This window comes from Thermobia domestica, chromosome 6 (assembly GCF_964235325.1).
Source record: "Thermobia domestica chromosome 6, izTheDome1.hap1.1, whole genome shotgun sequence".
In the NCBI taxonomy this organism is placed as follows: domain Eukaryota; kingdom Metazoa; phylum Arthropoda; class Insecta; order Zygentoma; family Lepismatidae; genus Thermobia; species Thermobia domestica.
In genome coordinates, this window is record NC_137459.1 from 36970637 (window position 1) to 37032257 (window position 61621).

Sequence of the window (61621 nt, forward strand, 5' to 3'; positions counted from 1 at the left end):
GTAACAACTTTCACTGTCGCAGGTTATCATCGTCTAAACTTGTTCCAAAGCAAGCGAAAACTCGTTCAGTTTCACGAGTCCGGAAGAAGCTGGCGTCCCATCACAGCTCTCCGCATCGTCTTCACCCAAGTATACAGTATGTACCAATTAATTTTTTTACACCAATGTCATAATGGCCGAAGGTACATTATATGTATACACCTGTAAAAATAATGGTCGAAAGAATACATATGTCCCGAATGAATAAATTTATTCTCTCCTCCATTCTCATTATACTATCGCCGCCAATTTTAACATAATAATATACCGTATGGTGTATGTAATAAATATTAACATCTCACAATTTTCGTATGTTAACAAAAATTCCAACGAGATCATAAGTGCTGAACTAATTAAAAAGTGTACGGTATACTAAAAATTGCGGAGGCACTTCTCTCTGAACTGTAGGGGTAACGGAAACCACTTCAAGAGCCATATTAGCCAGTCGTATACAATATGTATACGTACCACTGAAAATAGAAGGCCATATTGGCCGAAGAAATTAAAAATAAAAATTGAAGGTCGTTCATCCCTATAGTACACGTATGTTTGCGTAATAATAAGGCGTTTCACAATGACGTCCTTCCAACGTATCATAATAATAATACCCGCTAATTTTAATGATAATATTTCATGTGACTTACGTACTGGTTAAAACAAGAAAGAGAAATCCGCCCGCAAGGCAAAAGAGAGAATAGGACAATGGCAGCCATCTTGGATGGTCCTTTAACCATTTTTACCTCATTTTCTACTAGGCCACATTTCTTTAAAAAGACAGACGTCATAGACTTTCGAGCTTGGTGCAACAGGGTAGGGCGAAAACTGTGGCACAATTAATAACAGACGTTAGCAATGGACAAAGTAAGAGTGTGTCTGAGCACACAATTCACAGTTCATTGTAAGATATTGCCCTGTATACCTAATGTCTCACATGTGTAGTAGTGCTAACCATACGACATGATCCTCAATCACAGGAATGGGCATGTGCCAATCGTCATTGGATAACATAACAATAGCACAAGACTGCATGGTTCGATGAATCACGATACTGGCTTCATGATGTCGATGGGCGGGTCAGTTTACGTCGCCGTCCAGAATAATAGTTGCTCGAGGCGTGTAGAGCAGGTTGACGGCTGGCCAGTATGATTATGATTTGGGGAACCTTTACATTTTCGTCCATGAACCAAATAGTGCATGTGGATGGCTCCAAGACTGCTCCTAGATGTTGGCCGGTCATTGCTGATCACGTACATCCATTCATCTCCATCATATTTCCAGCTGGGTATGACATCTTTCAGTAAGATAACGATTCTTGTTACAAGGTCAATGCTATGGTGCAGTAGTTCGATAATCATAGTGGTGAACTTCAACTGTTGCAATGGCGCTCAAACTCACCTTATCTTAATCCAATTGAACACTTTGGGTGTCATTGATCACCTTTTTGTGTCATTGGAAGTAAGATTTAAATTCATCGACTTCCTTCGTGGGATATACAGTAGATAAGTGGCTTGTGTGTGCACATGTGGGCACCATGCCTGTAACCACTTATCAAGGTCTCATTGTTTCGATACCAAACTGCATTGTTGTTGTCCAGGAAGAAATAGGTTGACATACCAAATATCAAGTAGGTGATCATAATGTTCTGGTTGGTCAGTATATATTAGTAGCATAATACCACAGATGGGTGATATTTTTCTCAATCTTGATTACTAAAACCCAAGAAAGTTGACATTTACTAAATAATCAATGAATTCCTCTTCAAAACGGTTCATCGGTTCGGGATATTGTGAGCGTGATAAAGAAGTTTTGGTGAGTTTTGATATCTTAGTTGCGAGCACTTGTTTTAATTATTTATTTGTTTATTTTAGGAAGAAGCTGTTCTGTTAAGAATGTTTTTAGTTCCACTGAATTGATTAGTAATAATAGTAAACTATTATTTTAGAAAAAAGATCCTGAGACGAATATTCGAACCCAAGAGGAACGGGAATGGCGGAAACTTCATAACGAGGGACTACATAATTTATACGGTATAACAAATATTGTTAAAGTCATCAGCCCTTATGCAGAGTCGCTCCGACATATGATTAACGTCATACTAAAGGTCTAACTATTGCAGGAAACATATTCTAATCGAACTCTTTAGAATGGCGCTAATCACGCGTCAGAACGTCTCTGCTTAAGGCCCATTAAGTCTAGGATGCTTAGGTGGGCAGGTCATGTAGCCAAACGGAAGAAAGTAGGAACGCTTTCAAAATGTTAACTAGAACACCAATCGGAAAACGATCATAAGGATAGAAGTCAGTGGAGAGCTTTTATGAACGCAGCATTGAATCTCCGGGTTCCATATGCCATAGAGTTAGTAAACTATTATATTATGTGCAATTTTCGTGCACAATATGAGCAAGTAGAGACTGATTCGATGTGATATCCAGTCAAAAATGCATTCTCTACAAATTTTGCTTGCCATCGTCAACTTGGAACAAGGGGGCTAGTTTTGACATTTGGTGGGCAAGCGCATGCGTCCTTGGTTTCACTAATGAAAGTTAGAGTGTACCGCAATGTGATTTGTGCGGCGAGATGGTTGGCCAGTGGCGTATTTACGATTTTGTTTCGGGAGGGGCTTTGCTAACTTTCGGGGGAGCTTTGCCTGGATATGTGAAAATTCTGCAAGATATTTCATTTACTTTACTATACTAAGTAAGATTTCGGGGGGAGGCTTAAGCCCGGAAGCCACCCCCCTAAATACGCCACTGGTTGGGTGTATGTTTGACAGAGTGAAATGAAATGTGACCGTATGCCTCGTATTCCGTAAGCTAAGTTGGTGGTTAACCACATTAGTGCTCATTCCTTATGAGGCTCTACAAAACAAGCAACAAATAATCGTCTTTATCACAATATTTGCGTTGCGTCGACGCAATCTGTTATGAATTAGCCGACTCATAAAATTCCTACATGTTGTTAACATAAAGCGCAGTTTTGCATTGCGTTGAAGCAAACAGTTACGGAATTGGGCTCAGGGAAAAAAAGATATATTTATAATTATATGATTTACGTTCTTATATATCGAAACAAGCTACTCCAAATTTATGTGAATAGATATATGCATTGCTAGGCTGTGGCTGCTTCTTTTTATTTTGAAGAAGTCAGAAAACTGCATTTTATACGTACTTATTATTACAGGTCGATATAATTTTCAAATGAAAAAAAATCTGTAGTTACTAAATTTTATAAGGTATTCTGTGCCTTTGTTAATCGTTAATTTGTAGGACTTGGCAATCTTGCGAATCGTATCAAGACTATTCATGTCAGAGAAGAGCTTGAAACGATAGTTTAGCGGTGTGGTGATGTTAAAATTTTATTAAAGTTTCATATACTTAGTGTGAAATAATTAATGTGAAGTGAAATTAATGTGAACGAGAATGGAGAAATTCAAAAATTTTGGACAAAAGTTGGAATCTATTAAATCTAAACTCGAGATCTGTGAAACTGAACCGTACTACTCGCCATTTCGGCTTGGATCCAGGTAAATTGTCTTTGAATGAGAATAGAATTGATAATGTCAGTCAAACTGAAATAAATTTAATTTTTTGTTGTTGTATTCAGATATTAGTTACCATAGTTTTATATGATAAGAAACTGTATTAGTTTCTGAAAAATGTTGCTGTGTTGATAGGCCTAACGTGGAGTGCGTGTGGCTTTGTATTGCAACATGGAACGCGGGTGTTTGTACTTAATGTCATCAGCATTTTAAGAGGTACAGAGACATGTAATTTGAAGCAACCCAGTCTCATAGAATCGGTATGTAGTTGTATGTGAGCATATATTTATATTTAATTTTATGTAACGTTTTAAATTCAATCGGAGATACGGATATTGTAGGTATATGTTATGCGTCCTGCATGAGTTTGACGTGCGTCATTATTACCTTGTTTTCGTTTAGCCCGCCTTGTACATACTGCCATTTGTGTTTCATTGATGGATGCACCGTATTGTTTTCGGTTGTTATAGTTTATTATTATTATTATAACGTCCGTTGTAAAAGTGAGAAGTGTCGCACCGTTAGTTTGTTTACAATTGTTTTTGAGTGGACGTGTCTTTGGGTCAGGTACGGTGACCGGTGTTTTATTGAGTTTTCTTTACGAAGTGGCTGAACTAATATATAAAGTTTTTACATGATATATGAATCGGTGAGGTTTACAATAGCCCATTAAATTTAAAAGAAGTAAAACTTGGACTTTTCTCTTAATGATTTTCTAAGACGATGTGGACTGTTATTACTTTGGTGCATGTTCAAATAATTGCGTACAGATTGACAGTATGTATGCAAGGTTTGTGCTTCCCATTACGGTATAAAAACCCGTCCTGACGTGCTCTATAAAAACGACACTGGAAAATATATAAACCAAATTGTGTTGTGTGGCCACTAAAAGCATGAATGTTAATTAATCGAGTCAGGGCAGGGAACATTTGCGGGAATCCGTCCGCAGGGAGCACACACGTCAGTGACGAGGAGAGTTCGCTCATTAACGAGTTACGCGCAACAAATACTGGATATCATACACTCATTTTAATACTGGTATAGCACTTGTAATGGTTTGACACTATACCGGTATTTGTAAACATTAAATGCTGTTTTTTCACATTGTGCAGAAATGCTTCGAAGTGGAAATTAATGTCCTAGACAGTCCTCTTTAATATGCACTCATTCATTGTAACAGTAAAATCAAAATTTTTATGTAGCTATGAATCCAGTACCTATGAATCTTGGTGCAAGCTTATGTTTGTGTCTTCTCAGAGGTGGTCGGGTCATTTTAATTCAAGATAATCTTTGCCGATCTAGGGTGAAGCTTGAATTCAACACTCGTAGAAAAAGTATTGTATGGTAAAGAGTGACGGTTAACCAGAATACTGAATTGACATTATTGTTTAAGGATCAGTGTGCCACACAAGCTAAAGGTTGTTTTTTCTTTCTTTGGAGAGGATTTAATTATTTATTTATACATTTTCTGTGATTTAACGTAATCTGTGTTCTTAAACTGGTAACGTATGAGGCATCCCTCGGACTATCGATAGAAGGAAGAAAGCGGGTTGTTAGAGTGTATTAGGTACCATCCGACACTTGCTTGGTGTGAATGAGGAAAACCCAGCAAGAACCTCATTCAGGACGGTTGTCCTGAAAAATGAGTTACAGCTTTTCGACCAAGTGTCCGCACTGGAAATCAAACCCGAGACCTCTCGCACCATAGACTACGGCGTAAGCGTATTCACTACGCAGAGCCACTGTGGAGTAAAGTTTTCCGTGGTATCTCCTTTACAATGGCTCTGTGCAGCTACAGTAGATAAATCGGCAAGAACCTGTCTATAACAGAACACAAAGGCAAGAATTTATTCTATAGTATTATCCGTAATATGTGTAGTAGCAATGAAGGGGTCAAAGGATTTTACCACTTTCGCTCTCAACCTAAGTGCAAGGATCTTAAACTCGTATTTTTGGTTCAAAACAATACGTCTGCTAGCTTAGGTCCTTTCTGTACCAAGATTTAATATTTAATTCACATGGTATTGCCGAGCGAGTGAAGGCAGGTTAGAGCCCTGCAAGGCTCGTTTTCTGTCTTTCTTACAGCTCAATGGGAAGTGGAATCTGTATTCTAGAACCTTGCCGGTAAAGAAAGCATAGGCCGGTGTAAGCTAAAACAAAAATTGCAATTCTGTCTTTAGAAATCAATGCAAAACATAACCATAGTTAGTTTCATATGGAACTCAGGACTCGGGTATCCAACAGAAGCAAATGATAATCAAATATTGGCGGAAATGCATCGTGCTTGACCTGTCCATAGTGCTAATAAACAGTGACAATAGTTTGGAAGAATGTCATCATGGCGCGAGAGATTATAGTTGATTGAAACGCCCCTTAAAAAGTACGTTCTTTCGATAATGTGCTCGGACACTTTTAAGCGTGTACACTTATGCATACAAATGTCGAGTTACTTAAGCTATGGCCAATTTTTTGTTTGATGATTTTTTTATGTAATTTGCTCTGTGATCGTAGCTTGGGAAATGAGCTTTTAAACAATATTTACACGTCATCACTCAGGTGTCCAGAACGATTCCACGTGCTATGTTTTAAAAATGGATTGTCTCTTTGTAAGGAATATTTTCTTGCAAATATTGCCAGTTATGAAGTGCAGAGAAATCGTTTATTTTGTCCTTATAAATTATTTTGGGAGTGTAAATGGCAGGTCTTTATGAAGAGAGATGCTGAGAACGACAACCGAAATCCAGTTGACACAGATTCTTATATTGAAAATAACTACTTAGTTTTAAGGTTCGTTGAGTTTAACAGATGCATCAGTCTTTTATGATCACAAACTACATTAGACGTATACGTTTTATTATAAATCTACATTAAAACCGGCAGTATTTCCGACGACGATCATAACATGTGGTAGAATAATGCAACTCGATCAGTAATTTCTTCAAGAAGGGATTTTCGCTAATACACGCGTAATTTAAATCTTTGTGAACAGCGATAGCTTCCAGTGATACATTGGATCATCTTTGGAACTTGACTCCATAAGTGATTCAGGTTGAAGGAAGGAATCGTTTCAAACTAGAGCAAATGAGCTGTAATCCACCATGAAAACTAGATACCGAAGAATTATTGTGCAATAGAGGACACTTTTTAAGTAAGAACTTTGGTTTTTTGACTGCAAATCTGTAAGAGTTTCGATAGTTGGATGATTACAGGTGAATCTTGTAAGTAATTTTTTATAACTGTAATTTTTCGAACGGTCAACATAAGTATACCGTACTATAAATTTCCTTTGATACTTCGGACTTAACTCTAGGTACAAAAGGGTACATGCTTACACAGTGTTGGACTATGATACTAATGCTTTAAAAAAAAATGTCCTAAAGTGCAGCGACGCTGCCGTTAAGATTCGCAGCATCCCAAGTATATATATATCAGGGTGGAAAAAAATCATGATTTTTTTTTTTAAATCATTTTTTTTATTTAAATCGATTTTTTTGATTTAGATCAAATCTTTCTCCTCGTATAATACAAGTCGCAAACTGAAGAAAAAGCATTAGGAATTAGTATTAAATGCTAATTATGCCATTTAAGTGAAAGAATTGGGGTTGAATTTTGAATTATCCCCAATCGTTAACCTATATCAATCCCAAACAATGTTTCTTAACCCTTTTAAATTATGGCTCTTTTTTAAAAGTAAATTATAGACTTTGTCAAGCAGCTACAAAATCATCTTTATTTATCCTAGGATCATGGTACATACATCACTCTCTTTAGAATAGAACAGCTTTTGAAACGGTAACATTCACATTTCCCTATCATGTCCCTGAAGCGGGAAATTTTGAGACTAATCGGCATTTCTTTAACTTTTTAAAATTTTGATTCCCCTGTGTTAACGCACAGATCTCAAAATCAACTGGGAAATCTAAATGTGTGTATAGAATTTCAAGCTTCTTTCTTGAGTAGCAAGGGTGAGGAAACTATTTAACAATGAGCTAAGAACATTCCCAGAATGCCCCAGATAACCCGGATGTGATATAAAATTTCCTCAGACATCCCTATTTATCCTAGGATCATGATTTGTACATTATTCTCTTCAGAATAAAACAAATTTTCAAACGATACCCTTCAAATGTCTCCATCATGTATCTTGGGGGGAGGGAGGGGGTTATTCACGAAAAAAGGATTTTTTTTTTTTTTTTAAAAACTTCTGTGGACACCTCCTCCTGTTTTAAGGCAGAGGTCTGAAACAAATCTGAAAAATACTGAGGGGTACACTGAGTAAATGTGCAAAATTTCAATCTTGTAGGTGCAAAAGTAAGCCGCGAAAAATAATATTCCCCAAATACCCCAGATTCCCGTATTAAACAGGATCTCAGATAATAGTTTCCTGAGGCATCCCTATTTATGCTAGGGGCATAGTACGTACACGATTTTCTTCAGAACAGAACAGCCTTTCAAACGGTACCATTCATATGTCTCCATCTGAGGCGGAAAAATCACGAAAAAAGCTAATTTTTGTTAAAAATATCCTTAAAAAAAAAAAAAATTTTTTTTGCTCCTCTGGACCCCGCTTTTTCCACGCAGAGATCTGAAAACATCTGAAAATTATTAAGGAGTGCACTGAACGAGTGTGCAAAATTTCAGTCTTCTGAATGCAAAATGTAACCCACCAAAAAATAATAATACGCATAACAAAAATATCTTTTTAAATTTATGACGTCATCACACACATGCCTCAACGCAGAAAGGCGTTAAAGCATATGTAGCATGTTCTAAAATGCCTCCAGTCGTGTTCTAAAAGAAAACGAAGCCTTATTGGTACTTTTTTAATCGAATAATGAAGATTTTACCCTATCACCTAAAAATAGGTGATATAATTTAAAAGGTTAAGCATTAAGGAAAAAGTACAGCAACGTTTATCAAAATGACACTTTTTTTCACAAAAGTTACTGATATTTGGCAGGGGCCTATTTTTAAAAACTCAGAACTAACTTGCGGCATGAAACACATAAATTTCGCCTACAGTTATAAAATTAAAAAAAAAAAAAAAATTGGAGAGGGGATAGGACCCCTCTAAATACGCCCTATTATCTGGGAACAAACAAACAGACACGCACAAAAAAGAATTATCGTCTTAAATGTCGATGGTGATTTCCCCGTTGGAATAGTTAACGATTTTAAAACCCAAACTCAATCTTACGAAAAGAAGAATGCAGGATTGCTCCGTTACCTGTTCAAAACGGGATTTTCCCTAATCATCCTTTGCATGATGCTTGTTTTCATACTATACTGTACATTTGAGTCTCATTGTATTATGATTATTAACTTCCATAATCGAAATAACAGAGCAGAAACGGGATTTTACTTATTTTCGCTTTAAATTAATTTATTTCGGAATTCGATTTAAATCAACGATTTTTATTTAAAAAATCAAGTGATTTAAACCAATCCACCCTGATATATATTAATTGGGTCCCGGGTTCTATTCCCGGTGGGGTCAATCGGTCGAAAAAGTGTAACGCGCTTTTTTAGGCCAGCCACCCTGAATGAGGTTTTCATGGGTTTTCCTCGTTCACACCAGGTAAATGCCGGGGTGGTAACTAACTTATAGGTCCCAGACCACTTCCTTCCTTCCATTTCCCAGGATTTTGTGCTCGCCGAGGGACGTCATCCCTCAAATCGTGAAGAGCTAAATGGCCTTAGATGCCGAAAGCCCAGACATCTAAATCCTAAATATTTTTTAATTGAAATTTACGATGTCATCTACCCTGCTTGACGCAATGATAATAATTTGTTAATTAAAATCTGTTGACAGTGTCAACGATAAACTTGGTTTCACTTAAATAATTGAGGTATTACGTTGCGATTTGATTTAATAGAATACTTATTAAAATACGCTATTTTGTGATAGTCTGGAGTGTAACTTTAGGTGTTGCTGTTCTTCCGTTTCGCAAAGTTCGGCATAATGTTAAAAGGGTTCCTAGAAAGTGGCAAATCAGCGGAAAATTGGAAGTTTCTTCGAATGATTTTATTTAGATAAAGGAAAACACTTAAAAATAACAAAATTTACTCTGAAGTTGAGGGAAATGACACTTGTTTTTCAGAGATCATTGGAAATTTTTAACTGTGTAATTAAATTTCTAGAACCATCAAAGCTGCCAAACACAAGACCTGTACGAACCCTGAAAAAAAGGCAGCAGGCGATCCATTTATTAAGTGCAAACTGCCTTTCTGTAAGATAGTGGCCATTGAATTTCAGCTCTTCCTGCGTAGGTTTCAGACTCCAATGGTCGCGTTCGTCTTTGATGCTGTAGGGAGGCTTTTGCAAGATCGTCTGATTCGATGTGTGAAACCGAAGCTGCTGAAATATACAGATACAGGGCTATAAAGTGTTGATGTGACAAGTAGAAAAAACGTATTGTGACCAAAAATGTAGACATTTGCTTTGGTGCCTGACATTTTCTCGCACAAGTAGGATCAGAGAACAACAGAAACTGGTAGTTTTACGACTCCTGCTGGATTCTTCTATGATTACCAAACTTCAACAGAGTAGTCCTTTGGAGTAAATTAATTAAGATCTGCCATCGTTAGATCCTAAGGTAAATCAACGTTCATCCCGTTAGGGCCAAAAGAAATTCTCTCTTCTCGATGAACTTCGTATGTTTGATATCATAGACCAATTGTACCCACGAAAATACATGGCAGAATGTGCTGTATTACTAGATGTCTCTGCTCTGGTTCCGAACCGATGGCCTGGCAACATAGTTTCCATTGCAGAATGCTCCGTTGGAGAACAACGAGGGAGATCTTATTCATGCCTCTGTCATAGTTTCCCGGAGTCCACTCACAGTTGTCACACACTTCTGGTCCAAAGCCCATTTAAGCAGTCCATATCCACAATAGTACATTGAACTTAGATCTGGAGACTTCACAGGTGTCTCGTTGATAGGTATGACCTGTATTCCAGTAGCCTATTCATATCCTGGTAGAATGAAGAGACGATCTTCAGGTGTGTGGTGAAGCTGTGTCTTGATGGATACAAACCACGTTGATCCCGTTTCTGTACATTTCTTATAGTTCTGCTCGTAGATCGGCCCCAGGATACCCTCCTGGTAGTAATGTGAGTTGCTTTTGCAGTTCTTTTTCACCCTGCGATCTTTAGTTTGCCTCAGTGGCAGTAGCGGGCAGCCACCATGAACCCTTTCGGAAAATCAGTTTGCATGCTTGCCAGATGCTGCTCGTATAACTTCTGAGCGTTTCACTTGAATTCCTATGGGGAGGCATCGGTAAGGTGATAACCACTAGTCTTGAATATATTTGTCAAGATTCGGTCGTTGATATAAGGTGCGGTTGACAGTTCCCAAAGATACATTTAAATGATTTGACACCTATCATTGGGTCGGATATTCTCTTGCATGCTCGTCCTTCGAAGTTTCGCCTTCATGCTGGGTGCCTTGTGTACGCACGGTCGTGTCCATTTTGTTGGAGAACTGAATGCTAGGGTCACAGAATTGTTATAGACACCCATTACATTCTTGATTAAAGTCAAGCTAATGTCACAAGCCATGGTCGTACATTACTTCTTGATCACTGAAACACTAAACTTTGCTTCGTAAAGGGCTAGAACGTACTGATCCTGAAAGCGACTCCGTCTGATAGGGATTTCCTTGTCATCAAGAAAACATACAACTCTCAGATTATATCGAGAGGTCTGACGAAAATCGGACGAGTTCATTGTGCGCACAGGATGAAGGATTCGCATTTGCTCAAACATACGCTGAATAGCTTTCTGTATAATTTAAATTATTATTTTTAATAATAATAATAAAAAAAAACTCAAACAAGTGTATCGCGATGTCGCACAGTAACCAGTGTTTACTATTAGGCGCGGCAAAAACTCAAAAATTACTTCAAGCAAAACATATTGTAACTTGGGAAAGGTGTGGTTACAAACTCGTTCGCGTTGTGTAGAGTCTGATACAGAAGCCAATAACCTGCTTTCAGTGGTAAGTTAAAATCGATGTTTATCTTTGTATCACCATGAATAGGCCATCTGTGGAGAGTTCTACCTGCTGAGTACCCGTTTGTTGAATGTTCTGTAATTTTTCTTTCACAAATAATATGGGTAGGTAAATTTTGTTTCGTTTAAAAATTTTATGCAACTTCTAATTTAATTACTAAAAGTACGCATTTCCAGTGACAGATTATAATAATATATATTGTATTTGATGGATAAGAAGTATTGTTATTTTTAAGTATTTGTAATCATAACAATTACATTATTCAAAGCATATGTCGGTGTTTCAGTTGTGATGTCTTAGGCTACAGTAACCTGCAATTAATAAATTTGTGTCTTGATTCCGTTATACGGGTCCAGAAATACTTACATAAAATCTTTCATTTGTATCTGTTGATGTTACGCGGACACACACTTGCATTGACCCATAGAGGTTAGATTAGGGTAGAAGGGTAGGTTACATGCATAATTCATGACGCAGATTTTTGCGCCATGTACACATACACGAAAATAAATCACACGTTTTGTGTAGTTACCTACGCCTACAACTTCACTCCAACGCCTGACATTTACAAATCGGGTATCGACGAGACAGTAATAAAACGGTAACATCTAGTATTCACTACCGTAAAATGTGGAAATGAGATAGATGCCGAAAAATTACAAACGTTTTGCGTAAGTGTATGTCACAATATACCTGGCACTTCATGCCTCAGAGCCTACATAAAGTACTCATTCACAAAGGAATATTGGTAAAATGTTGTTACCAATGTCCGAGGAGGTTCAACAAGCGTGCAACAAGGACTCTATAAACATTTCCGAGAGCATTACTCGTTACTTCAACCGGCAACAAACCATAGGAGACATGGTGTATATGCTACTAATCACCTCAGATTTCTACATCACTTGTGGAAAAATATATATATATATAATAAAGCAACAAAACAGAGTGAAACTTCGCCCGAAGAAGTAATCCTGATGTACTAAACGCGACCGAAGAACCGCAAAGCCAGCGCGAGTCTAGCGATGATAGTATTAGCCACAGCGATAGAAGAGAGCACTTATAATGGAGGTGCTGTTTTTTCGTGTTTATAGTTGCAGAAATACATATCTGTGTCTAACACTACCAGTGAAAACAAAATTCTCGAAGGCTTTATTTTTATGTTTAGTCTTTCAGTTTATGGAAAAATCGTAACCTGATGCAAATGAGTTACCAAAGCAAATCTTATTTTGACATTATCCCTCTGCATGTGGACAAAAATGTTGTGACAACAACTGTTGTGAAATGTATTTACTATATCTTCTAAGAACTATCATATTTTTAAACAATTTTTTTGACAGAATAAGGTACAGCTATTCACATACAACTTAAGGTTGTTTTATAACAAATTTGGTTTCATTGAATAGTTTTGCTCAATGGGTTATGCTATAATTCTCTTGTTTTATAATTTTGAATTTCTCTGCAAATAGCAATTCTGACGAGTGAGCCATTTCTCTCGAGTTAAAATTTTGAAACTAGTGTACTTAATACATTATTATTGGTGTATAGTAGAGTCCCTGAAAGTCGGCATTGCGAATAACTCGGCCACACCCTGGCAGGGCGAAAAGACCCCGCGCGCAGACCCGTTCTAGGTCATTGTCTGAGATCAGGTAAATTACTGTACAGTGTGTATTCATTAATTTTCATTTTCATGTATAGTAAAAGCTCTACGCCTTTATAAAGTACGTACTTTTCCTTTGTTTAAGGGTGATTGGGCGGTTTATTCTCTGTTGTATTGTCAAGTAAAGAACACATACAAGTACAGTACTGTATTTTTTGAGGAAACACTCGCACTTATTCTTCTTTAACCCCAATCCCGATAACCCGACATTTTCACAAGCTCGGCCACACTTCCGTCCACATTAGATCGAGTTAGGGCTCTACTATATTATTCAAACCAATCTGATACCCTAAGCTCAATACGGCCGGAGAAAAGAAAGAAGAAAAAACGTCGCAGTAGTGTACGAAAATACTTATTATTGTGCAACATATATATACAGGGTGTTTCAAAACAACACCGACAATGTTTGGGAGGTGATTCCTGACACCAAGATAAGACGAAAAGTATAGACCAACCTGGGTGCACAGTCGCTTTGTTTCGGAGTTATAGGCTGCCGAAAATATGAAAAAAAAAAATTAAAGGCCCATAGCTCCAAAACTGTGGGACCTACCATAGTCCGGTCAAGACTTCACTTAGGAACTAATATGTGCGCTATCCAAAAATACATATTTCAGAATCCTAAGGTACTCACGCACTTTTTTTTTTTTTTTTTTTTATATATATAGAGGGTGTTTTTCTACGGTCATATAACTTGAAGTACTCATCAACTACCTCTATAAAAATGGTTGCGGAAGTATCGCAGAATTCTGAAACTTGTATTTTTGGATAGGGTACATACTCGTTCCGAAGTTTTGACCCGACTACGATATGTCCCATAGTTTTAGAGCTATGGACCTTTCATGTTTTTTGCAGCCAGAAACTCCGAAAGGAGGCATTTGTGCACTCAGGTAGGTCTATAATTTTTGTTTTATCTTGGTGTCAGGAATCGGCTCCCAAACGTTGTCGGTGTTGTTTTGAAACACCCTATATATACTCAATCTAAAAAGTAGATTTGAACACCTTCAAATCAAAATAATGCCTCGCCACGTAACGAAAACTCACCACTATGTGCCGTGTGTTTTCAGTAGTGTTCAGTCAGCCAGAGATGGTTTGAAACCACTGGTCTAGGGTATAGCTAAACTAGAGTTTTAAGAACATTTTGTTGTTGTTTCGTTTTAAACATGTGTGTTTAACTTCGATTTGTTAATTGAATTGCTCATGTTCACCTTTAAACTCTTACGTTTTCATGTTTGTTTGTAACCACGAAACATAAGGATAAGTAGGTATTTTATTCACGCAGGACAGTATTTCGTAGAAATTAATTTGTAATACCACAGTAGAGAGTCATTGTACTCCTTTTTACATAGTTTTGATAACACCACATGTTATGTTATATGAGCTTTAAATCATGGTAAAATTGTAGTACAACGATTAAAAAAATGTTTACCGAGCGAAGTAGCTCAAGCGGTAAGGCATTGGCTTCGCATTCGGGAGGTCGTGGGTTAGATCTCGCCTGCCATCTTGACTGGGGTTTTCCAGGGTTCTCCTCAGTCCTACCGGGGCAAATGCCGGGATGGTACTTACTAAACAGGCCCTGGCCGATACCTTCCCAAGTCCTTTCCATTGTTATTGTTGTTAGATATCCAGTATAAAATGGCCTCTGAGCTGTATCTGGTGATTGTTAAATAAATAAATGTTGTTACCTTACTATCCGTTTGAAATCGAGATTACGTTAACTCATTTCGACGCTCGTTGGTCATTGCATAGTTCATAAGTGGGGAGAGAGGTTTACAAGGGGTCTTACATAACTAGGTGATGTGTTATCGATGAAAATCCCAGCGATTGTCGAGATGATTTAACGTAATTATGATTTAAAACTGATATTGAGGTTAGTACATATTCATTTAGTTGTTTAATGTGTATCCTATAGCGTCTAATAGTAAATACAGTGCAACTGTTTTACATTCGTTTAAATTTGGTGTACATATGATGCCACAGATAATGTGAGAGAGTTTTTTTTTTTTTTCTTTGCAACACTGCCTATAGTCTCTGCACTAGTCTCGTCGTGTAGGATGGCTAATTCTCTATCCGTAGTAAGTTGCGACATGTTTCTAAACCACGTTAGTTAGTAGCTGTGTTGATTTACATGGGACATCTTTCGTTTACTTTCTTAGGTTTTTGTGTATAAAATTGTTTTTTGCAATGAGCATTCAAAATGAACAGCGACATGCCATAAAATTCTGTTGGCGTTTAGGGAAAAGTGCTGCGAAAACATTCATATGCTGACCAAGACAGTAGAGCTACAATGTACCGATGACACAAGTTGTTCGAAGATGGGCGCGAATCAGGCGCTTTGCTTCCGCATCCTGAACAAAGACCGTCCGTGATTAACGAGACGCTACTGAATACTGTTGCACCAATTATTCATAATGATAGGTATATGTCTGTGAAAGCGCTAAGTGCACATTTGAAAATGAAAGTGCCTTCCTCCACATGGGTACCACATTTTCTTACAGCAGAACAGATGCAGTACCGTGTGTCGCTATCGCTGTCTGTTATTGTTTTTGTTCTATGGTAATCAACGATGAAACCGGAAACTGTTGTTTTCTGCCTCTTCCGGTTAAAATAGAGGATTAATGAAGGAGATAAAATCTGTTTTGGGACGCTGAATTGTTTGCAAATTACAGCTTCTCGATATACCTATCGACAGACGAATGGACATAGCCGTTTCATAAGACTTCCGACACTTATTTTTAGCATAGTTTGGAAATCGTAACAAAATTTTGCTTCAACAATACACATCATCAGTAGTTAATGAACAAAGAACCTTCCTAAATAGAGACGTTTTTATCTCATATGCAACTTCATGAATGATCAAAATTATTTTCGAGTGTGGTACTTTCATTTCATTATATGTTTCTATTTCAAAGCAAGTTAGGAACTTCTTCGCTGACAGTTACTGTGGATTCCATGCTTCAAAAGTAATGAAGAAAAGTCATTTTGGGCTAGAGTTAATACCTAATGTTTGAGCTGTCGGTCACAACATTTAAACTATATAAATTATTAGTGTAAAAGGCGCACAAAACTAAAACTATTGTATTTTTAAGAAAGTATCAGCCTGTTGAATAGTGTCAAATCTTTAGTTGCAAACACCGTATGCAACTTTTCGTAGTACGAAGTCCCCTACACTGCTGTAAGACAATGCGTTCAATTTCTTTATAACCATAAGGTGTTTCCTTCTGTGTGTGTCTGTTTCACATATACAGACAGAAAGAAAAGGAGCGTGTGGAAGAGAAAAATACACGTTGTATATATTTTGTGGAACTGTACGCAAGCCAATTAACATGCAATAATCGCAAAAGTTTATCTTAGTCAAAAGACTACAGGTCATGTCATCGTTAAGAGATTGGGATTTGAGCCAGGGTAAAATATGTTCTACCTATATTAGTTTCACAGACAGACACTCCACTCCAGCAGATTGATGGGAAGATTTTTTTTTTTTTTTTCTATACATTGAAATAATATTGCAAATTTCATCGCGTAGAGTCTAGAGAGGAAGGATTTCTGTTTTTCTGTGTGTGTGTACGAAATTTTGATTACAGAGAATATCTTTACCAAACCATATGAAGGGTAAGGGGAAACAACAAGGAATGTCCATGTGTGTCCTTTATCGGGTGCTTTGTCCTATCTGTTGGTGTCTCTTGGTACTATTTGACTGCATATGCCATGCATGCGTAGATGTCGAAATGTCCATGCAAAAAGGGGCAAAAGATTTGACTAACCCTATTCTTTTTATGAGGTTTTCAGTATTAAAACTCCATTTTCTCAAAAATCAATTTTTGTGACATTCCTTCTTTTTTCCCCTTACCCTTCATATAGCCTCTAATTTTACACGAAGAAGTGCAAGATTCTGGTTCGGTTTGACTTCTTCATTAAGATCCTTTGACGGAATATTAAGTCAGTTTTGTGTTTCTCTTTCCACCCGTTGCTTGAAAAATTGCTCGAAAGCATGATTACCAGGATACACTCAATCGAGCTTACTCTTTTTTCTTACGTGTACAAATTTATTATTTTTAAATATTTTTTGGAAACCTTTTCATACAAGGAACGGTTTGTATCCTCTCCACTTACTAATCACTCTCCTTTAGCCAGAGGCAGAAGGAAAAATGTATTAAATGCGAAAACCCGTGAACTACAGTATCGCACAAGCTTATGCACACGGGTGTACATTGGGATAACGAACTAATTTAGGAACATGGAGAACCAGTATACTGTAATTGGCGCAAGATTATATTTCAGCTGTGTGAGATTGCAGGAAAGCATTAGGAATTTGACTGAGGAAAGAGATACTTACTAGTATTTTGTGTAAAATCCTAAATATTCCCTTTTAAGGTGACATAAAATATTTTGTTTTTAAGGATTCATGTGATTTTTTTTTCTTGCAGTTAATTATTATTATTTGTCAATCTGTACTCACTGAAATATTTCCAGGAGCTTTAAGGATGATTCGTGTGAAGCTGGTGCAACAGCAGATGGGAATCCATACAGTTACAGCGAATTCTGTAAGAGAGTTGAGACGTTTGATCCAATGAATTGGGGTGGTAGAGCATTGCAGGCTATACAATTAGCACAATATGGATTGACCTACACGGAAAACCACAAGATCCGCTGTCAAGCGTGTTACTTAGAACATGATGTTCCCGAAATGGGTAAGTAAAATATGGTTATGCATAGATTTGTTTTCGTGTTGTAATTAAAATAGTGTCTCTAACGTAAAGAGATGTCGGGCTTAATAGGAAATTGTACAGTTCTCTTGTATTACTTAGTTTTTTAGTTATACTGTTTCTAACTTTTCACATACTGTTAGTTTTTTAAATCTCCAGCATTAGAGATGATTAGCATACAGAGATATAATATATTCTGGGGCCGCGGTGGCTCAGAGGTAGAGCGTTTATGCCGTTTTTTTTAAAGGGGAAGTTCTCTTATTTTCTCCCATTTTCGTCATTCTACCATTTCATTCATTCTCATCATCGTCTTCTTTAGCCTACACGGCATTCTCTGGGACATAAGCTTGAAAGATTTCATTTGTATTTGGTGTATTTTGTATTCTTCTACATTCTGCTAGAAAAAAAACATTGTGAACTCTACAGGTTCTATTGTCTTACTGGCAGTAGTCTTCCAAATGGGAAAGTAATGTCATGGTTACCCTTGAACAGAAATAAGAAACGATGTTGTGATGCTGATCAGTTAGCTCACTTTTTAGTTAGTTAGGTTATGAGGACTATTCCACATATAACAGAGTTTGAATTTACTGCTGTCTTGCATCTGCAGTCCGGTTTTTTTTTTTCTTTCTTTCTTTTAAATTAAATTTTATTGTAAACAGGTTATAACAGTGAAATATAACGTAAATATTACAGTTGATTGAAGTTCATTCCACATACAAAGATTTATTTTATAACGCACATTTATCCAGGCCACGTACCACTCTTTAAACACGTCTGTACTCATGCCATTAGGTGAACTTGACTTTTACACCTATGAGTTGTGTATTTCAAGTAAGTTTTAATATACTCCACATGCAATTGTGAGTAGAAACGTTGTAAAGTTAAAGGCTGGCCACTTCAGTTTTTTATAAGTTTTTTTTTTCTTTATTTTCTTTCATAAGCACAAAAATATATTTGGGGATAGCACAGCTTTCGAGAGGTTCTTTCGCAAAGCTTTTAGGGATATGGTGTTTCATTGATAGTGGTCCACCTCTGGTCTCTGGTTCGAGTCTATGCTACGAGAATTTTTGGTATACACCGTTGTGTTGTTTATTGCAGGGGATCCTGCCACTCTCTTCATTCAACTTCTTCCTCTAGGCTTTACGTATGTCATCTTAATAGATTGTTGTAACAGATCCCGCACCAATGCTACAACAAAATCATCAGTATGGAGATAAGATGCAACAATAAATTAGTGAAAGCTAAGTTTTGAACTAGATAACAATGTTAAAAGGGGAAAAAAGAGGTCAGAGGGGATATATGTAATTGTATTGTGTAAATTTCTTTATGTGGCAGAAACTCAGATATTAAGTATGTGTGGTGCGAACACTGTAATTGGGTTCTTGAACCTGTTGTATCTTGCAATAAATAAATATTAAAATCACCGTTCTCTTCCATTATCACGGAAAAATAACTGAATTGTTTGAAATGAATTTTAGAACATAATTTAGCACCTGTCCCGAGCCAGGTTTTTATCATGTCAATTTCATTGAAATGTGTATTCTAAGAGGAGAAGTGGTCCCGCATACTGTAGTCACTAATGCTCTCGCCTTCGGTGCGAGCGGTCCCGGGTTCGATTCCCGGTGGGAGCACTCGGTAGAAAAGCTTTTTCGGGCCAGCCATCCTGAACGAGTTTTTCCTCATCCACACCAGGCAAATGCTGGGATGGTACCCAACTTATAGTCCCAGGTCGCTTCCTTCCGTCCTCTCCAATTCTCCGGACAGTGTGCTCACCGAATGACTTCATCCCTCATAATTGACGGGCTAACATGGCCATCGATGCCGAAAGCCCAGAAATCTAAATCTTAAGAGGGGAAGGAGAGTTAAACAGGTACGTCGAAAATTCAGTGTCTCACGATCTTCTACTTTAAGGGAGATGGAGCTCGGTATATAAACTCCTAATTGGAAATAAGTTGATACGTACTCCAAGTAACGGCTACACCGTTTAAAATGAATTTTTAAACTTAATTTTCAGTTGGGTCGACCTGGGCGTTTATCATTAATCCTATACTTTGATTTAAATCAGTTTCCTGAAGGTAGGGGCTGCGGTGGCTCAGTGGTAGAGCATTCACCTCTGGTGCATGGGGTCCCGCGTTCAAACCTTGCTCCCGCTAAGTGAACTTTGTAGTGGAACACCGTGTGCGTGGGTTTTCTCGGGGTTCTCCCGTTTCTTCCTACTTTCCACCATTTCATTCATTTTTCATCATCACCGTTTCCTTTAGCCTAGCCGACATAACCGTGGGACGTAAAACTCAAAGATTTCGTTTTATTTCATTTCTTAAGGGTAGGAGGGATGCAGTAATTTTATTTGTATTTATTTATTTTTAACAATAACGGCTTGACAACTTGGGAATGAATTTTGAAGATAGTTTACACTTGATTCGAGCTTGATTTTTTTTTTTTTTTTTATTTCATTTTGATTGAAATATGTATCCCGAAGGAGTGGGGAAAATGGGTTCAAATATACCTTTGAGATATTTAACATAAACCTATTCTTTCCATGCTGAGAGCTACATTTCAGTTAGTTGTTGATAAATAGAAAGAAAAATAGGAAATATTAAAAAAAGGAAGTCATTCTTGATTAGAAAAATCTTACTACTAAAATATCTTACATATTGTATTATAATCTTTGTCGTACAGAATGTAGATATCTTGTAATGCATTGTTTATGTACAGTCCGCAGCAAAAAAACCTGCAACATGAGCATGTAATTTTATTGTGAAACGAGGAAGTCTTTTGCTCCAAAATAGGGAAGGACGCCGAGGTTTCTCCTGACGTGATTCGTGCCACTTAGCGTTATGTTCATTCCTTGCGCTGTTAGGCGTAGTTTCACAAACTTACATACTCATGTTGCAGGTTTTTTGCTGTGGACTGTACAATTCATGCTGATGTGCAGTTTTACCTTGAATAACTTTACAATTTTAAAGGAAAAGATATTCATGATAAGGAAGTTGTGATGAAAATATTATTTTAAAAAAATGTATTTAGCTTATACAGAACACTTCATAAAGGCTAGGTACATACTTGCTATGTAGCGCAATGTAAAATTTTTGCAGTTTGCAAAACGGTAACAGATTCTACACCGCATGTTTTTTTTATTTTATTTATTTATTTATTTATTTATTTATTTATTTTTACTTTGGTTATTTACTAATTAACACGCTTTTTCTTTCGTCCAGTCATTGTGAATTGAATTCGTAAGGTCACAGTGACCACGCCCGCTCTTAGATGAGAGTTGGGTAAGAAGTATTGTACAGCTACTGAGTAACTGTCGCGTGTGAGAAACACCTTGAAGAAAATATAAATCTGGGAAATTCTTGAAGTCGCTTTTATTCTAATATCGCTTAATAAAGAAACCTAAAATTCCTGTAGTTTACCAGCTAAGAGTAAGAACATTATTTAATTTTTTTTTTTTTTTTTTTTTTTTTTAATATCAAGTACAAGCAATTTAAATAAAAAAAAAATCACAATTATTTTCAACCGTGAATCCAAAGACCCCTTGAGTTTGTAGTGGACAGCATCATGTCCGGGGTTTTCTTTCACATTCTTACTCCAACAGCTTCTGGCCCCGCATAACGTAGTCTGACGCTCTCGCCTTTTGTGCGAACAATTCTAGGTTCGATTTCCGGTGGGAACACTCGGTCGAAGATGTGTAGGAACTTTTTTGAGACCAGCCATCCTTAGTGAGGTTTTTCCTGTGTTTTGATCACTCACACCAGGCAAATCCAGGGATGATACCCAACATGCAGGTCCCAGGCTGATTCCTTTTCCCTTTACCCCTTTCCCGAACTTCTCGCCGAGTGACGTTACTCCTTGTGTGTGACAGGCTTCAAGTCATAGATGCCGACAATGCCCAGAAATCTGTATAAATAAGTAAATCATTTCAAATACTTTTTCATAACTATTCACTTTCATTAACCATTTGTCTCCTTCAGGGTGCAAGACAGAATTACCGGAGGTTAAATTAAAATTTTTCTTTGATTTTAGTATTATTTCGATTAACGTTGTGTCTTACCGACTCGTATTTTTATGCACTGGCGCGGAGAATGGGAGAGAAATGCTTTCCCTAAGTGTTAATCAATGTTGTATTATTCCAGTAGTACTATGATTCGAAAAATATATATATCTAATTCCATTGTATTGTTTTTGTTCTAGGGATAGAAGCTGTTTTTTCAGAAACAGACTTACAAAACTACCATAGAGACTGTTGTACTTGGACTACCACGCCAAGTCCAGAAGAGTTTGTTTCACTACCTCGTTCTGTAACTACTCTGAAATTAGCTATGAGCAAGAACGCGAAAGAGTTTTACACGTTGGGTGAAAAGCTTCCTGTCATAACGCCATCAGTATTGGATGAACTGGTAAGTAAACTTAGATTACTCAGATGATGAATGAATTAAAGATAATAATAATAGTAATAAGCTGAAGAGATATGGTACAGAAAAGAATTGAAATGAAGCAGATCACGTTAACAGAACGTGCTATTAATAGTAATAGTGCCGAACCTGAGACACAGGTTTTTAATAAATATGTATTTATTTAGTTTGTTGGATCAACAGATTCAAAGAGGCCAATATTCTGTCCGTTCTTGGATATCGAAGTATTAAGTCGTCATATAAATTAAGATGCAAGGACAACCATCATTCAGTCGTACGAAAGGATATCGAAGCCCCAGCTGATTTTCTGGTAATGTTGCCCAGTTTTACAAATCGCACGGGTAACGACCTATTGTCGATACAACGTTTCAATAGTATCTTCTTTGAAATTCAAGGGTTGAAAAATTCGCGATTGAACTGGAAATCGAACCCGAGTGTGCTACTCAGCGTCCTAGTGCTTGCCAGTATACTTGCTCTATGCAGTCCACTCTCTGACCAACTAAACATTGTAGTCTTGCGATTTGTTCTCAGTCATTCCGATCGCATTGACAGTATTAGAACTCCGTGTTTGGACAACCAGTGTCTATGTTAATACCAGGAGCGTCATAGGGGTCATATTGACTTGTGGTAGTTATGATCCTTTTCGTTTCTACATTACACCAATTTTGACAGTGACAGTGTTTAAAGTAACATTTCCAACTAGTTGTGCGCCTGGTGTTACATAATCATCATCTAAATTTAGTGTATATTGATGTTCTGTGGGGATTTAAGTAAAAATTGAATGTCATTTACATCATATAGCAAACCATAGGAAATGAGTGAAATTGATTCTTGTGAATAATGTGATAATAGAAAATCGTTGGGAGCGATTTAGGAGTGCTGTCGGAGCACTTTGAACATGAAGCACTGAAGAAAGCACCACTTGCACCCACATACATGTTACTTGTTACCAGTAAGTTGCATTTTGGCGAAAAGTGTCCACAAAAATATAACAATCCTTTTACAATTTGATATTGTAGAGGGATGTATGCGATGTTTGGGTTTCATCCAAGACTTAATGTTAGTAGACAGTTTATTTAAGTTCATTTCAAATATTATTTGTGGTGGATTTTGGGACCTGTTTAAGTGAATATATATATATATATATATATATATATACAGTATGTATTGTACTAAAACAATATGTCTGTAGTTCTTGGTACACATACTCGTGTTTGCTATTGAAGTTATTAATTATAAGCATCTTTTATGAATATATTATGAACATAATCTAGGTTTACACAGCCTCAGTAATTGCGTTATAGTTATACATGACTTGGACAAGCCCATTTTCTTCAGAAATGATTATGAATCAGTGATAACATAAAGGAAGAAAGCTTTTCTATTGCTGAAGAATTTTCTGACATTGGTAGTGTTAAGAGTCAGATACTTTTACAGGGCTGTTGTATCTTCGTGCTTTTTCTGGGATGAAGAGTATTAGTATATAAAAACTTTGTGGTGAAAGAAATGGGGAACCTTATTCCTCACTGATACCATGTTAATGAAGAGATTCAGAAAAATCATTATGATTTCTGCGATTCTATTAAAATAAATGCACTAGGAATAAAGGATCTCTCTCAGATTAAGAAGTTTTGTTTATCGTTATTATTATTATTATTATTATTATTATTATTATTATTATTATTATTATTATATTTTGAAGTATACATTCTTCATAATACTGTAATACTAGTCTATCAGTAAGCAAGTGCAGTAAATATAAAGTGTAAAATTACTCTAAGTTACGCTAGTAATAAAATATGACTAAATAGTTACCTGAGTAGTTACACTGTAGTTAATACTATGGATGAATTCCTTTGTCTGTAATTTCTTTATCAGAAAGCTTTCGACAATAAATCAAGGATGCCATGTTTGGGTTCCGTTCAGCGCAAGGGAGGCGCGGTGGCTCAGTGGTAGAGCGTTCAGCTCCGGTGCTTGGGGTCCCTGGTTCGATCCCAGCTCGCGCCGTGTGGACTTTCTGGTGGACAAACACCCTGCTCGCGGGTTTTCTCGGGATTCTCCCGTTTCCTCCCACTTTCTTCATTTCACTCATTTCTCATTATCACCGTCTCCTTTAGCCTAACCGGCATAACCGTGGGACGTTAAACTTAAAGATTTCATTTTCCGTTCAGCGCAAGTTTCACTCTGCGTTTATGTCGAGCCTTGTAGCTCTGAGAGCTGAGATTGTGATATGATGTATATTTCTTTATACGAATATTAATCGTCATTAGATTAGAATGGTTGATTGAGGTGTAATGGGGACGTCAGCATCGAGGCTATTTAGATGAAAATTGCTTTAAAATATGCAATCATTGCTAATACTCAGTTGCTCTACCACTTGGATTATTCGTATTACCATTATTCTGCTGTCATGGGCTCACTTTTCGCAGTTTGTCGATAATTGGTAGCTTTAGAACATTCGTTACCTGAAAAAAAAAAAAAAAAAATTACATGAAAGTTTCCTACCTAACCCCGCGTGGCGTAGTCGCTAACGCTTTCGCCTTCGGTGCGACCGGTCCCGGGTTCGATTCCTTGTGGGGCACTCGGACGAAAAAGTATAAAAAGGTTTTTCTGGCCAGTCATCCTGAATGAGGTTTTCCTGGGTTTTCGTCATTCACACCAGGCAAATGCCGGGGTGGTACCTCACATAATGGTCCCAGCCTGCTTCCTTCCTTCTCCAATCCTTTCTTCTTTCCCTTTCTCCAGATCGTGTGCTCGCCGAGGGACGTCATCCCTCATACGTGACAGGCTAAATAGCCATAGATGGCGAAAACCCAGAAATCTAAATCCTAAATGAAAGTTTCCTTAAATGTTTCATTTCTTTCTTTCACTTCTTTGATGCTAAAGTAAAGGTCGCCCCTATCCTGAAGGCCTAAGGGCTGTGTGTGGAGATCGTATAATCAACACTACGATCTTACTTTACTTCTGCAGGTTGCTCTTTGTATACATTTTAAAGAGGCTGGGTGAACCTGAGAGCCGCATTGAGACGAGGGTAGAATCAAATATTTCTCACCTCCACCGGGGATCGAACCTCTGCCGCCCAGTTGGCAGGTGTATGCTTTATCGACTACACTACCGTAGCTTTCAGTATTTTTGAGGGTTTCTTTGTGGCTAAGCGGTTAGCGTACCAGCCTTTGGCTTGGGAGGCCCGGGTTCTATTCCTGGCTGGAACCCATGTGGTTCGGATTCCACGTTAATCTGTAGGTCTCGCTTCATATAGCCTCACTGCTGAAAGGGACGTTAAACTCAAAATCAACTCAACTCACTTTTTCTGTAGAGCTGCTTTGTGGCTAAGCGGTTAGCGTACGCGCTTTTGGAGACCCGGACTCGATTCCCGGCGGGAATTCCACGTTAATCAGTAGGTCACGTCTCATAGAGCCTTGCTGCTGAAAGGGCGTTAAACTCAAAATCAACTCAACTCCCTTTTTCTGTAGGCTTGGCGATAATAGAGATAATCGAAAATGTTCGCATTTATGTTTGTTTTTCTTGTGCAATACGCGAAAGTAAAAGGTATGTAGATGATAAGCAAGAACAATAAACAAACCATAAATGTTGTCACCGCTTTCGAAAGGGGTTGACTCATCGTCTGTGTATGAAATGAATTCAGGAAAATAAATAGAATAACAGATACAAAAGTTTCATTGTCTATCAGTTACAATGCGTGTTACGGCAAAGGAATAGTCTTACGGCAAAGGAATGTGCTATTGTAAGCTACACAGTGATAATGAACTCCGTGTCATAAATCTAGGAGCTGCTTCCGTATAACATGAAAGAAAAAGAAGTTACGATAAACATGGGTTAGTAAACGCCTCTTTTCCAAGTTAATAAACTGCAGAAAACGCGAGCATCACATTTTAAAACGCCCTGGTCTCAAAATAATGAGACTTCTCGCAAGTGGTTCCAAGAATTACACAGGAACTAATGTGTGCTGTATAATATAAATACCCGTTTCACAATTTCCCGGTGGCGGCGTAAGGAATTATATAAAGTTGGGGTACCGAGGATACACTTTTAAGTGCTAATTGACTAATCCTTGCGTGGGTACCAGACGATTGTGAAACATGGATATCTTGATAAAGTGCATGCTACTTCCTGTGTAATTCCTTAAACCACTTGTTGGAGATCCCGTAATTTTCAAGTCAGGACGTTTTAAAATGTAATGTTTCGCCCTTTCGGTTATTTATAACTGTGAAATGAGGCGTTTTCCGGCCTATATATATTAGGAACACGCAGTGATATATAAAATTGTTAGTACGCCCATTCGTTACTTCGCACGGTAACTCTTGAACGGATGCGAATGTTTTAATTCTGTATTTTTGCAGTAGATAGCTAGAGCGATTATCTCGATTGAGTCATTAATAGAGTGAATCCGTTAACGGATAACGGCGACTTGAACGATGGGTATTATATCCCATATTTCGTTATTGAAAGCGAATTTTTCAATTCTGATTTCCTGCAACAGATGGCTGAAGGAATTAGCTCGGTTGAGTTTGTTGATGGAGTCCAGGTATTAACGGATAACGGCAATTTTAACGGTGGTAACCTATAGCCCATATCCCCTACATGTTAGCGTTTTTTTTTTTTTTTTTTTTTCATTTCATAGAGCGATTATTTCGACCACGTTCATTAATAGTCAGTCCATTAACGTATTAACAGATGACTGGAACTTTAACGCTGGCTATTTATAGGACGTATCCCAGACTTACCAGGTTTTAAACTTTTTTTTTTTCAGCAGATATGTAGAGTGGTTATTTAGATCGAATTCGTTAATGAAGACAGTCCATTAACATTGTAGCGTGCTACAGTGACTAACGCTGTGCATTCATATCTCATGCATGGAAATAATTCGCTGATCTTCTTACTGTCTTTACCAGATTTTATTTCATTTTTTTTTTCTTTCATTTGATCTAAGGAATCACCTCCTAAATTTAAGACTTTGAGTTCATTTACGCCCCGTATATGTGTATATTTTACACGCGAATATAATAAAAATTTAAAAATATACCTTGCTGTGTATATAGAGGCTAAAGTCTGCTACACATTGACCAGAGGACAGGACAGTCAAGTCGGGGTTCAGTACTGTGAGAAGCGCAAGAAAGCCTCGTACCGCATATTCACTCGAGCACATGTTAGAGAAACTAGCCTCCAACGTTGTGATCGAGACATACGGTCAATGAACTCTGAGCTCTCTCTCCGCATCCTCTTCTCCCTTCTTCTGCGTCGGGTTGGTTAGCCTTCCTCAGGTCAATTTCTGGCCGGCCTAATAGGCTTACATATTAGACGACTTCGAAGTGTTTTCTCACCTATAAAATTACGCCCTTTCGCCAACCGTTGTATTCTGTGTAACGATAGCATTTCTTCACGATTACCCGACAGCGCACTTTCCATTGGGAAGGCAACTTTGTAGGTGTACATTGAGTGTTTTATTCCACTCGTTTTTTGACTCTCCGTTTTCAAAGACCGGAAACTATGTATTTTACCTAAAGAAAGACTGTCTCTGAAAAGTTCAGAGACACAGTAGTCTATTGAATTGCCCGGTAGTCTTCCCTGGGATGTTGGTGAAATAAGCTTCACTAATCCCGGTCTTAGCTTCCATCCGTCTGTAGAATGCCAGCGATGATTTTGGTGTGTCACTGGGCGCCTTGTCCTGACACAGTTCCACCTGGTTGGTCTCCGATTCATACAATGTGGTTTCATTGTAGTAAATATTAAACCATGTTTCTAATAATACGCAATATTGACTTTTCACATTCTTGGCAACTCGGTGTAGCTTTAATTTTCCCCTATAACAAAATCTAACCAGTCATGAAACTGCGTGGGAACTTTTCGTCTCACTGACAAACGAAATTGTTTAGTTATTTTACATCAACATTTCTGTGTGTAATTGCTCGTACCTTCTCACGATCGTCCGGGTATATATCTACGGATCTTCCACCAGATGGCACTCGTACAACTTCGTGCAGTTGGTTTTCCATTGCATGTCTCCATTTAACGCATGAATATGCGCGCTTATGGGCCATCTTGAGGTGTAAATATTGGTGAATGGCATGGTGGATGGTTAGTTCGGACACACGTAATCGGGTGGCCGTAGCACACTGTGTCGATGGATCCTCCGACGCTGTCATTATCTTAATTCATCGCAACACTGGTGATGTCACTTTCACTGGGTCCGTTTCGGATGTGGTTTAGTCGGCAGTGTGGAGTCTAGGGGGGTGATCGCGTTACATGCCGCACCGTGGCATTTACAGTGGAATGTTTGAAGAGTAAATTTGTGTTTGTGGCACTATGTAACTAAGTTATAACGACGAAATTGTTAGAATGTAGCCTTTATAAAATCGATTCACATTCGGCAGCATTACACTTCGCACAATACAACTATTTTGCTCAAGCGTAGGACATTTGATGGCTTGGGTCTAAGCAAGTGAAACAAAGGCTGTGACGAGACATTGCCATGTGATAAAAGGTTTGTGGCTAAACAGACGCAGTACAGCGCTAACAGGTGAAATACATGGCAACATAGCAGACCTCTGATTTGCCAACACCGTTTAAATGGAAAACGGAACACCGCCTTCAAGCGCCACCAAGTTTGTCCCACACTTAGCAGACACATCACAAAATACTGCTTCAAGTGGTTCAACTTCCACATTTCTGCACTACACTGTGCCGTGTCCTATGCATTTCGACTATATGTAAGCCTATCACTTTCTGTAGAAAAATTGCAACAACAACATTGCAGTTTGAGCATATACACTATCGCTCAAAAGTTTTCGAACGCCTCGTCGTATTTTTGTAAGCATTTACTGTGATCCTATTATTTTGGCACGAAAACTTTACCGCTTTTCATCAGATGTACTCGTGCCTAAAGCATAGAGTTTGACGACAGTTGAATCGAGGCCTGAGAGGTACTGCAGATCATATGTCAAATCATAGTTATTAAAATTGAAGCCAAAAGAGACAATTTGATATATCTATCTATCGATCTATATATATATATATATATATATTGTATAGTATAAACAACAGTGTGGAAGGTAAGGCAAGATATTAGTTTAGTTTTGTTTGGAATCTGTAAACAAATAGGGTCAATGCAATGACAAAAATTTGAAAGAGAAAGTAGCTTTACAAATTTTGCAGTTTTTTAAATCTTGTTGATATGCTAACTTTTAAAAGGTTAAAAATACCATACTTTGAAAAGTGCTTACGATGGTTTCGTATGCTCCATTATTGCTCGTTGAAATAGTAACGACGAGCATTATATATACGCTTCCACTGGGCGACAATTGAGCAGAGAAGGATATATATATATATATATATATATATATATATATATATATATATATATATTGACCGTCGTAAGCAATTTCAAAGAATGGCGTTTTAGCTTTTTTTAAAGCCAGCATATCTATAAGGTATAGATAACTGCAAAATTTGGAAAATTACTTTCTCTTTAAATTTTTTTGTCACTCCATTGACCCTCAATGTCTACATTTTCCAAACAAAACTAATATCTTGCCTTACCTTCCACACTGTTGTTTTATGCAATATCTACATCAAATCGTCTGTTTTGATTTCAATTTTAAAAATTATGATTTGACATCATCTGCAGTACCTCTCAGACCTCGATTTAACTGTCGTCAAATTCTATGCTTTAGGCACGAGTACCTCTCATGCCGGGCGGTAAAGTTCTCGTGCTAAAATAAGATCACAGTAGATGCTTACAAAAATCCGGAGTGTTAGAAAACTTTTAAGCGGTACTGTATATTAAAAGCATCTGAAATTTCAGGCGCTTAACGTAGTATAGTACGAGAGAGTGAGTTTGAGTTTTTGTATTTTCGTCCTTATGCTACAACGAGATAACCTAAGATGGGATCTACTAATAACGTAGGCTCTGAAGCACGATGGGGACTTGAATTCGATGTTGTTAGCGGGTGCACAGACGGTCATGCGAAGTCAATAATCCTTACTAAACGATCTCTCCTCTAACAAGGTACATTCGCGAAGTGTCCCCACGAGATTCGTGTAAAATTGATTCAAATGCAAAGTTCGCAGCCCAATGTGTATTGTACTAATTTTAGCGGCCCATACGGGTAATTTGCATATTTATGGGTCTTCATATATCCTGAATTTAATCATACACTACTATAACACTCGGACATAAGATTGCTTTTAGTTTCTTTAGATGTTACTGGACATGAATGTGAACATATGCAAAACAAATTGGATGAAATACTGCTGCTCTGACACATGTCACCCACCCCGGCCGCCATATTGGATTCAACTTTTGTTTTTTCAAATCGGAATAGGTGCAGATGATATACCAAATTAATATACAATTTTCTCGGAAATTCATTGGTATAGTAGCTTGTACTGTTTGGAAGGTATTGCATGTTAAATGTCAAGCACTTCACGAATATTGAACCAATTAGAAAGTTGTGCATGGCGCCGTATACACAGAAGTGTTAATGTTGTAAAGAGTTTGTTTATACCTATAGTATTTTCCCAGTTAGAAAATGTTTTGATTTGTCAACATCAAAAACGTAAACGTAACTGATATAACTCTGCAATGTCTATTCGCGAAGTGCCAGGAGGGATTTAACATGCAAAACCTTTCAAACGGTATAAGCTACCGTAAAATTCACTACACCAGTGAATTTCCGAAAAAAAAAAAAAAAAATGTATACGGATTTGATGTATCACTTGCACATTTTTTCATTTGAAAAAACGAAATTTGAATCCAATATGGCGGATCCAAGATGGCGGCCGCGATGGGTAACGTGTTAGAAAAGCAGTACTTTATCCAATTTGTTTTTCATATGCCCACATTCATGTCAGTTACATCTAAAGAAACTAAAAGCAATTTTGTGTTCGAGTATTATAGTAGTGTATGTTTGAATTCCGGATATATAAAAATCGTAACGTTCATGCAAATGACCAGTCCAAATTTAAGTGCGAATTATCTGTTCTGATTCTTCAAGCTTCTGCTGTTCTAAATTAACATTTGAAAGATAAGGGAAAGAAACAAGGAATGTCCATGTGTGTGCTTTATCAGGTGCTTTGTCCCATCTGTTGGTGACTCTTCGTACTATTTGATTGTATATGTCATGCGTGAGTAGATGTAGAAATGTCCACGTAAAGGGGCAAAATATTTGACTAACCCTATTCATTTTGTACGCGGTTTTCAATGTTCAAGCGCCGTTTTCTCGAAGATGCAGTTTTGTGACATTCCTTCTTTTTTCCCCTTACCCTTCATTTGTCGTATGCAAACCTTCAAATAAGTATTTTAAGTGTTCTCTGTTTTGAATGTCGTGACATTCCTGTATACCTGAGTAGAAAACATTCAGGACGATGCATAAAAGCAGATAAAGGGAGTAAGGTGCTTAAAAAAAAAAAAAAAACACTGGTAATTGCATATATCAGGTAGAATTCCTGTTATATATATATATATATATATATATATATATATATATATATAGGGTGACCCAAAAGTAGGTTTTGGTCACCCCTGCATTGATCAAGTATAACATTCTAGTTTATGGGTTTATTTGCTTCGGCACTTCCGAGCTTAAGATGTAAGTAAAAACACATTAAGGACAAATAATAAAGAAACTAAGTCTACCTGATGGATAATAAAAAATGATATAAAATGCAGTACGGTACTGTATACTTATTTTTGGGCCATCCTGAATCAAAATTTCACAATGTGGCAACGTCGGAGATTAACTTAAAACCATTGGCATTACTTTACGAATACAACAAGCAGTTAAATTGATTGCTGTACTAATAAGTGATGCTAGTGTCAATTAATATCGACTTTAGCTACCATCTGGAAAGAATCTATAGAACTATTTGGTTGATCTATCCCAGTGGTTCTCAAACTTGTTACTGCGACCTACATTTAAATAATAAAAAGCATTTTGTGGCCTACCTACTTTTATTCAAATGCACATTGACATTCTACCTAATGGTGGTGTATTTCAAAGCAATTAAATTTTGTAAATCATATCTAATTCCAATTTTTTCAATAACACTTCATATGAGTTCGAATGTTCAATAACAACATGAAATTATCTGGGGATCTTGTGAACACCCCGAGCGACCACGAATGATACAAAGTAGAGCTCGATGCTTAGATTTTAGTAAATCAAAATTTAGTTGGTTTCGTTTATGTGTATCGCAAATATCTCACTTTCTAACCAAATTGTTATGTAAATTTATGAATAAAGTGGCCCTTCGATACGAGAATATCAGTCGCTGACGATCAAGCAAGTGTAATGTAAATTTCTTTCTCAATAACTGTATCATATGAAATTGTACGCATGCGCAAAGAGGGTTAACGTGTTTCTATAGAAAGCTAACACTACTCCCGACGCAATGCCCTACCCCGTTACGGATTTTGACTCACTCACTCTTTTTCCATCTTAACCCAGCATCTCTACTGACTGTACAACTGGGCAGGGCTCGTAAGTAACCACGTACTCTTCACCTCAGTAACAAGCGCTTCCAATTTTTATTTTCTGAATAGTACTTCACAACATATGTTTCTGCATCAAAATAAAATTTTCATAATTAAAAAGAAAAACTTCTCACGACCCACAGAAAAACAGCCCGCGACCCACACTTTCAGAAACACTGATCTAGTGTATGGTTCTTTATTTGTGACGTTGCCACATAGTGCAATTTGTCTCTCCAGACGAGGACTCGAAAGGTATACAAATATATATATATATATATTGCTTCATTTTGACTTGCAGAATAATGCTTTGTGATCCGTGGATGCAATTTTTAGAACACCCAATATATATATATATATATATAATTTGATGAAAATTAACTTTAAAATTCATTATTCCCTTGACGTATTATGTACGGTTTATCCAGAAAGCTGTTACAGATATTATTACTAGAAAAAAAAAAAAAACTGTACTTGTTGTTGGAGCAGGAGCTTGTCAATTGAAACCATGTAAAGCAAGCTGCTCAGAATGCTCGGAATAGCTGCCAAGCCTCCTTGTGAAAACATATATGTGGGCAATAAAAAGAGAAACATTAGCGTAAATAAATAAATAAATATTCCGAAAGTGATAATCAGGATTTTCAAAAAAAAAAAAAAAAATCATTTTTGTGTTTTCCTTTCAGTAAAGGGGCCCATACACTATCAGTTTAACTGGAGGAAAACCTAATCGTGACGTCAGAATGGAAGGAAAAAGTGTACGAACTGAAGCAATTCGTTCAGTTCAGTTGTTGTTCATTTCGGTTATTTGGACTGAACAAACAAACCGTCTTTTGCTACGGTGACTGTGCTAGTAACTGTAGAAAACACACAGTTCTCTCATAAAAAGAAGGCAGAGTTTGGTAAGTGAACTTCGGAGCCATTTTTTGCGAGTTGGTAATGCACATTTAAAGAATTAATATTGCAAACTGGGAGTGCGCAATGGCCAAAAATAACAGAGAAAAACCGTCTTAAAGTTTTCTACTCGCCACATATATCGTACGACGCGCGAATTTACCAAGTGACGGTGTGGCAGAGTGAGTAAAATCTGTAACTTACGTGTAAAGTGTCCCGGCTTCGATTCTTGTTCGAATCATACATCTTTTTTTCCTTCAACCAATAAAGTAGGCATTTGTAACTATAAGTAAAATATTAATTCACTATATGTTTACAATGAATAAAACAATAGAACTTTTCAAATCACTTGTAAAATCTTTCAATTTTCCATATTAACTACGGTAGGAACAAAATTTAATCTATTCCGTAAACATTATTGTTACCGCAGTCGTTGTATAAAACAAGTTCTTGACGCTTCGTGTCTACATCTGTAGACAGTGTGAGAATTACAAGGGGAATGAGGAGGAAACCTCCTTTGGTTATAGCATCCAGTATTAGCAAAGGGGATTTCTCCCTCAACTCCTTTGTAATTCGCAAACTATCAACAGATGTAGACACGAAGTGTCAAGAACATTTCTTACACGACTGTCGTAACCAGTGGCGTATTTAAGGGGGCGCTTCCGGGCTTAAGCTCCCCGAAATGTTATTTACTATATTAAAGTAAATTAAATATCTTGGAGAATTTTCACATTTCCAGGACTAAAGTTGGCAAAGCCCCCCGAAATAAAATCGTAAATACGCCACTAGTCGTAACCATAATATAACTCGTGATATCAGTATATTTACGGAATAGATTAAATTTTGTTTGCCAGTTAACATGGAACATTGAAAGATTTTAAAAGCAATTTGAAACTTTCTATTGTTTTATTCATTATAAACATACGGTGAGTTAATATTTTACTTATAGTTACAAATGTCTACTTTATTGGTTGAAGGAAAAAAAAAAAAAAGATGTATGACTCGAACAGGAATCGAAGCCGAGACACTTTACACATAAGTTACAGATTTTACTCACTCTGCCACACCGTCACTTGGTAAATTCGCGCGTCGTACGATATAGAAAACTTTAAGTAGAATAGAAAACTTTAAGACGAGTTTTCTCTTATTTTTGGCCATTGCGCTCTCCCAGTTTGTAATATTAACTCTTTAAATGTGCACTACCACCTTGCAAAAAATGGCCCCGAAGTTCACTTACCAAACTCTGCCTTCTCCTTGTCAGTTCAGGTCCTGTTATCATGGCAGCTAGTAAAAGTGAGGCATTGTTTGCTTTTATTGAGCCTACTGTGCTCATCTCGAACTTTGAAACATGCAACATGTGCATTATGCAAATAGGTATAAAAGAGGGGAGGCGTATGATGTGTTACGAAATTAAAAAGGAGTTAGAACCTCAGGCGACACGCGATACTGTTATTAACAAAATGAACAACCTACGGTCGGCATTTAGGAAGGAACTGCGGAAAGTGAACGAATCCAAGAAATCCGGGACAGGAGGTGAGGAAGTGTACCTTCAAAAACTTCGGTATTTCAAGGAACTTAGAAGTGCATTCCACAGAACATCTGATGAAGCTGAAGCACTGAACACGATTAACTGGCGGTACTCCACACACTATCAGTTCAGTTCATCGTACGATCGGTTAAGTCAGTTTCTAGCTCAGTTGGACTGGTCAGTTAAAACTGATAGTGTGTGGTCCCTATAAGAAATATATAGTATATTTGTCATATTTTTAGGTTTTTATTTTCTTGTTTTCGCGAGAAACTTTATTAAAAAGGTTTTTTTTTTTTTTCACAGACCATTGCAAAAAAATGACATATTACAGAATATTCGTAGCCTATAGTTTGTGGCGTAAATTGTATTATTCAATTAAGTAAACTTTCGTCCTGTTCATATGGAACTACTGCAGTATGTGGTCTTAGAGATCACCCTATAAGCTTATAATTTCTTCTAATATACTGGTTTCTCTTTGAGGTTAAGTTAAAAAAAAAAAAAAAAAAAAAAAGAAAAAAGAAATTTCTTTTCAGTTGTCTAATAATGTTTTGAATACTACAGTTTAGTTTCTTTCATTAAGCACAATAAAGCACAAGATGTAAAAGCTTAATAATCAGGCAAAAATCTATACGATTTGGGGATTCCATAGATGTTAGAATTTTCTTTTGTAAATATTTTGTGTTTCGGGAGTCCTGGCTTCTATCCTTGAGGGCAAAATACCTAACTCACTTTTCAGTTAAACTGTGGAATCAGGTTCTTTAAACCTTGGTGATTTTGATTTTTGGTATGATGTTCATCTTTCTTTCGGTCGTTACCCAAGCACATAAAAGCGAGTTGTTACATGATGCCTCATGTAATCAATATATGTCTGTGTAGATATTGGGCTATTTACTCTATAACAAAAGCTTTACGCATTATTAAAATATTTATGTGAAGTAATTTAGGATGCTCTAATCTTTGGAATTGTTTTTCTTGTTACATGTATTCTGACGTACATCTTTCATACTAGTGTATACCTCTTACGCTGTTCTAGCATAATCTCAATTTTTTTTTCTTAATTTTACAGAACATAAATGAAGACTTCGTTTCTGAGCTATGTGAAGAAGCACAAATTCCTACAACCAAAGAGGGCATATCTGCAGCCATTTTGGCACTTTGTGGTTGGAATAGGTCAAACAGTAAATTGGAAGCTGTGTTGTGTAGGTACTGCAGGAGAGAAGCTGCACTACAGAACTTTAGATGTTTCGCAGATGCAGACCCTCAATATGATATAACTAGGGACAGTGATGTAGAATGCCTGTTGGATAGTGTGAGTGGTGATTCAGATCAGACAGTGGACTCAGATGTAGAAAAGGAGTTAGAAGACTTGATTTTCCAAGATGGTGGTGAATTTGGAGGCTCGAACTCAAGGACCAAGTTAGAGCTGAAACAGGAACAGAGCAGTGAATGTTCCGATCAACCCAGTAACTATATGTACACATTCGGTAGTGAATTTAATTCCCCTCGTAGTGAATTTAATTCTCCTCGTATAGCAATAAAAGAACACTATTCTTCTGGCTCAGAGGACACTATAGGTAGTGCTGAAACTGTAATAAATCAAAACCAAGGATCTGTTCCTATAATCGGAGATATACGGTCACTTAGACTGAATGAAGGTGACCCTAGCGAAGACATAGAAACGCCATCAGTGTGTCAATTCAATGTGTCAAACTGTGCTCGCGAACTGCGTGAACTCAAAAGTGCCGAATGGTTGCGTCGAAATGAGGATCAAGTCAGCATACATTCAAAAGAAATGAATGGAGGAATAGTGGGAAATGGATTCAGTGAGGGTGCAGGTGTGAAACGTTATTCCGATGTTAGCGAAAAACTAGTCACGGAGTCAAGTGAGGAAACTTGTCAGTCGAAGAAAGGTAGTGCACAGCAGTTAAATTTAAGACTGGGAAGCACAAATACTTCGTATGCAAGATGTGTGAAGAGGAAATATCTTAGATATCTACAGAGTTCAGTGCTCAAAAGAAAACGCCAATGTGTTCAGGTTTCGCCTGAGAAGTCGCAACAGGCGGAAAAGAAAGTTAGAATTGACGGAAACATGGATGAAGTTGGTTCTGAAGTAGCTATGCGAGTTGAAGTGCCAAACAATGAGGAAGTTTCTGCCTCTCAAATAAACTCTCACAGTGATCTTGCACCAGTCGCTGACAGAAAAGTTACTGATTGTTCACCGTCTCAAGGAGTTAATGGTATGGATAATGAAGATCATTCCTCAAATAACACATCTGAACAATCGATTTCAAAGCATTCCAAAAACAGCACAGCTGAAAGCGCTCAGAATCTGGATCACTCGTTTGTCAGTGTAAATAGTGAGAAAACTTGTGATAAAATAGCGAATATTGACTCCGACCATTTGTCAAGTGAGAACTCGCCTCCTCCTAAAGCAAGAGTCCCTGAATCGTGTGGGGAGATCGATGAGAAGTTCACGGCAGACAGTAACAATACGACACAGGATATTGAAGTTACCCGGAACGATACTTCAGAGCAGACAAAACGTTCAGTATTAGGAGCTCTCAGTGACCCAACTAAAGAGAAGCAAGCTGGTGAAAATCGGAATGGTACTGTCAAGAAATCTGCTGAGGCACAGTCTTCCGTACCGGATTCTGAATCTTCAAATCAAGAACAAATCTCAATAGTAGATTCTGAAGAGAACAATAACAGTGATACAGCAGCTGACTCCAAACAACTGTCAAGAGATGAACCGTCAACTCTAAGAAACGTTCGAAGATTCCCAAAACAAGATCTTGGTCGTCGAACATCAAGTGACGAAGTTAGTGAGAAATGTAAGAACGTGATGACACAGAATCTTGAGAATAATTCTAGCAACAATACAGAAGAGGAAAAACTTATTTCAAAATCTTCCCTCGGTGATGATCACTGTACTGAAAGTAAGGACCAAATTAGAGTTTTAGAAGCGGTTGACCAGATAAACAAAAATGAGAACATTACCGTGAAGAAACCCAGTGATGTACCAATGAAAGAATCTGATGAGACACCAGTGAAGGAAACCGCTGACGCATCAGTGAAGGAATCTCCTGACACATCAGTAAAGGAGTCGGTTGACACATCAGTAAAGGAATCGGCTGACACATCAGTAAAGGAATCGGCTGACACATCAGTAAAGGAATCAGTTGACACATCAGTAAAGGAATCGGTTGAAACATCAGTAAAGGAATCGGTTCACACATCAGTAAAGGAATCGGCTGACACATCAGTAAAGGAATCGGCTGACGCAACAGAGAAAGAAACTGCTGACGTATCAGCGAAGGAGTCTGCCGGCGTATCAGTGAAGGAAATTGCTGACGCATCAGTGAAGGAATCTACAGATGCACCTGCAGACTCTGCGGACACATCAGTGAAGGAATCTACGGATCCATCAGTGAAGGAATCTACGGATCCATCAGTGAACGAATCTACGGATCCATCAGTGAAGGAATCTACGGATCTATCAGTGAAGGAATCTACGGATCCATCAGCGAAGGAATCTACGGATCCATCAGCGAAGGAATCTACGGATCCGTCAGTAAAGGAATCTACGGATCCGTCAGTAAAGGAATCTACGGATCCGTCAGTAAAGGAATCTACGGATCCGTCAGTAAAGGAATCTACGGATCCGTCAGTGAAGGAATCTACGGACCCATCAGTGAAGGAATCTACGGACCCATCAGTGAAGGAATCTGCGGACGCATCAGTGACGGAATCTGCTGGTACATTAGTGAAGGAATCAGCTGATGCATCAGTGAAGAAATCATTTGACACACCAGTGAAGGAAAATACGGACGCACCAGTGGAGGCATCTGCGGTCACATCATCGCCTGTACTACGATCTGAATCTCCACAACAAGGATATCCCTCAAAAGTGAATTGTATTCAGAACCAGAACAGTAACAAATTATGCGGTACGCCAGCGAGTATTGAATCGAAACATTCGCCAGATGATACCTTGTCCTCAAATATCAAGGAGGATACTAAAGAGGAACATAGTGAGCTTAGCTCTTGTGTAGAAATAAAGAAAATTGTGCAAGATGAAAACGTAGAAAATTCCTTTGGAAATAGTGACGAGCAAAACGATGTGTGCGTGTTAGAAACAGTTTTGTCCGAAGATGATGGTGATCCTGCTGGAAAGAAAGATTATTGTAAAGAGGAACAGAGTACTTCAGATCAGCATTTAGAAAAAGGACTCGTGGAGAGGGCAGAGAGTCATGAGGGCGAAGGTGAGATCATCAGTGAAGGTGATAGTGAACGATCAGTAATCAACACTGAGCGGGACGTTTTCCAAACAAGCAGTGGGAGTGTAAAAGAACTTCATGAATCCAGTGAATCAGTTTTAATTTGTGATGAAAGCGAAGTGAAAGATGAAGATGATCCAGGAAGTGAGAGCGAGTTGAGATTAAGAGCGATGAGTGATAGTGAAAGCGATCGAGGAAAACTTGAAGATGCGAACCAAAGTAGTGAACAGGACTCAAGTTTTACCTTTACTCCTGACAAGGAAGGGAAATTCTTGATGCATCAACAGCCGAGAGTGGATACCAGTGAAGAAGAGGAAGATCGTCTAATGCCTTTGCCAGCACAAGCAAAGAGTAATGCGAAACCATTGGACGATGATAGTGATTGTGTTGTAATTAGCAGTGATGATGATGATGATGAAATGAGAGGTAATGTAGAGGAAGATGATGACGAAGAGGCCCTAGAAGAGGAAGAGTTGTACAGTGACGAACTTGAGGAAGAAGTAGAAGAGGAAGAAGAAGAACCGTCATACGTCGGATTGTCTGATGAGGAACATTCTATGGGAGATGCCGAGATGAGTGAGGAAGAGGAGATAATGCCGTATAAAGCGAAGATAAAATATCATTACCAAGGATCAAGGGATCCTGAATTGGACATCTTTTCACCGCCTGTACGGAATCGTGTGGAATATGGTGTCAGATTCGAAGAAGAGAATAGTTACAGAGATGGCAGTTATGATGATGATATTGAGGATTATCCAAGCAGCGATGAAGAAGAACCATTGGTAGGTGAACATTATGTGCGATTTGGTGATGCATTATCTATGAAATACGGACGTTTAGATGGAGGAGTAAGTGAGATATACAATGGTGTTGACGCGGATAATGAAGATGAAATTTTAGATTATGAGTACGCGGTTTCAAGTCCTTTAGAATGTGAAAGGTTCAAGAGAAAATATAGCGAGGATGTTGATAGTTCAGATGTCAGTCCTCAAGTACCTTTAAATAAGAAAGCAAGGACATTCGGTAGTGATCCTACTTCGGAGCAAGAACTAAATAGTGATTCCACCATTCCTGTAGACAATATAAGTATTGTACCGTCACTGCCTCAGACACCGGAGAAAATGAAAATAAGTGAGACTGAAGTGAGTAAAAAACGAAAAAAGACAATTAGGCAACGACCGCGAAAAAGCCCAGAAGAAATCGCAGCTGAAGTGGTAAAGAAGACGCGCCGCAATTTAGAATTACATAGCAAGAACTTTAGACCAATTCAGGAACACAAATTTTGGTGTGCTTGGTTGACAGGTGGTGTGAATACTCAGCAAAAGAATCCGAATGGTTGTGTGAAATTTGTGAATATGATGAAAGAAAGCAAGCAGAGAATGGAACAAAGCCTCAAGGTAAGTGGTTATTGTATAGGTTGTATTATAAAGTATGTTAGTAATAATCTATCAAGTTCTGAAACATACGGCAACATCCGGTGATATGTAGTTGGAAAGATAAGAGTGCTTCTGATTTGACCAGATTACGGTATTAGAACATACATGAAACGCCAAACTTAAGGGATACTCGTGGCCATCTGCGGCGAGTGTCTACTGAGTATTAGTCCTCAAAATGCTATGAAGAAACTGCTTCTTAAACAATTAGTATTATTGAACTGTTAATTTAAAGAATTGAAAACTAACTTCCAGAGCACTAAAGATAACCGTGAATTTCCCTAAAGAGAAAATGAAAAATTTTACGAACAGACAGATTCTTTAACTTTCAACAAGATTCTAAAAACAGATGTTATTAAAGGGCCTATCCGATTGCAATAGTGTGAACAAACTTTGGGGGAGATGGTTGAAATTCAACACAAATGGAGAAGAGACTGTAGATACTATATTCCAAAAGTAGATTGTCCTAAAATTGATGCAACATAGTCAAAAACCACGAAACATTAATATTAATGTCAATGGAAAAAAAAAAAAAAAAAACGAATTCGTCCATATATCTCAAAACATATAATAAGGAGATGGCTAATTGAAAGCATATTACAAAGATACAACGAAGAGCGTAAAAACGATGTATAGCACATAAGGTAAATATGGATAGAACATTGTCAAAAGTCAAGCTGCTTGTGTAAAATCAATAATAATCATAAAGTATATCCATCTTTTTCGAATTACCCAGGGCACGCGGAGGTTACGTGTTTCAAATATATCACATCTGGGTTTGGAATCTCCAGATTGGATTTAGCACGCAACATCACTTTTGATCTGATTACATGACACAGTCTGGTCCTTATAGCAAACCGGTTAGGTCCTTTTCTTACTAGCTCGCAAAGGATCTCAAGTTAGTTTCCCGGTGGAACAGCAATCAAATTTAAGGGTCTTCACTACAGCGAGATTAAACTACCGCTAATTTTAGAGTTTTTCTGTGATATCTTCAAAACATACAAATATTCGAAAAGCAGAAACGTAGTGAACTAGACAATACGATTTTGTATGTGATACCTTTACCACAATTCACCTATCTGCTTTTGGTATGCCGCTATAAATTGATAAAAATATCTACAGTTGCAACTCGAAAGCAGATAGATGAGCTGTGATAACGGTATCGCATGCAAAATCGTATTGTGTAGTTCACTACGTATCTGCTTTTCGAATATTTTTATTTGTTTTGAAGATATCACAGAAAACTCTAAAATTAGCGGTAGTTTAATTTCGCTGTAGTGAAGACTTTTAAACGCATTACGGTCGAAAATTTCCCAAAATTGTATACATGGGAGATTTTCGTCTTTCACAATAGCTCTGTCTCACTCATTATCGTATTCAAGCGAAATAAATTTTGTTGTGTTCACAGTTAATCGCTCAAACCGTTATTGTGATCAAATTGTTATACTTTGTGATTAATGCGTGTTGTGTGTTACATGAAAATAAAGAATTGTGTTGTTCGAGTTTTTGGTAAATACTGCTACCTTGTGGGAAAGAACTAGATGAAAAAAGAGACATGTGTACTACTCAGTATTATTGCCAAACATTGTCCAAGATTGAATCCTATTAGTTTTGTGTCTGGTACGAAATTTGGTAGTGTGTTCTCGTCAGGTGCATGGTGTTCTTGGTGCATGGTTTGGACAAACACCGTGTGCATGCACAATCCATTCATTGTTCTTCCATCAAGAGGGGCCTTTTCTTTCTCACGCGTTCTCGCAGCTTCACCAAAATCTACTGATAATACTCTTTATTCACTGTCTGATATGATGGTACCCATTCAATCAGGAGCAGGTTATTGATATCAAAGAACACAATGAACACGACCTTCACTTTCGATTTACTTTTCCCTGCCTTTTCATTCGCGGTGATGAGGGAGTTTTCCAGTGCATGGATTGTGTTTTCAATTCCGGTTCTGCTTCCAGGGGTTCCACTGTGTCACTGCATATGTGTTTCCGGAAGTCCTTCAGCTCACGCGTGTGTTTTTTTGGTATTATTTTAGTGTAAACTTTGCTCACGTTCAAATGGTCGTTCAGAATTGCGCGGACAGACTTTTTATCGATGCCCACTAAGTCTGCTATCACTGGAATACTGAGTCTGCGATCTTTCCGGATATCAGACACTGCCATATTTTCCTCTGTTGTTGTGATAGAACGACCCGGTCTTTCATCATCAACGTTCTCGCGTTCCTCGCTGAAGCGTTCTAGGAAACTACAGAAAATTATAAATACTCAAGTGACCTCGCATATTCTTTATATATTTGAAATAAGACTTGGCATTATACGCTGATTGTCTAGAACAGTGATGGCCAATTTGTGATGATATTCCGAGGGTCAGAATAAAATAAGAACAACGCTTGCGGACCAGTCAGATTAAAAATAAATAGATAAATAAATATAAGCATACAATAATAGCATTTAAGAACATTACTATTGTTACTCAAATACTAAATCAAAAATGTTTAGTGCAGAAAGAACATACAATACTTTTAATGGGGACAATGGAGTTTGTCTTTTTTTTTATTTATTTATTTATTTTATTACAGAAAGCTTTGAAAGTCAACTTCCATTTCCGTTGTTGCAATCCTATGTATGTAAAACAATATTGAATCAGTTAATGGGGCCGCGGTGGCTCAGTGGTAGAGCACTCACCTCTGGTGCAAGGGGTCGTTGATTCGATCCCAGCTCGCGCCAAGTGAACCTTGTGGTGGACAAACACCGTGTGCATTGGTTTTCTAGGGGTTCTCCCGTTTCCTTCCACTTTCTTCACTCCACCCTTTCATTCATTTCTCATCATCACCGTCTCCTTTACCCTAGCCGGCATAAACGTGGGACGTAAAACTGAAAAATTTCATTCGAGTTAGTTAATCTGTTTCTAGACTTCGATTTCAGCAGTTTTATAACAGAGAAGGTAGATATGTACCACCAGATATGGAAGTAAGTTTTAAAGCCTAGGTTCTATAACGTGGATAACGTTTTTTTGAAATGAGTTTCCAAAAATCAACACAAGTTACCTCTGTGGTTTGAAGAAAAAGAATCACAATGAAGCTCACTAAATTCGAACTGTAGATGCTCGGGTTGACGCTCTACTTTGCATTTCATAGGATTGTTGAAGTTCCATCTATGATCGATATACTTCGAAATATCTAACTCTGCACTCAATTCTCTAACTCAGTTCTAGAATGAGACATTCAATGAAATCAACTTCCTTTTTCTTCTTCACACAATTCTTTCTAACTGGGAAAGTGGCATAAATTATCTGTTTTCAACATTTTCTGGAGATCTAACTTCTTTTTGAAACTATCCACATAGCCCATCGTTTGAAGAATTGTCTGTTTCTTACCTTGCAATTGCAAATTAAGTGTAACGCTGTCTTGAAGAAACTCACTGTCTTCCAGTTTGTCAATCTGTACAAGTATTTACCTCTGCTAAACCACCCAACTTCAGCATGTAAAAGTAGATTCTCTTCTAAGAATGCAAGAAACTTCCAATGTGTGACAAAATAGTTTCCTCCTTTAATCAAATTTCTAATTTTTATTACGGTAGCCATGGTGTCAGTCTTAATAGATTTTGCACATAAAGCTTCATGACGAACAAACGTTCGTTTTTTTTTTCTTTCTTTCTTCTTTGTTTTAAAAGTCCAACAAAGCTATTTTGAGTCGTAACCATTGATCTTGTACCTTCAGTACACACACACCAAACAACTTTTCAAATCCACCGTATTCTTCCACTGTGTCTTGATCGAACGACATTAAAGTGATGTCTTGTTTGTCCATTGTTTTACAAATTCTTGGGAGGAAAAATAGGGGTAACTTATTTTGTGACCTTTTGTATGAAATAGGGTGTGCGTTTCTCGACCTAATTGCCTAGAAAGGCACACATGACAGCTTTGACATTGGCCACGCAGGCAGCTAGTTTGAAGTTCATTCTAGGAATTGTACGTATAATTGGATCCTATCTTTAAATCTTTAACGGTCCACGATTATGCTCTTTAAATAATTATTGAAGCTGAATGGTTATGAAATTGGTGGAATGAGAATGTGGAAGGAAACGGGAGAACCCGAGAAAACTCACGGGGGACGATATTGTCCACCACAAACTCACATGGCCTAGGATCCCTGTGGCCAGAAATGAGCGCTCAAACACTAAGTCACCGTGCTTGCTAGTTGAATCGTGTATCATAGAAGATCCCTAGACCTCAAACCGTTGACCTGATGTGTGATGTGCTAGAACAATATTCCGATCCATTGTATCTGTTTCAATATCAGAAAAAAAAAATATACCAAACTAGCAGCGTTCACCCCGCTTCGCTGCGGTCACCCCGGAACGCAATAAACTTTGTTACTTAGATAATTTTTACTTTTTCGCTTTCAAGTGATATGATAAAAACCATAGAAGATTGCAGTAAATCTTAACATTATATCGCCTGTCATTTATGTTAACCCGCCCCGCTTCGCTGCGGTCATCCCGGTGCTGGCATATTGTAAAAGTGTCTGTAAAAATAAGCAAATCAATTAAAAAATTTTAAACAGAAGATTCAAGCTATTTTCCGCTGTATATCGCCTGTCATTTATGTTAACCCGCCGAGTGACACGGTCATGCGGGTTGCATATAAATACGTTTATTTTTACCTATGATGAACTAATAACAAAGGATTTGTACGTTATGGACACTTGAATGGTCAATTATCTCAAGACACTGGTAATTAAAAATTAAAGTGATATGATAAAAACCATCTAGGGTCCAAATCCTAATAACCCCCCAAAAATGAAAGAAATTGGTTCAGCCGTATTAGCGTGATGAGCGGACAAAGGATTTTGTACGTTCTCTTTTATATATATACTAGCAGCGTTCACCCCGCTTCGCTGCGGTCACCCCGGAACGCAATAAACTTTGTTACTTAGATAATTTTTACTTTTTCGCTTTCAAGTGATATGATAAAAACCATAGAAGATTGCACTAATGTTAACATTATATCGCCTGTCATTTATGTTAACCCGCCCCGCTTCGCTGCGGTCACCCCAACCCGCCCCGCTTCGCTGCGGTCATCCCGGAACGCAATAAACTTTGTTACTTAGATAATTTTTACTTTTTCGCTTTCAAGTGATTTATAGCGCCTGTCAGTTATGTTAACCCGCCGAGTCACAGGGTCATGCGGGTTGCATATAAATACGTTTATTTTTATACCTATGATGAACTAATAACAAAGGATTTGTACGTATGGACACCTGAATGGTCAATTATCTCAAGACACTGGTAATTGAAAATTAAAGTGATATGATAAAAAACATCTAGGATCCACATCCTAACAACCCCCCAAAAATGAAAGAAATCGGTTCAGCCGTATTAGCGTGATGAGCGGACAAAGGATTTTTTGTACGTATTGACACCTGATTGGTCAATTATCTCAAGACACTGGTAATTGAAAATTAAAGTGATATGATAAAAACCATCTAGGGTCCAAATCCTAACAACCCCCCAAAAATGAAAGAAATCGGTTCAGCCGTATTAGCGTGATGAGCGGACAAAGGATTTTGTGCGTTCTCTTTTATATATATAGATAGATATTAGAGAACTTCTTAAGGTATGTAAAATAAGGTAGATCGAAGAAAAATTAAATTTCTCCGAAGAATTTATAATTTTGACGAGACTTGATATTAGATACTTCTACGCAAAATTTAAAATGAAATTTAGCTTATTTCTCATGATTATGGTGTGTACACTAAATTAGTAGTTGGATATAAGGTAGTGAGTGAATTACTAAAAAAAAAGAACTAGTGGAGTGAAGCTTGTGGTAAGAAACAAGAGGGCCCCGAGTAATGTCAATGGCAGGCAATCGCACCTAGTCCGCGATCAAATTAGGTACCCTTTGTACCAGAGATTATTGTTCCTAACTGAATGCTGACCAAAATAGTTTGATCGTTGACTGGTTACGTCATGAGGACCACTCCTATTCAAAAATCCATTATCATCCGTTTTCTTACCGTATCTAGACTATCATTGAGGAATGAATTCTTGTTGGCGACTCCTTTTAAAGTAGTTAAAATCAATTTTCAAAGACCAAGTTTGGACAAAAATTAAGCACGGGCCAGAAGTGTTGTCCGCACGGGCTTCATTGTCCAGAACACGTCTTAATGGCTTCCCCAACAGAGCCGTCTATAGGAAATCACGGAGCATGCAACCATTTCAGAAGCTTTCAGCTCTCAATAAATTTTATGCTCTAATTATCATCGATGTGCATTCCTTAATTAAGTTCTTATTAGATTAAATGCCGTTCCTCATGTAATCGCATCTAGTCTATTTTCGCACTATGAGGATAGCTGATTATGGATCTTCGGATCGAAACTACTACCCTAGTGGCATCATCCATTTTAATCACCATAAAAGGTGATTCTTAGTTGCACGGTAATATGGGATGTGGCTTCAACAAGAACCAATTTATTGAAGAGTGTAGTTATTCGACTATTATTGGATCGGAGTGGCTTGTAGCAAGGAACAATAAGTGGAATATTGAGAAAACAGTGTTGTTTGTCGAAGATTACTATAATTCACTCAGTTATGAAATACTAAGAATAGGTTGATGAGCTGTTACATTAAAACTTGTGTCCATAAAAGATTTCTCTCAATTAAGTCATTGTAATGGGTTTCTCTGTCCTCATACAACTTTCATTTCGTAAATGTGAAATTTGTTATGGAGAAAGACTTTATGAAAGTGTTTGTCAGAGTACGCTTTCTTTCTTTCTCTCTCTCTCTCTCTCTCTCTCTCTCTCTCTCTCTCTCTCTGTCTCTCTGTCTCTCTCTCTATCTCTCTCGCTCGCTCTTTCTTTTCCTCCTTCCGTCGTCGTTCCACCGACTATTTAATCATTAAGCATTTGCCGTCGAAGTCCGAATGACATACCTAGAGATTACCACTACCATTCTCTTAAGTGCTCATTTCTTCTGTTTATTTCTCTCCTAAAATAGCCAAATAAGAAGGCAGTATTAAAATTTGAACAGAATGGCTTAGAGCATAGGTAGTACATAGCTCTTAGTATTACGGGGGGGGGGGGGGAGGGTAGTAGTAATTCATTAATATATCAGGAACTTTCTTCTTAATTTGTCTCGCATAGGCCTCATATTGTCACTTACATAGCACTTAATGGTAAAATGATGTGTTTTGAACTTTCAAATACATATTTTTGGGGAATATGACCTAAGTTCCATACACACAGTTCAGTTGTCAAATAACGATTATGACGTCGCATTTTTTACTTTCATTTTTGGGACTTGAAAATGTCTGTAGTGAAATTTAGTTTTAAAATTAAATTGAATGATTAAAATCATAGAGAAGCACTCTCATCAAACATATGATCCGTAACTTAGGGAGTTAGCGTTCTAACATATGGTGCTGGAGCGATGTTCAATTCCTAGTTGTAATATATACGCTTTCATCCTGTGTTAAATTCTAGACCCAGGTCTCCTATGCCTTCAATGCTGAAAAGGGGCTCGTTATCCTATATAAGTCAATATTAAAGAAATATTTATATGTACTTAAGTTAAATGTCTTTTATTATTATTACTTAAAAATACTTTTAATTTCGTTACAGAACCGCCCGGATCCTGTCAGACTGCATTTGGTCAAGGATGTGGTCCTAAACTTGTAGCACTGTGTATAGCAAGTATGTAAGAAAGGACTTGACTGCCTGATCTCGAATGTTGTGTCTCGTTGATGATATATTTGTGTGAAATTTTTGTATGTGTGGAAAAGATAAACATGAAGCTATAGGCAAAGCCATTGAACAATGTTTCAGTTCATTTCAGTTACATTTGATTATTTTCATTTGCGTTTACATTTACTGTTGTTGTTCAAAAATATTTCTAAAATTGGTGAGTAGAAAGTGGACAGGATTTTAAAAACCAGATAATATTTAACGATTGGTAACCTCTCTATAGACACATTTACACATTTGTAACCGTTTCCTACCTTAAAGAAGTTTTTATCAGTTTTACCAAAAGGTCACAGAGCAAGCTCAATCCGTTATACGGTAAAAATTTTATGAACATTGTATGTTCGAACATTAAATTGGAAATCCTGATCAGGTGTAATGAAATTGTTGTATACCCTGATCGTTAAATGTACGTTTAATGAATGAATTGAAAGACAGATTTATACAGAATTTATTACAATTTACCACCTGAAATAGTTTTTGTTTTTACCACTTTTCCCAATAGGTCATAGAACATGCTCTAAATCGGTTATAAGCAAAAATTTTATGAACGTTGTGTGTTCGAATGTTAAATTGGAAAACTGATTGGGTGTAATGAAATTGTTATATACCTGATCGCTAAATGTAGTTTAATGAATGAATTGAAAGACAAATTTATACGAAATTGGTGAGCGTTTACCACCTTAAAACAGTTTGTGGCCATTTTTACCAAAAAGTTTCAGAAAAAAACTCTAAATTCGTTATAGACAGAATATTTTGTGAATATTGTATGTTCGAATGTTAAACAGGAAAACCTGAACTGGTGTAACGAAGTTGTTTACTAATATCCCTTGATTGTTTAATATGTTACTTGAAAGACAAATTTATACAAAATTGGTGAGCGTTTACCACCCTAAAACAGTTTGTGACCATTTTTACAAAAAAAAAAAAAAAAATTCAGAACAAACTCTAAATCCATTATAGGCAAATAATTTTGAGCATTGTATGTTCGACTGTTAAATGTAAGAATCTGATCAGATGTAATGGAATTGTTTTTGAAGCTCTCTGATCGTTAAATATATGTTTGGCGTTATGAATTACTAGAAATACAAATTTATACTACATTCTTTAATATTAGTTCTCTTCCATTAAACTGGAATTTTTCATTCCAGTTAGTATTAGTAATTAAAATTTTATATCAGAATTTCGTTCAGAGAACAGTGTTCTTTAGGATAAGAGTTGTTTTGAGAGTTCCTTCCGTTCTTGAGAAGACATTATTCAAGGTACTGAAAAAACAAAAAAAGAAAAAAAAACAAAACAAAAAAAAATGTTTGATTGGTTACGACCCAAGTACCATGGGAAAATAACTTGTCTTATTCTAAACTTATGATTTCATGTACTTGGATAGAGGTATATTCGCCAGCGGAAGTTAGTAGGTTATACGCGTTCTTTCGTCACTGAGAATAATATGTATGCAATTTCCAAAAAGTCCCATTTACAAAAATAATAGTAGTTTTAATGCGAAGCCATATGACGAAATAAATTTAAAAGAATTATGAACTTTCGTTGGCGTCTGTACTGATATCTACAAGGTACTTTATAGTTTTCTAAAATGTATGTTTGTTTTTAATGTAAATTCATGGAGAACAACATGTATAAACTTTGCGTTATGATATTATTTGCACTGTTCAGCGATTTACTATTGTTTACAGATAAAAATTTATAAAAGTTTACTCAAAATACTGAACGGAAAATAATGTCTTATGTTTATCGGAGAAATATTCCTATTATCAATTCCGTGTATGCTGCATGTGAGAAGAATGAAACATTTGCCGCCTGAGTTGTGTAAATCTATAATTCAACAATTTCGGAAGCCTCAAGTTGTTACAAAATTGTAAATGTGTGAAATTTGTTAAAGCTTAAAACTCTTTCTGGCAAAGATTTAGATCATCCTGCAGTTGGTTTACGATTGATACAGTTGTCTTTTTATTACGGTGATATGCTCAGACAAAATACGAAGTGAATGTATACCTAGAAAGCATGTATTATTATAAAAGTGTATAAGCGTGTTCAAAAATTTCTGGTTACCATTTTTTTTTTTCATAGGTTAAAGTTAACTGATCCATGGTTAAAATTGTTGAAATCAAGTTTTTTTTTCTTTTTTTTTTTCTTTCTTCCAGGAACTTTCTTCAGAAAAGGAACTAGATTTTTAACACCACGGTAAAACTTTTATATTATTTCTGCAATTGTATCATAAAATTTTAATTGTACATGGCAAATTAGATATAACTGCATTAGTATCCACAAATAATTATTTGTACTGTTATTGTTCTAGCGTTTGTTGGGTGATATTTTTTGACTTGTAAAATCACTTCTAAATTTGAAAGTTTTAAAAACAGTAACAGATCTATTATAGGCACAATCGATAACATATTCTAACTGCATCGAAACTCGAAGACCGTTGAATAAGTGGATGGCCAGAAATTTTAAACATGACTATACGCATAAAAATGTATATTTTCGTAGGTATTCTATTACAAACAAATTTTTTGTAGAGTACAGAGAAAGTAATGTATCTGTAAGTATGAATTTCGAACCCCAGTTATTACAAGTATTTAGATATCATTTCTGTGTGTTGTACAGTCACAGATGAAAGAAAATAGCGTATCTTATAGATACTACATATAAAATGTGCTTCTTTCTTCTGCCGCAGACTGTACATTCACGACTACAAGTACTATTTCGGTTACATATTGAATTTCCGTGTAAAATCTTTCAACAGTAGTAACTCTTACATATGTACGAGCCAATGCTAAATTAAATTCTGTTTTATTGTTTGTGTTCATAAATGTGAATGTTCATATGTATGTGTGGATTGGGGAAACTTGTCGAAAACCTTACCAAATTATTTTGAGCAAGTTGAAACTGTACTCCACAACAAACTTCGCGAATCGCACGCAAATTCAGTAGTTGTTGTCTCAGATCAAATATTTCAAGTTGAAGAACATAGAAAGGAAGCTAAAAAATAAGTAAATTAAAACAATAGACATTTTGCATGAGCCAGTATTTTATGTGTGTATGAAATTTTATGTTTGCCTTACCAATGAAATCTGATTGAAATTTCCATTTGTTTTGTGTTAATAAAATTTTAGTAATGTATTATAGGTTCGCATTGTTCATTTCATCTATTGAAAGACGATAAATGGTCAATAGATATGGACAGTAGTTTGCATTTTAACACTGTGTGATAGACCTAGTATTAAAAATTGTGGCCTACAAGTGAGATGCTTTCAGTTATAGTCACTAAAAGCTGCATTTTTATCAGTATGCATCAAGCCATATGGTAATGTTTTATATTGAGAGTATGGCGCAAGGCGTAGCCTAGTCTCCTTAATCGGAAGGTCTTACATTTGATTCCCAAGTGACAGCTGAAACTTCACTTTCGTTAGTCATATATATCAGCTCGAGAGACTATACATTTGCCGCTTTCTTTGTATTCTTGGTCCACTGATACGAGAAGCCTTCAAATATGCGTAATAATACATGAATATTGTGGTTGGGAGACGTACATGCTCATAGGGTTTTGTATCACTTTGTTTTTTCTTTAAGAACATACACTGTCACCATCAAAAATGCATTACCGCTCCATACATATTATTCTTTCAATAATTTCAAAAGATATGAAACAATCCGAATACGTGGACATAGTGTAACTATAGTAAACTATCAGAAATCTTACACTTAATTCAATCTGAAATTACTGGTAAAAGAACATGGATCGGTGTGTTTCAGCTGGCGAGTGTATCTTGTATTTTACACTGCTACACATACAAATGTTTTCATATGAATTTGAATCAAACATACAATGCTGTACATGCACAAGAAATACATGTGAAAATTCACATTTCTAGTCACCGAACACTAGTTCCAGTAGTTACCCATTCGTGGAAATTACAACACGTGCTGCTCGATCATTGCAGATAAGAGAAAATTCTTCAGAATGGCATTACTGCGTATTTATTATGTGTCTTTAGATATTCGGCTATGCTTCTTGAGTAACGAATAGTTAAAAAAAAATAAATAAAATAAAATAAAACTGGGAGAAAATAATTTTACTGAGGAATTTTATATAAATTTAAGACTTAAATCTGAAAAGTGAGTTTATTTTAGATCAGTCATTTCCAAATCGATGCTTTGACGTCATAATTTATTGCTATTTTCCGTAAACCAGACTAACATACAAAGAGCAAACTGACATTAGCAAAGAAAATTCTGACTGGTAAATAAGAATGTGGATGGATTTTGCAGGCACACTACTTGTGGATCTACACCCACCGTCATCCTACTTTATCTTCCTACCACTTTGTCCTCTCTCCTCACTTGCTCTTTGTTTGTGTGTCACTGCTCCCAGGATAAAGGCATGTTCTGACGTCATTCATCGAACAGTTGCAAATGAATGCTCTATACCGTCGATGAACAGTCTTTTTTGCTGTTTTTAATATCTACTGTTCCTTTCATCGGATTATACTGAAAAGATAGTGATTGATTCAATTATATCTACATGTGTTGTACAATAATAATAATAGTGCGTTTTTTTTTTTTTTTTTTTTTTTTTTTTTTTTTTTTTTTTTTTGCCAGGAGGAATCCGTTTCCTGTGATCCAAATGAATTTATGCCACAAAGTATTATAGAATACGGAATACGTATTACTCCACTTACATATAGTTAGTAACAAGAATCCTTGTTGCGCATATGACTTCACAATGGAAGAAGTGTGCTACTTGAAAGTCTGTGCGACTGTATAAGTGCGTATTTTGTCTTATAGCAGATAAGACGATCAAAAGTATCATTGGAGATTGCTGTTTGGGCTTCGTCACCGTATGATGAAATCAACCTATGATGCTGAACTGAAATTAAAGATATAGTCTTGCTGGTTTTCCGCAAGGGATAGTGTGGATGCAGTGTGAAAACATTTTTTTTTTTTTTTTTTTTTTTCGTGAGTGAGGGCAGCAGTTTTTAGTTGCATGCATGAATTTCTATTATGCACATGAACATACCTATATACATTCGTGCTATTTTCTGTCGAGGTGTGTGTGTGTGTGTGTAAAGAAGAAAGGCATTACAAATTATGTCAAGCATTATATATATACATTAAGTGCCAAATTGACACTTTTTTTTTTAAAAAAAAAATTAAATACTGAAGGTTGGAAGTGAAATTAATGAAGCGTGTGAAGAAAGAAAAGAGAACTATCATAGCTTTAGGAGAAATAGACCTGAATTTTAAGAATAAAAACGATGGTCATTACAAGGCTTCTGCATTAACATTTTGAATGCAGAAGATTTTTATCGTGCATTTTGTGTGTTCGATATAGTAGACGTTTATCTACTTGGACGATTGTGTGTGTTATTGCTCTCATAATTTTGGTTTTATCTCCAACTACAGCCCAGTTCAATAATGGAAGAGAAATCGAGTTAACGTATCTTATTTGAGCATTTGGGAAAAAAAAAAAAAAAGTCTTCAAATCTGAAATATCCTCCGAAGTCACTTAAATCGAATCTTGAGCAGTTATGAAGCTGGAATTTTGTAGATTATGCCTACAGGTCAAATGGTAAAATTACTATTTTTCGTGCGTTTTTTTTTAATACTACAAACTTTTATTACTATAGAGTTCTCGATTTAATCATACAAAATTATATGTGCAGCGTTAACTGTATGCTTCGTTTTTCTTTTTTCTTTACTATTTTTAGTGTAAACTTGGTGCTGGTTTTGGTTCCGTTCTGTACATATGAGAAGTGGTATTGATTTCACTGATAAGAATATTTTTCAGAAGACTGATTTCTTTTTTTTGTACATTAGCAGTTCGCCTATTGTTAAGTTTTAGTCGTTAGTGCATGTACACGAACTCAATATTTTTTTATCCATAGAGTATAAAATAGATCTTATATTACGTATATATATATATATAAACAATATGAATAGTTTTTAAATATTCGAAGTAGGTTGTATAAATCGTGAGTTTGAAGAAAAATGTGGTTGCGCAAGAAAAAACACTGTTTTAAGTAGTATTTTGTGTTCAAATAAATTAATCTTTTTTTAGTCGTATTGCTTTCGTTTTATTTGGAGTGTACTCAGGTACTAGAAATTCTTCCAGTGGAGATGAGTCCTATATTAGCCCTTTTAAATTCTTGCCAAATTAAGAAAAACTAAAGGAAGTAAATTGTAGAACCCAGTGCAGGTACCATACCAAGATAATTTGTGTTTCAGTCTGTCTGTGTTACACCTTTTAATGATATATGGATTTCCGGAAAATTTTGTTTACGTGAAAGCGATTTCCTGTCCTTCCCGTGGTTGCTTGTGACTATAGATATACTTCATTGACTTGACACCTAGTCTTTCGTCCCAAGCGTTGTTATCGGCTGAAGATATTCCACTCCCTTTAGTGTAGACGGCAGCAAGGCACTCTCAACAGCTGACCCTTACTGCCTCAACGCGTGGGTGTGTCGAGGGTGTGAGCTTTAGTTCGCATTTTTGCCACGACTCAAGACAGTTTGGCAGCACTATAAATTTCCCGCAACTCCGAATATAAATCATGCAAGTTGCCAAAGCAACCCAATAGGTAGTAACGAATATATATATATATAAAATCGAGACATGCTGCTGACTTGTATCTTTCGATTTCTCAGTTTGCAGTTAATTCTTTCGTTGATTACGGCTCTGGGACGTAATTCCGTACCAGCCTTCACAATGCAAAATTCAATTATAACTGCTATGCCTCTTACCGCAAACGAAAACATATTTTAAGTTGCGGTGACGAAAATCCGTTATGAAATGGGGCTTCTGGTTATTATAAGTGTTCCAAAGACACGAATCCTTGTTGTAATAAAACCAGCTTTCAAATTTTATGTCATTATGTTCTTCGCCGTTGATACTTGAAAGCCTACTTTTTAAAATGAATACAGCGAGATAGGATTCAAGTCTTACGTTCAGCACAGTGGTTCTGAAAAAGAAAATTACGTAGACTATTTTGAAAAATGAAGTTCAAGATGTCGTGTATTATTTGTTTCGTCTGGGTCTATAAACACTTTTTATAGGGTTTACTCTTAAATTCTGATTTGATTACCCTGAATTTACATAACTAGGGTCTCCTTCCGTAACAGTTTTCTTGAACGCAACGCGAAATTGCGTTTGGGATATTAAGCGTAGCAGTTATAATTGGTTTTTGCTTTGCGCTGTAGTCCACAATTTTTGCGGAGACTGGTGCTGGACAAGACCTCTTAAGTGAATTTTCTGTGACCTGTGAACTGCCGTGCAACTATCTCCTTACGTTTTCAATACAGTATAAGGTTCTTTCCTTCCCGTAAATACTTGAGGCAAAAACGATATTTAATATCTCTGCATTCTCAATAAACTCCTACAGTCCGGCTTAAACCTCCTGGCGTTTAGGGCGTGTCGTCCTTTTCACAATATCCAATGCAAGTTGGGCGACGTTGTCCAATAGCTTTGTTCCTGGATTACGAGAAAGCAAGTTCAAAGATATGTCCTTATGATATATGTTACTATACCGTTAATAAATTTGTAAGAACGAATTTGTTTTTCAATATCTTAATTTCTCGCGTTAATGTTCTATGTTATGCTTGTCTACAAAAGGAAGCGAAAACCGACAACATCGCACCTGCACACCATTGGCTTTCCACAGACGTCAAGAAGTTTGAGCTGGACTTTAAACATATAGCATAATTTGGTCCATCTCTTTAATTATCTATAAATAACAAAAGTAATAATAAATGAAGGAAATGGTAGAATGAAGGTGGGAGGAAACGGGAGAAAACCCATGCACACGGTGTTTGTCCACCATAAAGTTCACTTGGCGCGACCTTGGATCGAACCAAGGACCCCATGCACCAAAGGTGAACGCTCTACCACTTTTTTGATCTATTTATTACTAGTTTCTACTTAATTTTTACTCGCATTTTACTTGCTTTACCAGTAACCTCGAACGACAGGGACAGAAACATTGAGGACAGTTAAAATTCCAAAGGCTCTCCCACCGGGAATTGAACCCGAGACCCCGTACACCAAAGGCGGACGTGCTAGCCACTAGACAAGCAGGGAGGGCTACCACTGACTGTGAGCCACCGTGGCCCTTTATAATATTTTTTTCAAGCTTGGAGTAATAACACCTTTTGTCGCTCTTCAATCATCTTTATTCCTACAAATAATTTTCATTTTTCAGGATCTTTATAATAATTTTCCATGATTCTCTTAGGTTCTCGGTATTTTCTGTGTGCAGCTCTAGTGATTGTTAACATCACTTGAGTAATAAGAACGTCCTCAATAGTTTCGTGAAATCTGATTGTATTTTTCAGTGTCCTGTTGAGCAAATACACTCCATTACAGCTTCCTTTTCTAGCATTATAGAAGTAAAATTCTTTAAGACTTGATTTGAAGATGGGATGAGCTTCATTACAAAGCATACTGTATTGTCTTTTTGCCATCTCAGCAAGTAATAATTAAACCATTTATTTGCACTAAAACTCTAAACATGAATTTATGACTACAAAAGATAGTAGTAGTATTAAATATATATAAGCCAACTTACCGTTACATATTCAGTTTTCGTTATAAATACTGGATATTGCAGAAACAAAGTAAAGTTTTTTTGTTTTTTTTTTAATCTTTCAAGGTCAGTGTAAACCTTATTTTAATTACCGTTTCGTCACTAACCATCTTGATAAGAGAGGATGATTTCGAAAAATTTTCAGAAATTCTCTCGATATATATATATATATATCCTAAGTATTGCGTTCTGGGGTGTTGACACACGAAGAGAACAAAATCCAAATTCTCTTTGCCTGGTACTAGAGGTACAGCAAGTTGTTTCTCCATAATTTTACTGTAATGATATTCTGTGAAATTACGAAAATTAATAATATTGAGGAAAATGTATAACGTACCGAGTGAAATATCCTGTTAGGGAATGTGATGCATGTTCAGGCGGAATCTGGAACCATACCACTTTTAACAAAATACGAGCATTTTAATCCAGTTTGTACAGCTAGTAACAAAATATACTGTGAAACTTGTCAATTTTGGCCACCATCGGTTCAACCGAAAGGTGACCAACTTGGAGAAAATTATCCAGTAAAGTGTGTCATATATGGCATTTCTAATGATGTAATTATGTACCAATTAGTATTTTATATATAGGGTGACTAGTAATTCGATGCATTCCCTGCAATGGGATATTCTAAAAGTACTTTGGAACATTTTCACCAATACCAACCGGGGTCGAAAATAAGTAGTTTCTGAGTAATTTGCACATGTGTGATTTCCTTGAAATTTGCCGGATAACGAAAGGTGCGCGAGAAAGCTTTACCCTGATCCACTTTCCACATATCGTAGAGCGATGAAATTTTACGTGTGTAATGTTGCATATCTATGTAGGTGATGTGGTAATGTACAGCTCGAAACTCTGCACCGTTGCAGTGTTGTAGGTCTGAACGTGAAGTAAGGTGTAGAGTTTAAAATCCATTACTGTACTTCAGAAAACAGCCTGGTAACATCGCAGCAGTATTTACCCCTAGGAAATGACTGCATGGTTGGAAGAGGTGCAATGAAGGTGGTGTGCGGTCAAGAGAAAACGCGAACTATGACGCATTTCACACCCAGGGCCCTACATCTGTTCAGCATTTGAGCAATGAACGGGTGCGTTGTTTTCCAAGAGGCGGATATCTTTTCTCAGCATGCCACACACTAGGATTTCAGAGAATCCCTTAACGCACACAGCAGTGAGGCATTTGTACATCATCGTAATTGTGGTACCCTTTCTCTGGAAGGCAAGTAGTAATATCGCATGCTAATCCCAAATAAACGTGATCATTACTTTGGCCGCTCAGAGCTGAACATGGACTTCCTTTGGTGGTGGTACGTCGGTGTATTTGATTGCTATTCATTTATGCAAGGGAATGACATAAGGAAGGATTCGGACCTCCAACTCAGGGGCCACATCGATCTTTATGTGGGTCTAGGATTTGGGAAGGAATAACCCTGGCTTACTAGAAGGTACCATCCCGTCCTTCGCCTGGTGGCAGTAAAGAAAACCTAATCAAACCAATGGCAGCGTGCCGAAGTACCACCACCAAAGAAAGTCCGTGTTTAACTCCGAGTGACCGAAGTGATGATCACGTTTATTTGGGATCAGCATGGGGCATTACTACTTGCTTTCCAGGCAGAGGGTACCACAATTACCAGAACATACTATGCCTCACTGCTTTGTGTGTTAAGGGATTCCCTGAAATTCCAGAGCGTGGCAAGCTGACAGTGTCCGCCTCCTGGTAAACAACACACCCATTCATTGCTTGAATGTTGACCAGAGAGATGCACAACCTTGGTTATGAAATTCGTCATAATTCGCGTTTTCTCATGACCGTACACCACCTTCATTCCACCTCTTGCCAACCATGCAGTCATTTCCTAGGGGCAAGTAATTTTGCGATGTTGTCACGCTGCTTTCTGAGGTGCAGTAATGGATTTTAAACTCATGTTCACCTTACGTTACTTCACGTTCAGACCTATAACACAGCAACGATGCAGAATTTCGAGCTGTACATTACTACATCACCTACAGAGCTATGCAGCATTATACATGTAAAATTTCATCGCTCTACAATGTGTGGAAGTGGGTCAGGATAAAGCTTTCTGGCGCATCTTTCGTTATCCGGCAAATTTCAAAGAAATCACACACGTGCAAATTACTCAGAAACTATTGATTTGCGTCCCCGGTTGATATAAGTGAAAATGTTTCAAAGTACTTGTAGAATATTCCCTTGCAAGGAATGCATCGAATTACCAGTCACCCTGTATATAGACAGCTAAAATTAATTCTGCAATATAAAAATGTTGCATAGAAGTTTTTCTATTCGTATACTGTGATTTAAATGTTAACTTTTACATTCTAACATCCTATAAACGCTACGATATTTTTTATTCTTTTGTCTCGTACACGTACGGCAAATAGATGCTAATTAAAATCTTCAGTTCTAGGAAACGTTCATTTAAGTGGTGAATATCAAAGATGGCTCATATTTGTGAATTAATATAGTGCAACATTCACTTGTGAATAGAAGTTGACCAGCAAGTGGCGGGTCGAAAGAGCCTTGGTGGTCTCTTTTTCTCGTGCTTTACAACATGAATCCTATGGTCATTTTATATGATTGTTCTGCACGTGATCCCCAGAAACAAAACATTTGAAACAAAAAAAAAAAAAAAAAAAAAAAAAGCGAAGACCACTCATAGCTCAATAAAACCGTCTGCACTGAACTAGTAAATGATTTTAAATTGTAGAATATAAATGGTGTCGGTCTGTTCATACTATCGTATAAGGCCTACAGCACACTGGAAAAGTTTATTGCCCTGGCTTGTTTTATGGGAGCGCACATACTCCGGCAACGGAAACAGAAAAGTCAGCAAGGTGTCTTCAAGCAGGAAGACAGATCGTAGGCGAAGTAATTACACAACAGTTCAAAATACATGGAAGCAAATGGCATCCTGCACACCTGTGATAAACCAGTTGCTCAAAAGCTCCCTGTGCAGTGAGTAAAGTAAATAATAATATAAAATGTGATGGAACTAGTGATGAAAATCTAATTGAAGAAATAGAATAAGCTGAAGTAACTGAACTCAGAAGTTCCCGCTGTGTAACCCTCTCTTGTTGCTGGCAACTAAATATAACAATATTAAGCGAATGCTACTTGCCCACCGAATTTCATTCAGATCCGAGCAGTAGTTACCGAGAAATAAAGTACCACGTACAAAGCGAGCTGAGCCGGGTCACTAAATTTGGTTCAATCTGGTTAGAAGTTACCGAGAAATAAAGTACCACATATAAGCCGAGCCCGGCCACTACAAAAAATATATATATGTTTTTTTTTATTTAGTCATGAGGCTCAGGTGGACAGGTCATGTAGCCAGGATAGAAGAAAGTAGGAACGCTTTCAAAGTCTCAACTGGAAAAACGACCATTAGGAAGACCTAGGCGCAGATGGAAGGACAATATTAAGATGGATCTGTCAGAAATGGGAATACGAAGTAATAACTGAATCCAGTTGGCTAAGGATAGAAGTCATGGAGAGGTTTTGTGAACGCGGCATTGAACCTCCGTGTTTCATAGGCCATAGAGTGAGTGTGAGTGAGTTAGTCATGGGCTATTTGCCTACAAAATTTGTCAGATCTGGCCAGTAGTTGGAGAAATAAAATATCGCATACAAAGCGAGCCGAGCATGGCCACCAAATATAGCATTTTAAAAAATGGCCATGGGCTATTTCCACACCAAATTTCGTTCAGATCGGACCAGTAGTTTAGTTACCGATAGATAAAAATATCACACACAAAAACACACTTACAGCTGCAGTGAAACTAAGCTCCCATATGCAACGCGAGGAACTAAAAACGTCCATTATATTTTGCAGGAATATTCTGATGTAAATTTGATTAGGACAAGGAAATTAGATTTCTGGGCTTTTGGCATCTATGGCTATGCTAGCCCCTTCACGCATAAGCGATGACCATCAACGATCACACTTTTCGGGGATTAGGAGGGAAGAAAGGAATAAGGAAGCTATCGGGACCCTTATGTTAGGTACCATTCCGGCATTTGCCTGGTGTGAGTGAGGAAAATCTCATTTAGGATGGCTGATCTGAAAAAACTTTTTCAGTTTTTGTGAACGAATGTCCCACCAAGAATCGAACCCGGGACTGCTCACACAAAGACAAGAGTGTTAACGACTACGCTACACAAAACCAGATGTAAATTTGAAGAAGAAATTGTGGGAGAAAGAGTGATTCGCTGCTCTAGGAAACTGGAATGAGCTTCCCAGTCAAGAAAAAATAGCACAAGTAGGTAGGTATTATCTG

At 37.1% G+C, this 61621-nt stretch overlaps 1 protein-coding gene across 2 annotated transcripts; it reads left to right on the plus strand.

Annotated features, from left to right (window-relative positions):
- Positions 1-3311: 3311 nt before the first annotated feature.
- On the plus strand, positions 3312-54230 carry LOC145687940 (uncharacterized). Of its 2 annotated transcripts, XR_014131814.1 has the most exons (6): positions 3312-3562; positions 17723-17940; positions 22150-22355; positions 36345-40952; positions 48610-50928; positions 53347-54230. XR_014131814.1 is itself a non-coding variant. In XM_081761515.1 (5 exons), the coding sequence occupies exons 1-5, from the start codon at positions 3459-3461 to the stop codon at positions 48664-48666; spliced, it is 5193 nt and encodes a 1730-aa protein (XP_081617641.1). In that variant the 5' UTR covers positions 3312-3458; the 3' UTR covers positions 48667-51872. The 2 variants fall into 2 exon arrangements, 1 of the variants encoding a protein (XP_081617641.1); XM_081761515.1 differs by lacking the exon at positions 53347-54230 and having other exon boundaries at positions 48610-51872.
- The last annotated feature ends 7391 nt before the right edge of the window (positions 54231-61621 follow it).

Bases quoted from the DNA above. Each gene is read 5' to 3' on its own strand.
- LOC145687940 (XM_081761515.1), top strand. From the start codon at position 3,459: ATGGAGAAATTCAAAAATTTTGGACAAAAGTTGGAATCTATTAAATCT. The intron at 17,941-22,149 runs GTAAGTAAAATA...TTTTTGTTCTAG, and splicing joins ACATGATGTTCCCGAAATGG to GGATAGAAGCTGTTTTTTCA. The intron at 40,953-48,609 runs GTAAGTGGTTAT...ATTTCGTTACAG, and splicing joins GAATGGAACAAAGCCTCAAG to AACCGCCCGGATCCTGTCAG.